Below are 72,089 nucleotides of genomic sequence, written 5' to 3'. Positions count from 1 at the left end.
CTGTCCTCATCATTAACATGATGTCATTCCTTCCTTGCATGAACTAGGTTTTCTTCTTTCAACAGAAACATTAGATCTAAGGTTTTATCTACAAGCCCTAGTTTTTCACATCCAAGACTTCAAGTCTTCTAGAATTTACAAATCGTACTTTTATAATACTCATTTTACACACTTCAAGATCTATGTTATAGAAGATTCACGTATACATAAGCCATGTACTGAAGTTGTGCATATATGGAAGCTATATTCCATACATGCACACTTCCATATATATATATATGTGCATATACAAAATCTGGACATATACAGAATATGACTTATTTATATGTGTGGCCTCTATATATGCACATATGTATGGAAGTGTGCATATATGGAAGATGGTCTCCATATATGCACAACCTATATATATGCACATGCTAAGGGAAACATGCACATACAGAAGATGGTTTCCATATATGCACAACTTCTATATATGCACATAGATATGGAAACCATCTCTCGTATATGCATGCTTCCATATCTATGTGCATATACAAAATATGGCTTCCATATATATATATATATATATATATATATATATATAGATATATAGATATATAGATATAGAAGGAAGAGTGAATACACAAAAGATAGCTTTCGTATATGTGTAACTTTTGTATATGCATAACTTATGTATATACACACACACACACACATATATATATATATATATATATATATATATGGAAAGATTCATTTATGGAATACACTTTTTGTTTATTCGCAACTTTTGTATATGCACAACTTTATATTTTGACATAGATATGGAAGCATGCATATATGGAATATGACTTCCATATATGTGTGCTTATATAGAAGTTTCACATATAAAAAAGCAATATTTCATATATATAGCTTCCATATATATTTCCATTGACCTCTCATGGAAATGGTCATACGTTTGAATGACTTACTTAACGCAGTTGAATCCCAAAAAATGATATCTAATATAATGCACTGCGTAAATCCCCCATACTTAAATTCAAAAAGAGTCAAGGGATCTCTACTTGAATGGTTCATGAGGCACAATACTTGCTAAGGTTTTGCAAATGGGGTAGCAAGCTAAGTGGGCTTGATTGTGGGAAAAACTCCACAGTTAAGCGCGCTTGAGCCAGAGGAGTTCTAGGATGGGTGACCTCCTGGGAAGTCCTGGTTACCGGGTGCAAGCCCCGGAAGTGATGATTGATGCTATGTGATTCGTTCTCCACATTTCATTAGTTTCAATCCCACTTCTTCACCCCTGTGAGCATCACCCGATGCAATGAGTGCTAAGTGAACTATTCAAAAATCATGAGAAATTAGTCAGTTACGACTACCTCTCATGGAAATGGTCATACGTTTGAATGACTTACTTAACGCAGTTGAATCCCAAAAAATGATATCTAATTTTATTTATTATTTTACTCAATAAAATTATACTTATACATTTCTCTGTTTAAATTGTGAAGAATTAAACTGGTAATAATAACAATTGAAAGGAAATATTGATTCACCCCCCCTCAGTATTTCCAACAGACCTCCGTATATGCATGACTTCTATATATGCACAACATAGATGACCTCCATACCTATGTGCATATATAAAAGTTATGCATATACGAAAGCCATATTCTGTATATAATTGTTTCCATATCTATGTGCATATGTAGAGGTTGTGCATATATGAAGGCCATATTCCATATATGCACACTTCCATACATATGTGCATATACAAAAGCCACACATATAAAGAAGACATCTTATGTATATGTGCAAATTTTGTATATATACACACACACACATATGGAAGCATGCATATACAGAAGATAGCTTCCATATATATAGTATATGGCTTATGTATATATGTATCTTCTATAACACATACATGGAAGTGTGCATATACGGAAGATTGCTTTCGTATATGCAAAACTTCTATATATGCAGATATATATGGAAGTCATCTTCTGTACATGCATGCTTCCATATTTATGCGGATGTTTAGAAGTTGTGCATATACAAAAGTTGTGAATATACAGAGGCCATATTTTGTAAATGCACGCTTCCATATTTATATATATGTATTTATATACATAGGACAACTTCTATATATGCATAACTTTTGTATATACACTAATATGTATATGGAAGTGTGAATATACGAAAGATGGCTTATATATATATATATATATATATATATATATATATATATATATGCATATACAGAAATTGCACATATACAGAAGCTATCTTCTGTATATGCACTCTTCCACAAATATATATATATATATATATATATATATATATATATATATATATATGTACATATACATAATCCATATTTTGTATATGCGCATAGATATGGAACCGTGCATATACGGAAGATGGTTTCCATATCTATGTGTATATATAGAATCCACAAATATAAAGAAACCATCTTTCATATATGTGTAGATTTTGTATATGCACACATATGTATGGAAGCATGCATATCTGGAAGGTAGCTTCCCTATATGTGCAACTTCGTTATATGGCTTTTTTATATGTGAATCTTCTATAATGTAGGTATGCAAGTGTGCATATACAGAAGATGGCAACCAAAGGTGATGAAATATGAAACTCATTCTTTTCACTTTTAGTGTAACAAACTTTGTTAAAAATTCATTTAAATATATAAAACCATGGTCATGGGACACGTATTCCAAGATGAATAGTCGGAAAAATATCCTAGTGGGTGTTCAATTTGTTTGTTATAGCTAAGGAAACTGGCAAAGGAAATGGCAAAGGATTTGGAAAGGAAAAATGACATTTTTGGCATCTTTATTTATGAAAATAATGGAAATTAGGAAAAAATGAAGGTGAAATTTCACAAGTTGCATGTGAGGAAAATGAAGGAAAATAATTTAAATGGAAGAAAATAGAGGCCTCATTGATAAATAGACTTCTAAGGATCTATTGGCAAGCTTCTGCTCAAGCTCTTGACAGGTTTTGGTGGAGCTCTATTCTATTCTCTCTCTCTCTCATACCCTTGGACACTATTGTAGTAGCTACAACCACCCTCCAAATTTTTTCCTATGCTTTGTTTTGGAGCCTTCCTACTAAATTCCTAGCAGCTTCCAAGAGCACTAGATCAAAGGATACTCTCAAGAGAAGCATTGGGGAAGTAGTTGAAAAGGTATCAATGAACTTGTCTATCTATGCAGACACACAGTTGTTCATAGAGAAGGACATGAAGATAACATGGCAGGAAATTAAGGATATCTTCGCAAGAAGCTTCAAGGAAGATCTAGAAGATCGATAGGTCTATGTCAACATCCAGAAGTCAAACTTATATAATGTTGCATGCAGGTACCCCTCCTTCCCATGTACGGACATCATTCAGTAGATTGTCTCACACACCAATCTTGATACGTTGACATTGAATATTGCCAGTGGAACACAACTTGCTACCATTAAGATGGAAAACTACCATCAGATGTATCACTTACCACAACGGGTGAACCACATGGATGCAGTTTTCTATACCCCCAAAAACAATGTGAACACTAGAGACATCATGAAGTATTGGGTGAAAGAGTCGTCAAAGTTTAGGTTGAAACCCAATCAGGTTTACAAGACTAAGTCAAGTTTAGGCTTCTGTGATCCATATCAAGTTAGAGAAAGATTTCGGCGAAAATCACATAGAATCTCATTTGTCGACGTGTTTCGAACCAACCAGTGTGGTTCATCTTGTCCTGACAATGAACCACACTGGTTGGTTCGAAACGCGTTGACAAATGAGATTCTATGTGATTTTCGCCGAAATCTTTCTCTAACAAGACTAAGTCACTCAGAAAGGCCTACTAGCTCTTTATCATCTCTGCATGCTGCTTGTATGGTTAATAGAGCACAAAGACTATTGGGGCTAGTGGTTGTCAATGGTGTATGTATGGATGGAACTTTCACTTAATAATATAACTCACCCATGACATTTTCATGCATATGTCATTATTGTAGTTGGACTATTTTGATTGCTTTAGCAATGTATATTTTTTAACTTACGCATTTGTGTATGAACTATTTTTTATGAAATTGTATGAATCATGTTGAAGGCATGTTGTTGGACTAACACGCCACTTTGTTTTGTGAACTATTCCGCTTCCAACTTGTGGTGTCATTCCACTCGTGTGTTCCTTTCAGGTTGTGTGCTATTACAAGCTTCTAAGGGACACACTTCCTTTTTCCCTCTATGTGTTAGAACCCCCCATGCATGTCACTTGACTCACTACAAGGCCACACACTTTTTTCCAACCAAAGATATCATACTTACCTCTACACACTATCGCGGTCAAGGCACTACATTACCACCCATTGCTAGGACTCCTACTCCAAACAGTTTGAGGTCTAGTTTGGACTTCTTATAAGGGAGATCCCCTTGATATGTTGGTGGGTCCAACACCATCAACATACGCTTAATATTTTTCTTGGAGCACTCTTGACATGGCAGTGACATAAAAGACATGACATGTCAAGGGAACCAAGTGGAAAGTTTTGATTGGTTCTCAAAGTTTCCACATGAAAACATCTGAAGTCTCGGGACTCGCGATGAGATTTGTTTTATTAGGATTTTTTTTATTTTAATTTTCTCAACTAGGACTATACGAGGCCATGCAAGATTCCTATGGTGTAAGGGATGTAGGTAGCATGCACATGAGATTGAAGCCATGATTTGAATTCATAAAAAAAAATAAAAATTGGTTGATGTTCCAAAAATGGTCTTGATTTAGTGTGTAATAGGTTATTTGGTTATTTCGGCCTTCGAGTATAAAGAAAGCTAGTGTATTAAAGTTTAAGCTTGGATATAAATATAAATTAATAGGTGAACTACCTATTAAAGTTATTCTCCCTGCACTTGGTCATATGGATGGCATTAAAGCCCCTAGAACTGATGTGCTATATGAAAGTGCATATAGGAAATTCAAATTTTAAAAAAAGAATTTGATTTGTATTTTATGAAAAGATGCTAATGTTTTTGACACTTCATTTAACTAACCCATTCACCAATGACAAGTGGTGGGCATGCATGACCTCACTTTGCATGAGATGCTATTTATAGAGTACCCATAGAAATTTGAAGTATTAGGAGAAAAACAAATATGAAAATAAGATTTTATAGACATTTTCCTATATGCGCTTACATAGATACATGTGTGGACTTTAGATATGCATGTTTTTATATTTGTGTGCAATTACAAAAGTCACACACATACAAAAGTTTTATTTCATGTATGTGAATTTAATATATATCTGTATATAAAAATTGGGAGCCAACATGAGCATTGTAGTTGGGACCTTAACTTACAAACGAAAGTATGCTTACATATAAAAAAGTTATTAAATATATTGAAAATTTCAAATACATAAATGAAAGTGGATTTCTCTATATTTGCTTGCATATATATATGCATATATAAAAGTGCTTGCATATACAGATGGCTTCTAACATTTAAAGGAGCTGAGTTTGGGGGAGTTGTTTTCGTCTACTTCCCTTTCTTGCTAGAGTCTAATGTATGGTGAGAGGTATGGTGACACAACACACATGGGTGGATTAATGATGGGAATTCTTACTCAAAGACATAGTAAATGGTTTGAGGCATCTCATCCACTATCGGAGTAGTAAGGAGTGTTGGTGTCACCGTATTGGCTTGATGGAGGGCCTCTAATACATCCTGTCAGGTGTACCCAACCATATGCCACCTCTAAACGTATCATCCTTGTCCAAAATGTATCCTGATTGAGACCTGATATCATATTCCCCATTCTTCCTTTCCTTTTTCCCATGGGTGATCGTCAACTATTCTTGTCACTGTAAACTTGATAGACTATGAAGGATAATTGAATTACCTTCTACTTTCTTTTCCTGAGCTCTGACAAGTCTTTCTTATGACTCAATTAACCTGTTATTTTCTGCCTTACAACTTATGATCTTTGCCTTCAAAATTCTCAATGTATCTATTGAATTAGGAGAATACTCATCTCCTTGCTACTCAGCTAATATGTAAGGAGGGACATGTGAATTTTAATCCACGATTTTGCTTTTCATCTCTGATCTTTTATCGCTTGCAAACATGCCATGTTAGATAAACCAAATATAGACATAATCAAATCATACCTTAGTGTGTTTCAGGGGAGGCTATCTTGTCTTCATAATCAATCAAGATTAGCATAATATACGTAATCATAATTGGGGCCTGTATTAATGGACCCGCATCATTAGTGCCTCTAAACACAATATCCCACTCATGTCATGACACTCTAAACCAAATCAAAAATTCCTTTTCTTTCAATCTAATTTTCTAGTCTTTGAGCTTGTTGGGTGTAGTTTTGAGAGGGTAGCTCTTAATTCGGGGTCTGTCTAAAAAAAAATTGAGCCTATATTTCTCCTCATGTTGAAGGATACTGAAATCCAATATTTTAACTCCGTTTGCAAAAAGGAATTCTAAAGCCAGACCCCGATTTTTGGAAAGGATTTTTCAGACTTCTGGATTTATATTCTGAAAAAATTTCTTGTTTCCAACAAGAAATATTTCCTAGCAAAGAAAGGAAGGAATATTGAGATTGGCCTTAAGTCTCTCTATAGACCTTTATTTTGGTTTTCTCGATGTTCACGGACTGGAGACCGACCTTACTTGCAACATTGTTAAAGTTGGATGAAAGATGCATTAGCTCAGAGCCCAGTTAACAATCCATTAATAAACATAGTCTTTGTTGCATTTGTTAGCCAGAATCCATTAACCAGACCAACTTAGGACTTTGAAAACCATTTTTAGTTTCCCTAGTGGCTTAGCGGTAATTGTTCTATTAACTAGACTAGGGAAAGAATGAGAATCTAGATTATGTTAAATAATGATAGACATAAACTAACAAGATCTTTCAAGTGATGGAGATTGAGGATAAAATGTTTGTCACAATCTAAATGTCTAGACCTTCAGAATTTCTTATAAATAGAATTTATTTATGACAATGGAATATGCCATGAGGATGATGTGTGGAGTCCACCTGATCACTATAGGCCTTGTGGGTAGGCAGATGATAACATGTCACATAGACCAATTATGGATGATTTGGCATGTTGTCATGTCAGTAACATGGCAAACCAGTGTGGCAAGGTTTTGTTGCAAAATTGCTATGAAAGCATTGATGTAGTGATCGACATGGCACCTACCATCGTTAGTGATTTGGGATTTGAAAATATGGAAAATTTTGAAAAGGGACCTTTTTGGATTTTTCCAAAACTAGCTGAATCCAAAAAAAAAAGCCAGATATCTGGATAGGTGGGGATTTGCCTCATGTTGATTGTTATCATTATGGCACGAGGTGCCATGGGTTAGAGACACGACAACACTAAAGTGGAGACCAGGTAGTAGTCTTATGGAGGTGTCATGGACTACATAAGCTCTGGATAACAATAGTACAAAAATCCAAGAAATTTAGATGAACAAAACTTTTAGAAATCCCCAAATCTGAATGTCCAAAGGGACAAACTATTGACTGTAGCAACAAAAATGAAAACCTAGACTTGAATGGATCCATATGTTTTGGAATCCCGGATGCATCCAAAAATTCTCATAATAGAGACTCAAGAAAAATCCCAGATCTAGATTCAAAAAGTGGGGGTCACTAACATGTCTAGTAAGGAAATGACCACATACAGTGGTGACACATGGACAGAGGACTGTGACATGTCAATGACATATTGCTTATGTAGCATTCTATCATGATGACACGTGGGAAAAAAAGAGTTCCATGTGTCTAACATGTGCCAATGGTACAAATGTTGATGTGGTACTTAGAAGGGAAGGCCTTCAGAAGTACATATCGTTGTATCCAAAACTCAAATGTCGATAAAGTTTATATCATTGCAATCTCTCGACGAGTAGAGGACGATGGTGACCTAGAAGTTAGGGTCTTATGTGAGTAAAGGAAAGAAAAAAATATTATAATCCCACCTCCTTAAACTAACTTAGAGAAATAAATATATTACAACTTCACTAGATACCCTATTGAACTTAGTGACTAATATCGTTGCTCAAGTTTATTTATGCTCACCCTAGCTAACTCCTAGCAAAAAAGTTCTTCCTTAATTACCCAACCTAAACTAAGGGCTTTGTTGATTCTCTTGAAAGCAATAAACACAACGTTATTAATATTTTATTGTAATTTATTAGTTGCAGTAATTTATAAGGATTTTATATTTGCACACTATTATTATGGAGTGTATTTATTAATTTCTTTAAATAATATTTTGAAACATTTATTTGTTCCATAATGGGATATATATATATATATATATATATATATATATATATATATATATATATATATATATATATATATATATATATATATATATATATATCTTAAAAATAGAAATTTTAGAATTCTAATTTAATTATTAATAATTATTATGCAAATGGTAAGGATTTAACCTCCACAAAATATTTTAAAATATTTTTAGTAGTAATTATAAATTAAAGATTGAGATTTATTTCAAAAGTAGTTATGTTTTTTTCCTTTTAATTAAATCGATTAATTATATATTGTCAAATGAACATGCATCATATAATCATGAGTGTGTTATAGTTTTTTTTAGATATGTGGTATTAGTAAACCATGGTATTGGCCACTATCATTGTAACAAAACCTATTTCCATATTAAAAATCTCCATGCAAAGTGGAAATAAATCTCTATAAGTAAGAATCTTATTACATATTTCTTTACCTATTTCTTTAAATGCATGTCTAAATCATATGATAATAATAATAATATTAAAATTAAATTTTAATTATTTTTTATTTTTTATTTTAACAATATTAATATTAGATGCATCATAAAGTAAGTGTAAACCCTTGTATATAATTATGTTAATAAGCATGTCTATTTTGGAATAGGCTTTTCAGAATTTTAATTTAATTATCAATTGTTGGGATTTAACCACCATAGAATATTCTTAATAGCATGCAAAAATTAAAAGGTTGAGATTTATTCTCATAACTATGTCTTTTTTGCCCTTTTAATTAAATGAATTATAGTTTTTTGAGCATGTTGTATAAATAAACTATGGTATTAAGAATTTTATGATATAGAGAAAAAGAATCTCCAAGTTAAAAATTTTGTTACATATTTTTTAAAAAAAATATAAATTTAATTTATATACTAATTCTTTTTATCATTAATAATTATCTTATTATTTTAAATAAAATTAAAATTTAATTAATTTTTATGATTTTTTTTAATTTTAACAATACACTGTTTTGATGTTTATTATTAATTAATACTATTTAATTTATATAAATAACATAATTTTATTAAACCTATACTAATTTTAATATAATCTTTAAAAAGTAACATTTAAATAATTATTTTTATTTTTTATTTAAAAATAAAATATATTTGAAAATAAAATAAATTTAAAAATAATAAAATAATAATATGATAATCTTTTAGAATATATGTACCTGCCAAAAAAATAATTCAACTTATTCACAAATATATTCTCAACTCCATGCAAAAGCCCTATTTGACTGTCAAAATATCCCGTATCGCATGTCAAGTTCAATTACTTTAGTGTTACATCAAATTCTTTCCAAAAAGAGTTTTCCAATATTGTAACTACCGTAAGCTTTTCAATATTCCCCCTTTTCTACTTATAATCTCTGGAATTTTCAATGAAGGGACGAATCATTCAAATATCTGAGTGGAGAAGGGAAAGGAAAATATAAAAACTTCAAACCTCATTTGGATTGTGTTTGAAGCAATACCATAAAAATGACTGAGATATAAAAACTATTGCACGAAATTGGTAGTTGAAATCCATTATTGTGATAAAATTATCCGACTTACTGTGCCCACTGATTCTTACAAGTATTTGACTTGAGCGCGTCTGCATCATAACAGGTATGGAATAACTTGTTACTTTTGTCACTTTAATTAAGTTCCATCTGGTCGTGTAGTGTTACTGATTAATGAAATGACGTTGCATATGATGCCATAACTATATCTTAACTACAATTGTTATATCAGTATTTCTTAACTACAATTGGTATATCAACTGTAAACAAATGGATATCATATGTGCAACGAAAAAGCAATCTCACCCTTGTAAAAAAAAGGGATATATTTGTAAAAAAAATGGATATATTTGTGCAGTGAAAAAGCAATCTCACCATTTCTGAGGCTGAAAGATAAAGAAATTATATAAATGCTAACACGCCATGAATCAAACCTCTCAGACTTGTCTGAGGGCAGGTCAGACAACACGTCAGATTTAAACCCTTCATCCAACTCTAAACAGTAAAATTGACTAAGGTTTCGAATTTGCCAAATTTGCCTAACCAATTGAGAAACACGTTCATATCTGGACATAAATGGAGAAACACATTTATAATAAGACATAAGATATAGTTTTCAGATTTTAATTTCTTCGAAAACTATGCAAAAATTCATGGAGGCCTGAGTAAAAAGGGAATCTTATAGAGAACAAATTTAAGAGATTGAGACCATATTTCAAAATAATCACATCGGTTTTACAACCCATGTGGTTACAAGTTTTTTATTGCAATTTTTCATAGAAACCGTTGACAGGAAAACGAGTACCTAAGCTAGTCAGAAAATTTGAAAGTGGAATTGATTTACTGGGCCAGAAAAATGGAAAGAGCCATGGGCAAGTTGACGATGAGAAAATTATAAATCATTCCATATTACTTCAATCCAAAACGCTTTGATGCAGTGGGAACAGAAATAGAGAGACGAACACCGTAACAGACCTCCATGACGACGAACTGAATTTTTTCTCAAATCTGTGAACGGGATTCTTATGAGATTTTTAAGGGAACATTGGATGCGGCTGAAAGCACGGTGGATATGGAAAGACGTAGTCTGGATATGTGGTTGGGCAAGACGGCATCCGCCGCTCTTTTCAACTCGAATTTGATATGACAGATCTTGCCAAGGATTTCAACTCATCTCCTCCCCGTGATGAAGATGTCCCTTTTGTTATTCCCTCAAGGTGCCGGTTCTGCTGAGGTTGTTTGTGCTTCGTCCGTTGCTGTTCTCCGAGAGTGGATACAATAGCGGGGCATAACAAAAAAATTGAGTGCTATTGCCCAGATTGAAATCGTTTAAGATCTCAATTCATTTAAAAATAAAATATGCGCGCCGATGCTAGTTTGAAATCGAAAACAAGGAGGTTTGAAAGGAGTTGTCTATAATGCGACTTTTTGAAGATTTTGGTGACGGAATCCGGCGGAAGAAATTGAGGTCAAATCTTGCAGTTAAAATGCCTTTTTAACTGCATATTTGGATTCAGCACCCTGAAAAACCCCTGGGACGCTTTCATTGTGCAGAAACTAGCTATCAAACTTGCGATTCCAATAAATTCCTACCGATTTCGACCAGAAAAATCTGCCGGAAAAGCTTTCAAAAAGTCGTGTTATAGACTATTTCGGGGTTTGAAATGGTAATATGGACGCCAATGACAGTTTGAAATCGAAAACCGAGGAGGTTTGAAATGGTAAAGGAGGAGGTGGCATTGAATGCTTGTACAAGTTGTATTAACCACATGCATGTGATGAAGTACGAATGATGGACTTTCGTGAGTTGGAGCGAGAAGCCTGAGCCGTCGAAGTTGAAGCTGAACGTCGCCGGAAATATGATGCTTATGTATGGGTATGTATATTGATGACAGCATTCGCTAAGCGAATGATTGGCTTAGTGACTTGTTTTTAAGAGTTGGCTTGTTTGAAAGCACGGTACATGTCCAACTGTGACTACTTCCTATAGCAAATAATTCTGCACAGATCCGCACGATCCGGTTTGTATAATTCTATGGGGATCTGCACAATCCAGCGGGAATCGCAGCTTGCTGAGGAAATATAACAGATTAAGCGGTACCGAGAAAGCAGCGCATCCACCTCCCGGTTGTATATATTTGTAGATCTCTCTCACTTCACCAATCAAATACCAATGAAGGTGAAGTCCATTAAGGTGACTGGCAATCTGCACATGCAACTTTTTATCACTCACCGGCAGATTGTCAACCGCTTTTAACAGTCGCTTATTTATAAACTGCTTTTTATGCAATTCGGACCGTTTCAATGAGATCTCGAAGATCCTCAAATTACTCAGCTATATATTGTATTAGTGGCATAATTCTCCTTTTGCTTAAATTGGACCGAGCTTGGTTGGTTTCGCAACACAATCTTACTGATCATCCAACGTCAAAGCTGTTGATATTGCGCCTTAGTGTTTAGTGATTTTTAGTTTTCTTAATTCTTAACCATGGCAACGTTTGTTATTTATAATTTAAAGGGCAAGTTTGAAAAGTTAATAGATTTTTCTAAGTATAATTAAAAAAGGAAAAGCATTAGAAAGTAAATATCTTTTATATAAGAATGAACATGCTTAAGATAAGGAAAAACATTAGAAAGTAAATATCTTTTATATGAGAATGAACCTGTTTGAGATGGTGACACATTTATCATATGAATTACATATATTTTAAGGTTTAAAATGGGTAACATATTTATCATATAAACTACATTGGAGATTACATTGGAGAAGCATATATGTATTTTTGCTTTATTATGCATAATTCTTCATTTTTTCTCTAAAATGCGTTTAATTTTATTTATTATAAAAATAAAAAATTATTTTTTTCCATTTTTACCCTTCGTTTTTCACAACTATGTCTTGCTTCTCACTACTAAGCATCAATTACAATTTAAAAATGAAAAGATTTAAGATGCTTAACACATTTATTATATGAATTACATTGGAGAAATATGTATGCATTTTTGCTTTACCAAACACATAACTTTTCTTCTTTCTTCCTTAAAAAATGCTTCATTTTATGTATTATAAAATAAGTGTCAAACTAAATAAAAAAATTACATTTCCTTTCACTTTTAATAGTAGTATTAGGGTGCAGGCCTATCTTCGGCCGCGCGGGAGTGATATGTTTGATATTTTCCAGAAGAGCTTAAATGCTCTGTCCGGCTCCTCGGCTCGCATGGAGGCTGCAGTAATGGCAGACGGGTTTCGAGGTGGAGGCAGTTATGATAAAAGCAATGGTGGGTTGGGTCTCACTGCGCTGGTTCATGGTCTGTTCATGGTTCTTCCTCAGGGTATGTTTATGCAACCTCTGGAGCTGCGAGCAGCTCCAAGAGGCTGTCTTTCCGTCTGGGCCAATCTGTCGTCTGTTTGTGGTATCCCCAGGACTGGTCTGATACTCCATTTCGCGCTGCGCATTATCCATCTAGACCCTGCAATTATGGTCAGGCCTCGACAGCGAATGCTCAGCCGACGAGGCACCTCCCGTGGAGGGTCTTCATGCCCTCCTGTAGATGTTACCTATCCCCATTGCTGCCATCGTACCCTAGAAGCCAACCCCCTTCAGTCTAGTTAATTCCTGGACTCAAGCGCTCCAGACTCTGCTTCCTCGCCCATCTTCGGCTATGCCATTTTTAATTTCAACAGTTCTTTGAACTGCCCCCGGATCAATGCCCATGTGTCAGTTCTCTTCATCGAAGACTCCCCGGATGGTGGCGATACTCAAGACAGCCGGGGGAAGCAGCCAGCTGACGGCTCAGAGAAAGTCATGAAGACGCCTGCGGCAGAACCAGAGAATGTCTCAAATCGCCCTCTGGCTCAGGAGGCGATGATCAGCAAAGGCGAAGACGTCAACATGGAAACCGCTCCCTCTGCAGCGGAGGTGGAGGAATACGGGTGGTGCCGGGTGGTTGAGGAGGAACCGGACGAATAGTGGCACCTTCGTTCCAGGTCTCTGCGACACATCTGTTAGGACTCTCAGCCTCTCTCACTGTTTTGATCATGTTTGGGTCCTTATGTTTATGTTATGATGGCATATTGTCTATGTTTGGGTCGTGGGTACCGGGATCTTTTTCTATGGTTGGGAAGTGTCTCTCTCCCCTGCGCGAGATTTCTCTGATGTTCTGTTGGCGCCCCTGCGAGGGCTGGTTTATTTTTGGTCTGGTTAAGTCCTCGGACACTGCAGTCTCAGCTGTTCCAAGCTGCCATTAGAGGCAACTGGTTCTTTCTGTCTTGAAATGATGTAATCGTTTTTTGTTTATGTATATAGTAGAATAGTTTTAACGAGAAAAAAAAATAGTAGTATTAAGAGGAAAGGGTTCAGTGGTATAAATCTCATTTTTTGATTTGTAAGTGTGAAAGTGAAAGTGAATATTTATTGTTAATTTTTTATATTTATTTAATTTGTATTAAATATATTATTGTATTTTTTTAGAGTTTATTATTGAAAACTGAAAATTTATAATGTAAATCTTCAATGCAATTATGTGGCAATTTTGTGGCAATAACTAATTGGATGTGGCTAACTTAAGAAATTTAAAAAACATTCTGTGGATGTGGGTAACTTAAGAAATTTAAAAACCATTTTGAGGGGTGATGATCCACATCACCATTCAATTTCTCGAATAGGAGATGTTATTACTGATATAGTTACCTATGGAAATGGGGCACTATACAATATTACGTCATATAGATAACATAATCATTGTGAATATAAAAAATGTTTGTTTCATTGTTTCCTCATACTACTTTACCATTATATTACTTTATCAACATTCAATCTGTCAAATAGGAGATGTTATTATTGATATAGTTATCTATGGAATGCATAATCATTGTGAATGTAAAAAATTGTTTCCTCATACTACTTTACCCTCATATTATTTTATGAGTGCTAAATTTAAGGTTGCATGTGTGTACATTATTCATGTTAGACAATTAAATCATGCATCCAAGTCTATTAGCAATTAGTTATTACAACCATTTAACTCTATTAACACTTAGATATTAGAACCATTGGCAAATCATGCATCTAACTCTATTAACGATTAGTTATTACAACCATTTAACTCTATTAATACTTAGATATTAAATCATGCATCTAACTCTATTAGCAATTAGTTATTACAACCATTTAACTCTATTAACACTTGGATATTACAACCATTGGAGAATCATGCATCTAACTCTATGAACAATTAGTTATTACAACCATTTAACTCTATTAATATTTAGATATTGCAGCCATTTGCAAGGGTAGTTATACCATCTAATGAAGTGGTGCCTCCCTTAATGAAGTGGTGATTCCCTTAACTCTATTAACACTTAGATATTACAGCCATTGGAAAATCATGCATCTAACTCTATTCACAATTAGTTATTACAACCATTTAACTATATTAACACTTAGATATTGCAACCATCAACAATTAGTTATTACAACCATTTAAATCTATTAACAATTAGATATTACAGACATTGGCAAAGGTAGTTATACCATCTAATGAAGTGTTGCTTCCCTTACACATCAACGAGTATTGATTACAACCATTAGCAAGGGAAATTGGACCATCTAGCACCTAGCAAAGGAAATTGGACTATCTAGTACACATGTAGGTGTTCTAGTTAAAAATAATTGCAATCAAAACACTGAACACAACGGGATCTAGAAATGCAACCTTTATTTATATTAATAACTGCAAATGGTACATTCCCATACAATAAATCTTGAGCCCCTGCAATGGCATGCACAAATTCTTATCAAAAAGAGAACACAAATGTATTGAACCACAATCGTGGACCTTGGATGCCCATGGGCTTTTCATCCTTGGGATCAAAATAGAACTGGCCACACCATGTTCTCAAGAAGGATACAAAAAGATAGATAAAACCCAAATGATCCAATGCCTAGCTCCTATCCCCTTTTATAGGTTTGATGGATTCTCTAGAAGCCTTATTCCACTAGAAAAAATAACACCCATGGGGTTTTCGTCCTTGGGATGAAATTGCAACTGGCCATGCAAAGTTTTCAAGAAGAATACAAGAAGATAGATAAAACCCAAATGATCCAATGCCTAGCTCCTATCCCTTTTTATAGGCTTGATGGATTATCTAGAAGCCTTATTTTATTATTTCCCTCGATAAATGAAGAAAAATACTAGGGGCAGCTACCATGGGAAAATACTAGAGTAAATACCTTGGGTAGGTTTCATCCATTTTGACCATATCCAAAAAAATGAATATTACAAATCCTCCCGTGTAAAGATTGCTTTCCGTCAAGCAATTCACTATTATCCACAACAAAAGAATTAATACCAGGATCCCATACAACCTAATCTGTTACTCCATACCCCCATGCTAAATGATCCTAAATGGATCCTTTGATACCTAGATCCCAAACAATCCTCTAACCAATCTTGCCCCCAATGGATTCTCCTAGATTCCAATGCCACCTAAGTCCTGGGACCTTTGGGTTATGCTACCATCTCTGCCCTCCATTGTTGCTTGTGTCAAAGGGCCCAGGATACAATATGCCTTTGGTTATGAGTATCCTCCTATGAATCAACCCATCAATAGAGTACCAACTCATAATCTCTCACCAATCCATGCCTTGGGAAGGATGAATACCTGCAAATCTACTATGTTGATGTTCCTTGATGCTCAACACATAGTGCTCCATTCGGTCACCCAACATGATGCATTTGCATAACAATGCCCTGCTCTTCCCATTTTATAAAGGTGGGTTGGTAGTGTTGCAAGCCTCATTTATGTACGTCTATAGAAGGTTGCTCTGGAACTCGCAACTATACTCCTCGTGCTACCTTGTGAGAGACTTGAGTTGTTCCTCAACATTAGACAACTCAGCCATTGATTCGGCACATATCCCTATGAGCTTCCCAATTTTTCTATTCTCTTGTAAGACAATGTCTCAGACTATCCAAACTCTCTTCTTCCACATAATAAGATTTGTCTTGAAATGCATGATCCTTTCTTGAAAGTCCTCTACTTGTAATTCTACTGCCCTGTTGAATGTCTCAGTATTCATCTGCACGACCACACCTTCAACTTGAACCTTTGACTGATCCTCCAAAAATTGCTCATCCTGCATACTATATTTTCCATGCTACCTGCATGATCATGCTCATCCTGTTGGATTATTACTACTCGCTCCTCATTTGATTCTCCTTCAATGTCTTCTTCCTGACCTTCTCCACATGTGGAGATATGTTGTCCACCTTCTCTGGTTGTCCCACATGGATGTACTGGTGAATTTATATCTACACCTAATTGCACATACTCTTTATGGATGCTCTCCTGGATATCTATAGATTCAACTACAACATCATCAGGAGGAATTACCTCCTTCCTTTCACCATGTACTTTGCCTGGCTAACTCATTATCATCGGCTTGTCCTACATGTTTCTCTGCAAAACATGGTGTTGTTGTTCACTATCTGTACTTGACTACTTGTATATTCCACTGGTTATCTTATGAAAACTGGTGAACCCAACTATGGATGAATCCCCATGATCTTCCCTTGTTTCCTCCTTATCACCTGGACATGAATGGTTAAAGGCCCAAGGTCCCTTGCAGATAAAGCATAGTTCTCTCTTCCTTAGTTCATTCTTGCTCCATATTTTGTTCTTGCTTACTCCATCAATCCTTCCCAACTCCTTCCTAGTCGACACCCTTCTAAGTAATTTTATGTTTTACTTGACCGACTTCTCGACAAGATCATAAGAAACTGGTGATCTCTATGGTTCCTTCCTCCAAATTGTCAATAATTTGGATCTTAGTATATTGCAGATCTGAGTATTGCCTTCTAAGAATAAAGACACAATCTTTTGCATGCTTGTTTTGACATAGTCTGAATGAGCTAATGTGACACTGATGTAAAAGTTTGGGAGCAACTAAAAGATCAACTCATCACATTACAAATTCAGCATGAGTGTGCCAAAGCTGAAATCTGCCATGAATTTTAAATTCTGCGCCACTTCTGAAAGGTGGGAAGCATGATGTTATTCAATCCTTGAAGGGCTTCCACTATTAGCCGCAGTGTATCTCTCATGAGATCATTATTGTAGGGTAGTGGTGGTGATGTTAGAGCTATGATCCTGCTGAGACAAGAAGCAACTGTAAGCCTGACCTGTTCACAAGGATGTTCCAAAAGTTTGGGTTGTATCAGTGCAAGCATGGATGGCTTAAAAGCCCAACTAAGTTTCTTCCATTCTCACTGCCCTACCTTACACAAACGTGTGTTTAATTCCTCCAACTTAAGAAAGGTATTTCCTAACTTTATACACTGCAATTCAAATCCAAGTGCAAAGAGATACTTGCTTCTAACATATTCCTTTCAAATTTCCTTTAAATGTTAAAAGATGTCATGGTTCTTTTGAGAGAAAGGCTTGTGATTATGCTCTTACTTATGACCTACACATTGTTTGCATGTTTGATCCACTGAAATATTGTAACCCAAAGAAATGGCTAATGTATTACCATGTCTATTTTTGAGTTGCTTCCAAAAAGAAAATGATGAAATAAAATGATGACATTATTAATGGAATCTGATACTCCATTTTAATTTTTTTAAGCGTTACGATTATGCAGCTTCACTATCTTAAATTTAATAATAATTAAAAAGGATCATATAACTCACAAAGTAAAGGAATGAGCTCGGGGCCCACCGTGGAATCCCACCCATATGCTTTCACCTGAAATAGACCCACCAAAATATCATTGTAATAATCTCTGCTCACAATCCACTATTTGATCTAGAGTTATTCGATGTGGCATCATCACCTAACAATATTTGCAGACGGTCGTATGGCCCCCATAGCTTGGTTTCCTCTGTTGTGATTTCTACCTGCACGCTGCGTGAATAACCCAAGGTTTAGTCAATTCGGCAAGGAATGCAACGATCCTCAAAACCACGGGAAATAAGTGATTGGAGCATCGTGTTTGACTCTTCACTCCTAGAGGGAAAAAATAAGTCAACTCGATCTGTAGAGAATGTCGATTTGGTCATGCAGTCCAAATGGAGTAGTCCAATCTCATGGCGCGTGGCTTTTGCAATTTGATGCTCTCGTCAATCTTTCACAGGAGTCAATTACATGTGCCCCAATGGATCGATGCTTGATGTGTGGGTTTCTCAACAAAGTCCATCGCCCCTGTGAAGCCTGATCAATGGCTCTCGGTCCCATCTCGGTTGACTGATGCAGCTCACGTCTCTTTGCAACCCGTTAACGTTGTTAATGGCTCCATGGCTATGAGTAAAATCACTAGGCAAACCCTGCAATAACTATGTTGTGACAGCCGACTTCCAATAGCAATGATAGCCCTGCGATATGTTTGACCTAGCGGCTATCAGAGCCTTGGAGCTCTAGCACCACGTATTGAATGCCACGCCCCCAATCAACTAAATATTTCTTTGGCGCTAACTTGCAACAACAACGAGCACGCCCTTCACTGCTTCTGTTGGGTATTTTTCTTCAAATGGGAAAATACCAAAAACCAAATATTCAAACACACAGAGGTAATGCTCTGTTTTTACTTTGCTCCAAGATCTTTTATGCAAGAAGACTTAAAAAAAATTCACTCAGAGAACTAGAGTATTTCACCACCATAAAAGATTTCTATTCATTAAAACAAAACTGATACATCCTCTTTTACTGAGAGGGATTTACCACTGTAAAATTGTTTTCATATTCACTGCTGTGAAAAACAACTTACTGCTGTAACAAAAGTTTACATGAGCTTACTGCTGTAAAACAAAATTTACATTCACTGGTGTGAAACACTTTTACATGCTGCTGTAAAAACAAAACTTACAGAGTTGCAAAAACTCGCTCCACCATTATCTTTATGCACTGCTGTGCAAAACCACACATAGTTTTCGCTTCACCTCTGTTTTTCAATGCCTCACAAAATTTACAAAATATATTTTTGCACTGCTGTGCTTACATCCTCTGGTTCTTCTTTTCGCTGCTGCGAACACATAACATTCACTTCCCGTGTGCCATACATGAAACAATGGTCAACACAGTAATAAATTACATACACCTATCCCATACAGAATTTATGTGATAAGTACATACGCCCATACCTTCTCATAAAAAAAAACTTACGAACTCTATGTAAAACTTTAATATTCTACCTACCACTATGACATTTCATTAAGACGTATGGTCAACCAAAACTTAGCTTTACTCCACGCAACATTTAATATTTGCCGTCGGGTGAATTTCAAACATTATGCAATTTGGTTTTGGGAAGCCATCGGGTCCACTCCATCGCATCGCAACTTTACTCATGTCAAAGACCCCGACCCTATGAAATTGCCGGTAGCGAAGTGCCGATGCGATATCGGCGATCGCTCATCGCAAACACAAGAGCTTCCTTATGACTCCTTCACTTCAACTTTGCCGATGCGATATCGGCCCTTCACTTTGACTTTGCCGATGCAATATCGGCGATCGCTCATCGCAAACACAAAAGCTTCTTTATAACTCCTTCACTTTGACTTTGCCGATGCGATATCGGCGATCACTTATCGCAAATACAAAGGCTCCTTTATAATTCCTTCACTTCATTTTGCCGATGCGATATCGGCAATCGCAGTTGAAATTATATTTTCAACACTCCCCTTTAATTTCAACTGTCGGGCATTCAATCATACCCAAACACTTCCTCAAAAATTCAAAGCTCTTCTGATCCAATGGCTTTGTCAAAATGTCTGCTACCTGTTCCTGAGTACTGCAATGTTGTAAACTGATTTCTCCATTGCTTACCAATTCTCTGATGTAGTGAAACCTTGTATCAATGTGCTTCGTTCTCTTGTGAAACACTGAATTCTTTGACAATGCAATAGCTGAGCTATTGTCACAAAAGATGACTGTCGCTTTTGCCTGCTCTTGGCCTAAGCTTCTCAACATTCTTCTCATCCATACTGCCTGACAAGCTGCTGCTGTAGCTGCCACATATTCAGCCTCTGCTGTAGACAATGCTACAATGGACTGTTTCTTAGAAGCCCATGAAATAGCTCCTGAGCCCATATGAAAAACATAACCGGAAGTGCTCTTCCGATCATCTACACTTCCAGCCCAATCGCTATCAGTGTAACCAATTAAATCTGAACTTTCTGAGACACTATATAATATGCCAAACATTTTGGTACCCTTGACATACCTCAAAATTCTCTTTGCTCCCTGCCAATGTGCCTCCTTTGGCCTCTCCATGAATCTGGAAATTAAGCTAACAGCATACATTAAATCAGGCCTAGTTGCTGTTAAATACATAAGGCTGCCAAAAATACTTTTATACAAGCTAGGATCAAAATCCCTGCTGTTGTCCTCTTTGCTGAGCTTTAATCCCATCACTGTGGGAGTGATTGCTGCCTTGCATTCTTCCATCTTAAATCTGCTCAAAACTTGATTTACATATCTTGCTTGAGATATAAAAATTCCTTTTTCATTTTGATCTACTTCTATGCCTAAGAAGTATCTCAACAAACCCATGTCAGTCATTTCAAATTCATCCTTCATGACTGATTTAAAATTCTCAATGAGATAAATATCATTTCCAGTGAAAATAACATCATCTACATACAAGACAACAATTAAAATTTTACCATCCTTTTCCTTGATGTAGACTGTGGGTTCTCCTTCACATTTGTCGAATTCATTATCCAATAGATATGAATCTATCCTGCTGTACCATGCTCTTGGCGCTTGCTTCAGCCCATAAAGAGCTTTCTTCAATTTGCACACTTTGTGCTCTTCACCTTTCTTCTCATACCCGAGAGGCTGTTCCACATAGACCTCTTCCATTAACACTCCATTTAGGAATGCTGATTTCACATCCATTTGGTAGACTTTCCATTTGTTTTGAGCTGCTATAGACAGCACTGCTCTCACGGTTTCCATCCTTGCAACCGGTGCGAAAGTCTCCTCATAATCTCTCCCATACTGCTGCTTGTACCCTTTGACAACCAGCCTTGCCTTGTGCCTTTCAATCTTGCCTTCAGCATTGCTTTTGGTCTTGTAGACCCATTTCACACCAATGACTTCTTTGCCTTTTGGTAACTCTACCAAATCCCATGTTTTGTTTCTCTCTATGGCATTCATCTCCTCATCCATAGCTTCTATCCATTTCCTGTCTTTAATTGCATCTTCGAAATGAATAGGATCATCAACATGACAATACAAGGCAAATAAGGAATTCATTCCTTCATTATAAATGTCACTTAGATTTCTAAACTTCTTACCTCGTTCACTTGGTGTGCAAGTGCTTGAAGATGCACTTGAATTTCCTCCTTGTGGTGTGCTTGGAGAAGCACTCTCATTTATCCTCAATGGTGTTCCTTGCTGTCCTTGTGTTGGCACTGCTGTTTGGGGATGTATTTCAGCCACTTCCTCTTCATCTTCATCATGAGACAAACAGTTTTTGACATTCACTGTTTTCTCTATGCTTCCATCCCAAGCTTCCTCCTCAATGAATTGAACATCCCTGCTTACAAAGAACTTCTTGGTAGATGGAATGTACAGCCTGTAGGCTTTGGATTCATCACTGTATCCAATGAATAGACATTTCTCCCCTTTGCTGTCCAACTTCCTCCTTAGCTGATCCGGAATGTGTGCATAGGCCACACACCCAAAAACTCTCATGTGGGTGACTCCTTGCTTTCTCCCACTCCATGCCTCTTCTGGCACTTTGTTCATGACTGCTTTTGTAGGACACCTGTTCAGTATATAAACTGCACTATGTACAGCTTCAGCCCAATACTCATTCGGCAAATGCTTTGCCTTCAACATGCTCCTTGCCATATCCATGATGGTCCTGTTCTTCCTTTCAGCAACTCCATTTTGCTGTGGGGTGTATCGAGTTGTAAACTGTTTATGAATTCCATTTTCTCTACAGAATCTTAGGAATTCCTTGGAGATATACTCACCTCCTCTATCAGTTCTCAAAACTTTTATATGCAGCCCGCTTTGGTTCTCCACAAGTGCTTTGAAGTTTTGGAATTTTTCAAAGACTTCACTTTTGTTCTTGAGGAAATATATCCAAGTTTTTCTTGTACAATCATCAATGAATGTCAAGAAATATTGGCTGCCAGCTAATGATGGAGCTTGCATTGGTCCACACAAATCTGAGTGGATAATCTCTAAGGGTGTCTTTGCCCTTATGCTTTTCCCTGATGGAAAACTTTCTCTATGTTGTTTTCCCAAAATGCAGCCTTCACATAGGCTGTCTGGCTTCTCTATCAATGGTAATCCTCTTACCATTCCTTTTCTGCTCAATGAGTTGAGGCCTCCAAAATTTAGATGCCCGAATCTCAAGTGCCATAACCAGTTCTCATCCTTTGGCACGCTTTGGAAGGCCTCTTGGGTGACTGCTGCAATTTCACCTTTGTTTTTATGTCTGCCCTGATCCTGAGAGGGAACATCCTGTTCCTTGTCATCTTCACTTCAGCAATGCATCTTTTGCTGGGTGGTATGTCCATGATGGTGCACACATCATTTACAAAATAAACATTGTAACCCTTTTGGATAAGCTGTCCAACACTCAATAGGTTACATCTCATTCCGGGGACATAGTAGACATCTGCTATGGTTTTCCTTTCTCCTTGTTTTGTAAATATTTTTACCTCCCCTTTTCCCATAACAGACACTTTACTATCAGTTCCTAGTGTGACTTCTGATTTCAAGTTTTGATTTAAGGCTGAGAAGAGGGCAATGTTTCCTGTCATATGGTTGCTGCAACCTGAGTCTAAAAACCATATGTCCTCACTATGTGTTTCAGCCATGTTACAAGCTAACAGGACATTGTCTTGACTGCTGTTTTCTCTTGTAACATTTGCATTTTGTCTAGTGTTCATATCATGCTGTTTCTTTCTACAATCACTTGCATAATGTCCATACTTTTTGCAATAATAGCATTGAACATTAGATTTATCATACCTTTGTCCTTGAGCATGATGTTGTCCTCCTTGTTGGCTGCTGCCTTGGCCTTGGTTCTGATTTGGATTGCTGCCTCTTCCTTGTGCATTTGATGGGCTATTCCTTCCACCTCTGTTCTGGCTTCTGCCTCTTCCTCTCTTGTTTCCTCTGCCTTGACCTCTTCCTCTTCCAAAGGACATCTGGGTCTTGAAGGCTTGCTCAAGAGATGAGTTTTCATTCCTACTCAACCTCTGTTCATGTGTTATTAGTGATGCATGTAGCTCATCAACTGAATATCTTGAGAGATCCTTTGTCTCTTCAATGGTGGTGACTATGGCATCAAACCTTGAGGGTAAGACCCTCAATATTTTCTCCACAATTCTTCTGTCTTCAATGGTTTCTCCATGAGTTCTCATTTGTGTGATTACACCAATCACATGAGTGAAGAATGAGTCAATGTTATCTGACTCCTTCATGTTCAAGTTCTCAAAATCCTTTCTCAGCAATTGTAGTTTTGCTGTCTTCACTCTCTCCATGCCTTGATAGGCTGTCTTAAGGGTTTGCCATGCTTCATTGGCTGTCTTAGCTGCTGCTAACCTTGGAAACATACTCTGGTCTACTGCTAGATACAACAACACATGGGCTTTTGAGTCCTTCTTCCTATTGTTCTTCAGCAGATCCTTCTCTCCCTGAGTTAATGCATTGAACTCAGTTTCATCTGCTGGTTCTTCAAAGCCATCTTCAACTATTTCCCATAAGTCTTGGGAGGCAAGCAGGGCTGTCATAGTTATTGACCAATAATCATAGTTCTTCCCATTGAACTGTGGGAGCTGGGTGTTAAACAAACCCATACCAGTGCTTGTGCTGGCCATTCCTTGACTATGTATTTAAAACAGATCACTGCTTCTTCAGCAACACCAAAAAAAACTTTTGAAATACCTGAATCCTTTGATGTCTGAGTCTTCTGTCTGCCTGAGAAGTTTTGTTGTAGCAACAACCTTCTCCCTTCAGCTTCTTGAACACCTTCAAGAGCCTAAGCCTGCTCCGATACCACTGTTGGGTATTTTTCTTCAAATGGGAAAATACCAAAAACCAAATATTCAAACACACAGAGGTAATGCTCTGTTTTTACTTTGCTCCAAGATCTTTTATGCAAGAAGACTTAAAAAAAATTCACTCAGAGAACTAGAGTATTTCACCACCATAAAATATTTCTATTCATTAAAACAAAACTGATACATCCTCTTTTACTGAGAGGGATTTACCACTGTAAAATTGTTTTCATATTCACTGCTGTGAAAAACAACTTACTGCTGTAACAAAAGTTTACATGAGCTTACTGCTGTAAAACAAAATTTACATTCACTGGTGTGAAACACTTTTACATGCTGCTGTAAAAACAAAACTTACAGAGTTGCAAAAACTCGCTCCACCATTATCTTTATGCACTGCTGTGCAAAACCACACATAGTTTTCGCTTCACCTATGTTTTTCAATGCCTCACAAAATTTACAAAATATATTTTTGCACTGCTGTGCTTACATCCTCTGGTTCTTCTTTTCGCTGCTGCGAACACATAACATTCACTTCCCGTGTGCCATACATGAAACAATGGTCAACACAGTAATAAATTACATACACCTATCCCATACAGAATTTATGTGATAAGTACATACGCCCATACCTTCTCATAAAAAAAAACTTACGAACTCTATGTAAAACTTTAATATTCTACCTACCACTATGACATTTCATTAAGACGTATGGTCAACCAAAACTTAGCTTTACTCCACTCAACATTTAATATTTGCCGTCGGGTGAATTTCAAACATTATGCAATTTTGTTTTGGGAAGCCATCGGGTCCACTCCATCGCATCGCAACTTTACTCATGTCAAAGACCCCGACCCTATGATATCGCCGATAGCGAAGTGCCGATGCGATATCGGCGATCGCTCATCACAAACACAAGAGTTTCCTTATGACTCCTTCACTTCAACTTTGCCGATGCGATATCGGCCCTTCACTTTGACTTTGCCGATGCAATATCGGCGATCGCTCATCGCAAACACAAAAGCTTCTTTATAACTCCTTCACTTTGACTTTGCCGATGCGATATCGGCGATCGCTTATCGCAAATACAAAGGCTCCTTTATAATTCCTTCACTTCATTTTGCCGATGCGATATCGGCAATCGCAGTTGAAATTATATTTTCAACAGCTTCAATACTTCCCATCTGCGACCTTGAAACTCGCTCCCACTTAATCACCTAATTCCCTTGTCTGATGCGCTAAATCTCCGGACGACATATCGGTTCTCGCATTTACATAGGTCTCATACCCTCCTTCAGCCACTGCTGTTGGATCTGTGACCGTGTACTCAGCGGGCTTATGCAGCACCTTCGCTCTGGTGTTCTAGCTCTCGATGTTAACCCCTAGCAACCTCTCCATCGTGGCTCTGACATTTTCCGAGATCTACTCCCTTCGATGAGCATGGGTCCACTTGACTTGGGTCAATCTGTGCTTCAATGATTTGCAGTGTCTGACTTTCCTGGAATGGAGTTTGACTTTCCTCGAATGGAGTTTGGCTTGATGGAATGATTGAATTAAAGGGGAATTGAAAGAGATCTTTTGGAAGTGTCAAAATCCGGCAGCAATTTATTGAAATTGCAAGTTTGATAGCTAATTTCTGCACAATCAAAGCGTCCCAGGGGTTTTTCAGGGTGCTGAATCCAAATATGCAGTTAAAAAACCATTTTAAATAATAAAATCAAGATAACCTCAATTTTTTCTGCTGGATTTCGTCACCAGAATCTCCAAAAAATCGCATTAAAAACAATAGGGACTGGTACCTTTGAAAGATTATGCTTATAAGTAGGACTTTGGCGTAAATCACATAAAGAGAGACATTTGTTGACGCGTTTCGAACCAACCAGTGTGGCTCATCGTCGGGACAAGTTGAAGAAACAGATACAGCCTTTGCATGCTAAATAGTCTGAGCAGAGCCTCCAACAACTATCTTGATCAACAACTAATTTTGACTTAGGGATAGCCTTTGCATACTAAAGATTATGCTCTCAACAACTCTCTGCCCTAAAATTGGATTCTCAACTTCACATCAAGATACTTAGATTTCTCTGATAGCACCAACTCGGCTCTTTCCCAATATAATGCTCCAGTAAAATTCAATGGGATTTGATCTTCATAATTTATGCCTCAAATAAACCCAATGTTGGATAGAGCAATTTTTTAGAATGGTTGGCTAAGGTGGCGATGGATAGCCACTGGAATTGACATCACTAAAACTCAATTTTTATTTTTTATTTTTTGTTGGGATTTTATCTTCATAATTTATGCCGCAAATAAATTCAACGATGGGAATTGACATCACTAAAACTCAATTTTTATTTTTTATTTTTTTTTAACCCCCTGTTCCAATATAGATCTAGATTTGTTTTTTGAACTCACGTTAGCAAATTTTTCAAAATAAATAAACTAGGGTGATAATAAATACCATCCAAGATGAAAATGCCAGCGAGGGTGAGAATAAATCCCAATGAAGTTCCCTGCATCTCTGATACCACTGTAATATCCCGAAGAACGAAATAATCAACCAATCTGGCACATCTAGGTGTTGTAGTTAAAAATAATTGCAATCAAAACAATGAACACAATGGGATCTAGAAATGAAGATTTTATTTATATTAATAACTGTAAATGGTACATGCCCATAAATCTTGAGCCCCTACAATGGTATGCACCACTGAAAAGAGAACAAAAATGTACTGAAGCACAATCGTACACCCTGGATGATTCTACTAGACAAAATAACACCCACGGAGTTTTAGTCACTGGGATCAAATTGGAATTGGTCATGCCAAGTTCTCAAGAAGAATACAACAAGATAGATAAAACCTGAATGATCCAATGCCTAGCTCCTATCCCCTTTTATAGGCTTGATCAATTCTCTAGAAGCCTTATTTTATTATTTTGTGGACAATTTCTATGGGAAAATACCACAGTAAATACAATGGGCAGGTGTCAACCATTTTGACCATATCAAAAAAATGAAATATTACAAGTACACTTGCACAAGATGGCGTTGGTTCTCTTACACTTGTCACTCTAACCATTATAGTCATAGTCATCCACTAGAACTACTTGTAGTCATTAATGCCAATCTATTCCTCACAAACATTTTTTGTAGGACCATCTAGTACTTAGCAACGACAATTGAACCATCTAATACACTTGCACAAGATGGTCTTTCTTCTCTTACACTTGTCACTGTAACCATTATAGTGGTCCACTAAAACTACTTCGAGTCATAAATGCCAATCTATTTCCTCACAAACATTTTTTCTAGGAGGAATAATAGTGGGTGAAACCATTAGTGACCAAATGTTGCATTCGATTTATTTCCTCATAATTCATGGAACTCAAGGAATGTCCATAACTTTTTTAGATTATCATTTTGGAAAGAAATTCTTTAATGAGGAGGATTCCTCATGCATTTGGATACTTTTTTGGATTTACTGAGTAGTAAATCCATTTTCCTGTTTGTTAATTTATATTCTATAAATTATATTATTTTAATTATAGTATTTGGATATGAACATTGATTCTAAGCATGGTATAGTTTGATTTACATTAGGAGAAAACAAAAAGGGGATTAACTCTTGAGATGCACATTGTTATGAACCATGTGCTATAAAGTGATAAAACATAATTGAATAAAACCGTATTTGAAGGGAATAATCACTTTTATGATGAATCTAATACATAGGACAAGCTATGATGACACTAAGACTAGATTTCTTTGGTGTGTGTGAGAGTGTATATATATATATATATATATATATATATATATATATATATAGATATATATTACAATCAAAAGTTCCATCCAACCTACTAATATGTAAAGCAAACTTAATGAATGTTTATTAAAGCCTTAATATAGATTTGTTGTCATGAAAATCCCCATCTTTTGTATTGGCTAATAAGTAATAATCACCCCATTAAATTTCTATCATGATATTGTCTAAAGTTCTTAAGTTATATTTGACGTTTTTTATTGCTAAAAAAATGTCATAATTAAATCGAAAGATATACACTTCAAAATTTATTTTATTTTTGGCTCTATATGATTTTCAATTTTATATATATTAAAGATTTTAAAATAGTCAACTTAGGCCGTTATTTTACTTCCTTTATATGCAAATTGTTTGAATCTATATGATTTTCTACTTTTATATATGAAAGTTTTTAAAATAGTTAATTTAGGCTTGTATAGTATACGGGGATTACTTCTATTTTTATCCAAAATACCCTTGATACCTAATAATCTAGATAATAAGTATCACGAAATGTTTTGAAATTATGTCATTATATGGTTTGCTAGCATTTAACCTTTTTATAGAATCTGTCAATATCAGATCGATTACACCAACGTATTATTCTCGACACGTGATATATAAATTCTTTAGATGCTGGTAGTCGACATGTAAAATGATGGTTCCATTGACTAATAGGATTTTCAGAATCTGTCGATATTGGTGGAAAAGTTATCCATTCCCACTAATATCCTTACACCTAGTATTCGATACATTAGTTGATATTGTCGATAACTAACAACCTTTCGGAGTTTGTTAACATCCGGTGGAAACATAGAAGTCCTTTTTCCATATGTCTTGAACTCTTAAAATCTGAGAGCAGATAAGAAGATTACTTGACGAACAAAGACTTAGAAAATAATTGTTTTTTTCTTTTTTTCCTGTTTTGCTTTAAGAACCCACCACAAGCATGATATTTTATATATGACATCTGGATGGTTGACTGTGAAAGAAATTGTTAATTAACATTTTATTGAAATGATGTATTTGGATTATGTTTCTTTTGGAAGGTTGAATCAAGCATTATTTCTATACTCTAAAATGTGAAATCATGACATCTTGAAAAACACCTTTTATTGTTACCGTGGTTCTTATTTTCAATTTAAAACATTAAATTTGTTTTATGCAGTAAATTCATTCAAATTTACGTCCAAAAACTAGATTTAAATTTATTGGTTTGATTGAGAATTCATTGGTTCCCTTATAATGGTCCAGGTCATATTTTCCATATTTGCCACATTGGGATACCACTGACAGTTCTACATCACATGTACTAGGTGTCGAGACAACACAATTATGTGCTAGCCATGCAAGGAGACCATTGGTAGTATTAGTCTTGGGTGGAGGGTATCCACACCAGTTGTGGATGTCGACCATCCTACATTCAATGGCCATGGAATTGGCTTCACTGTAAACTCGTGTTAACATTTGGTCTCATAGAAGGGCCTCTCTAGCTACATGGGTCATTGGATCCGATCACATCTAGATGAATGATAAATGACATGTGTGTCATATATAGTTAAACTTCATGCTAGTTCAAATCTTTGTTGCCATCAATTGTGCATTCTCCAACATTATTCTCCAAATTTGTGGACAAAGCTGCACATTTTTTAACAAATTTGAAGCTTAACCCCTTTTGTATACTAGTATACTTTAATTCAAGTTGTCTTTATTCCTTAATATTTTGGTGAGGTGCCATATACCATCGAAAAGAACTCAGAGAGCGATATCAAACCAAAAAATATCCATGTTTATTTGATTAATATAACTTCAACATATGTTCAATAAACTTAAAACATCTTCAAATCTCTAAATGTCTATTAGCATCAATGACATTGGTGGGCTATGTGTCATTTACTATTGGAAAGATATTAATTGGAGAGGGCTATTTAGCTAATACCCAAGCAAGCTTATTTTATCAACATAAAATCATGTTTCTTTTATCGACATAATGGTGGAAAATCCTCAATAAGCTCAAAACATCTGCATGCCTCCAAACATCCTTTGACATGAATGGCATTAGTTGCCATCAATGACAACCCACTTGTCAACAATATCCCCCTTTGGCATTGATGACAACACCACTAGAAACTGATGCTCAATTTTGGAAATGGGTTGAGCTCCCCCTATCAAATTTCTAGTCCAAAGACTACTCACTTTCTTCCGTTGCTACTCAATGTCTTCATTCTCTCCCCCTTTAACATCAATGGAAAATAGGTTTATTAGGAATTATCCAATTACAGATGGCTACTTAAACAATAACTACTCATTGTTGATCCAATGGCTTCTTCCCATGTGAATGAGATCTTCCCTTATTAATACTTCCCTTTTATGCATGTTTCAATTATACTCTCTTTGTGACTAGTTTCTAGTATGAATTTCTCCTCCTATACCAATATTTCTTTCTTTCCATATTATTGATCAATTTCAACTACCCATGTTAATAATATATTCTTTAACTAATATTAGTGAGCCAATCTTCCCTCTGATGAAGAGAATTTCCCCATGCAACATTTTTCAATTGTTGTTCCCTCAATAATATATACATTACTTTAAGTTATGTTAGCCTTAGTTCCCGATTTTCCTATATCTTCATTTATGATTTCATATCTTTTGTAATTGAATATGAGATCATATCCTTCATGAAATGTTTAACTAACAATCTGGAGATTTTGTTTCACTCCTTCCACATAGAAAACATTTTGAGCCTTAGTTCTTCCATTATAATTGTTGATTGTTTCTTTTTGAGTAATTTTTATTGATGTGTTGTTACCAAGAGTTACCTTTTTTCCATCGTTTTTTCTAAGTTTGATGAACTTGATCAGATCACCTGTGATATTTCTTGAGAGGCCCCTATCAAAATACAATTTATTTTCTTGCATATAACATGATACCACACTCTTCCTAATTCTCTTGTCCCTTCCATACTATTTGAATTTTAAGACATTCTTCCTTTCCTATTTTTTGATACCTCTTTAGACTGCTTTTATAGTCGCATGCCTTGTTCCTGTAATTGTTGCATTTGTAACATTTGACATAATTTTGCAACAGAGAAAAATTACAACCTCTTCTATTTTCATATTTATCTCTAGATTTGTTGCGTAAATAGTTGTTCTTCAATTATTCTTTGTCTTTCATGATTTTTTCTTGTATAGGTTCCACAATCTACTACTTTATGACCAAATTTTTTGCATGAGTAACAAAGTCCATAGAAGAAAGTTTGGTGCCCAAATGAATATGGGATACTAAAAGGAATTCTCTTTTTGACTACATTTTTCATAACTTTCTTGCCATTAATTTATTAATTCGTATATGCATTTATGTCTTTCGATGTGCTTGCATGGCTACCATTTTCTCCTTTTGTTGGTTTCCTTGCATATAGTTTAGCTTTTTTCAAATGACTCTGGAGGGAATTAGTATAACTTATGGATTTCTTACTTCCTTTTTCGTTGTTGATGAGGTTTCCGACTTCCTTTTTCTTTGTTGATGAGCTTGACTTTCCCTTGTCGTTCTTTGGGATACAATCATACCCAATACCTACTTTTAAACTGATCCTACCTTCTATATAGCTATACACATCTATATCCCCAGCTAGCTCTATCTATCTACTTAGATGCCTATACTGCCTAACCTACCCTACCTGCCTACCCAACCCACCTTACCTTGACCTACCTACACTCAGTAGACTCCTCCTTCCAACCAAGCTCACTCAATCAAGGAATCAAGGATAGGTACCAGAGGGTCTATAGCCATCAGTCAAGCAAACAGACTAGGGTGGTTATTCAGTAGAACAACCTGATGTGATCCAATGACTCAGAACCTTTTATAAGATTCCAATTTTGATTGAGTTGATATGATCGCTTCTCTAATTGCATTCTCAAAAGAATCAGTTCTTCTCCCATCCTTTCATAATGCTTTTCCTTTTCTTTTAACCGATTCAAAAAGGTTTCCTTTATCCTTTTTGTTTCTTTTAATCCAGTTTTTAGAGGGATGAGAGAATATACATCATAGTCCTTATCTTTATTTTCTTGCAGTTGTTGTTCTAGATGATCTATGTTTCTTCCTTAAAGGTCTTAGCTCTTGCAAGGAACTTATAATTCTTACTTAGAATTCCACTTTTGCCTCAATCTCTTCTAGAACATTTTGATCACACATAACTATGAACACGATCTCTTCCTTTTCATTATCAAATATGGTTTCACAATATCTACCTTCATTGGAGTACAAGATTCTCCTTTTGAAATTTCATATTCTTTTATGATCACTAGATTTAAATTTTACTTTATCACCACTGTCATTTACTTTCACATAATGATGTTTAGATGCATAGTGTTCTATTCTACCAATTCAAAAGATTTAAATGGATGCTTAACTTTGAAATTTCTAGTTCCCTTTTTCATCTTTCTCACAAATTTGGTTTCTTGTTTATCTGATTGATGAGTGGAGCCTTTTTGAATCTCAAGATTTATTTTTCCCTTGGATGCTTTGAATTAAACTTCTCTCAATCCTTTCTTCTCATTTTTTATCCTTTGCTCATATGCAATAAAACTTCCATGAATATTATCTGTGCTCAAATTTTGAATGTGAGATTGTTGCTCAATGGATAAAACTTTAGGATTAAACCTTGAGACAAGGGATATTTATATTTTATGAACACTATAATTCCTTAAATTTCTCATCACTACCTATGATTATGTTTTCTATTCCATTTTCTAAAAGAAAATATGCGTCAATATTTTCAGATTGTTGGAATTTAAAACTTTCAAACTAACCTCTATAAGTTTGTAGATTGGCCTACTCTATTTCATTATCCCCTTTATAAAAAAATTTAAGCTTGTCCCAAAGATCTTTGGATGACTTGCAATGCATCACTTTTAAAAATTAGTATTTGATAGATCCCTCAGGATGTATAGAGTATTTTACTAGTTACATTAGTAAAAGGATTTGCAGGCACTTGATAGCCATTTCAATAGTCATTCGTACATCATTACATAATGATATAATCTAGGTGCTCATTCTTATCTTCCAAAATGCATAGTTTGTTGCGTCAAACTAAGGAGCCTTGCTTGAAAATCCCCTAAGATTGGTCATGTTCATTGTGATCAACCTTCCAGTAATTAACTACTCCTGAAGGAACATACTCTGATACCAGTTATTGAAATTATTATTATCTTGAGAGGGGGGATGAATTAGTATAATGGGAAATTTAAGAAATATCAAAATACATCATATCTGAAATGTGCCAATATATAAATAAAACAATCATCACATGAGAACACTAAATGTACATAGAAACCCTTGAAAAGGAAAACAAAATAACCTGTTATTTTTTCTCCAATATTTGATTACAAAAATTTCCTTACACTGCTAAAAAGGAGACACCAATCCCCTAAAATATGCAAGAACCAAATTGATTTAGTCTACAACTTGATTGAGGGACCAACCTAAGTGATATGCAAGCACAAACTTACTTTATGTTTCAACTTTATTAAGGCATTAATGTCAAATACAGGTAAGCACCAAATTGGTTTATGCTACTCACTCATTGATGCACTAATTTTAGAGATGTGAAAGAAAAAAATTTCTTTAGGATACAACCTAATTAAGAAACCAACTTGAAAATCATAGTGGACATCCCTTTCTTATAACATTTTCAGACTTGGATCAACAATTTTTTAAATTAAATTTCAAAATAAAATATTCACCTCTCTAACTTTGAATTTTCAATTTAACACATCCTTGCAACATGTATTGTAATTTTAGTTTTCCAGTAGTAGCACTGAATTCTTCTGCATACTAAACAAAATTTAATCATGAACATACCCAGACTACGTAGCAAGAAATATCATACCTGTTCACTCAATTAAGCACAACAAATGTAATGAATATACGCTCAGCCCCTTCACCTACTTAAACTCAACCCCACATGTAAACGTGTATCCTTGTTTCGATTTGATCAAATAACTTCTTGTTGCAAAAAAAGGTTTGGCCTCTTGTTCTCATCCTATTGCAATGTAAGATTGGTTTAAGATTAGAGAATGCCCATGTAATTCAATGCAAACTCAACAACATGGCCCTCAACCTTTCCATGCTCAATATTCAACAAATATATCTCGTTACCTATTGTGACTAATTATGCATTTTGGCTCCATAAAAAACTATGTAAGTTTTGTAATGATTTGGACTCGGCCATTTATGGTCAATCTACGATATATATGGATAATCCTATGCATTAATAGCCATGGAATTTCGGCTCTACATAAATAATGAAAATCTTCAATTGTTCTGCCATTATCCTTTTATGCTTAACCTCCATATAGATAGCTTGTGAAATTATAGCTAAAACCTACACAAAATATCTTGTCCACCCACAATGATAACTTGAGCCTCAAATAGAGATAGCAATAGATCAAGCCTCCAAAAATATAGTTCATCCACCCAAACTAACATCTTGAGCCTCTAATAAAGATCACTGAAGCATCCAAAATAGATAGTTTGTGCAACGATATCTTAGGCCTCCACAGGGATAGCTCATCCACCGATAGTGATAGTTCGGGCCTCTAACAAATATAGTTTTGGACTTCAATAGAAATAGCTCATCCTCTCATAGGGATGGCTTGGGACTCCACAAAGATATCTTAGTCCTGCAAAAAATATAGCTTGTTTCCTGGAATGATAACTCAAGCTTCCACAATGATAACTTTTGCACCTATAACACAATTCTCCAACAGATATAGATTGCAGTTATGGCTCGAGCTTCCAAAAAAGATATCTCATCCTCCACAGTGATAACTCAAAGCCTACTCATGCAAACACATTTATAAATTAAACTTGTATCTTCTTCATATTACACTGGTTCTAGGCTCTTTGTCACTTGATAAGTGTCAATGTACTACTCAGCAACAACACACCCCACTTTGGTTATAGTGGAGCTCATATGAATATAGTTTTATGTGGTTTGATTTCGATCAAGGAGAACCTGAAACAATTAGATATAATCTTGATCAATGTTGTGCTTTAACCAATTCTAATGTGGATTCCCTTGATGGCTATTGTGTTGTCCCATAGGAGTGCCCTCAAAACCATATATTTACATGGACAAGAGTTTATTTTCCCAAGATCAATGTTGATTCACTCGAGGGCTTATTATTTTATCCCATAAGACCACCTTCAAAATGATGTTCTAACAATAGGTCCAGTTCGAGGCTTTTAGCCCTCAATGGATTAACTTGTGTTCCATGTTACCTAACCTCATCACCGTGCTCTTAACAATTTGGTTAAGTTTAGAATGATGTTAGCATGATGAATCAATGATGTCATTATGCCATGTGTCACTTGTCGTGCTCTCCCACATCATCATAAATGTTGATATCACCGTGATGTCATTCATGCCATTTCATTCTCATCATTTTGTCCAGTTGACTTCCTATTTGGGATTGCCATGTCTAAAACAAAATAATGTGTTATTGTTGTAGTTACACTCTAGTTCTAAGAGGTTGTTGAATTAGTGCAACTTTGAGATAAAATTATAAGTGACTGGACATCAATAAAAATTATTTATTTAACGTTTTGTTTATCTCGTATTAAGGAAGCTTTAAGCTATGTTGTCCTATCCAAATTTCCTCATCTTACTAGCCTTATTTTTCCACCATATCACCACTTGTTTATTTCATGCTATTAGTATCATAATATGTCATGTTTCGAGGCAACATAGATCCACATTATACTCTACATATTAGCCATGTTAGGAGACCATTAGCAATTATATGTCATGGTTTCCACGTGTTGTGAAAATAAAGGTATGTGTACTAGCCATGTAAGGGGACCATCAATAATACTACACTTGGATGGAGGGGGTCCAAACTAATCATGCTTATTGATCGTTCCTATGCTAAACCACAATGGCATTATCTTTGGCATACCTTTTCATTAATCATTCATCTCATGGAAGGGCCCTAGTACCTAGGAGAATCATTGGATCGAGACACATTTGGATCAATGGTCAACAACATGTGCACCATATATCATTAAACTTCATGCTAGTTCGAACACTTGTTTCCATCAATGGAACATGTTTATCAAATTTGAGGTTTAATCCCTTTTGTGCACTAGTAGACTTCAGTTCAAGTTTTCTCTAGATTCCTTCATAGTTTGGCCAAGTGCCATATATCATCGGACCACTCTCAGAGAGGGATATCCAACAAAAACCTCCACATGATTGTTTGATTGACAAAAATTCAACAAATACTAAATGAACATAAAACATCTTTAGGCATCCAAACATATTTTTACATCAATGAAATTGGTGAGCTAAGTTCCATATATTTTTGGAAAGATATTGGAGAGGGATATACAAATAAATCCTTTTCATGCTTGTTTGATTGACACAACTTCATAAAATATCCAATAAGCTCAAAGCATATGAATTCCTCCAAATATCCTTTGACATCAATGACATTGGTTGTCATCAATGATGACATAATGACTAACAAGATTAGTGCTAATTTCTAACTATTTATTAACACTCCAAGTCTTACATAAAACAAGCAAAACTATTTGCAAAGAATTAATATTCCCTTGAGTTCATTGTGGATATATGGGAACATCATCTATGAAATGAAGGTATGCATAGCTTTAGAAAATAAAATACCTTTTATGTCTCATGTAGCTTCATGTCTCTCCATGAGTTTGTTAAGTGCTTCAATGACAAGAAGAAATAGTATTAGGAGAGGGGACTTCGCTAGTATAGCCCTCTAGATGTTATGGAAAGTATTGAAGGAGTGCCATTAATCATCACTGCAGAGGAAATAACCTAGATACAACCCATAGTACAATTGAATTCAAAGAGAGACATTCCCATTTGTATGAGAAGGAGCCTATTAAAAGTCCAATCCACCATGTCAAAAGCTTTTATCATGTCAATATTTAGAAAGAAAGCATTGGATTTAAATTTTTGTAAAATATAAAATCTTGTGTGAAATATAAACCACATCTAGAATGTTTTGATTTTGTAAAAATCAAAATTTATCTTGACAGATAAACAAACTTGGGATAGGCTTAAGCCTTCTTATAATGGTCATTGCTATAAGTTTGTAAAGTACATTATAGTAGGAAACTATGCAATAATACATAAATTATGAGCCATCCCATGCCTTAGGGATGAGACATAAGAATGTTTTATTTATTGAACAAAATAGATTTCCTTGTCCTTTGTATTCCTTAACAACATTGGGTGAATCATCCTTTAATAAGTCATTGAAGCCCAAAGATAATTCCACCAAAAATTCATCTGGTGTTGGATTTTTTTTATTTTTATATTGAATATAGGGTAACAAAGACTTCAAATTCCATTAAATAATTAGTGAAAGAGGAATTCATTTCCTCATAGATGGAAGAAGGGAAAAGAGAGAACAATTGAAGGATGTCCTAGATAGGGAATCCTAAAGGTTCCTAAAAGAGTGATTAGAAGTAATGAGCTCCCGTATTTGATTTTTCCACAAAGGAGCACATAGTGGTACCATCCTTTTATTTCATCTCCCAAATGGTATTCAACTATTTATGATAATTGTCCAATTAGTGAAAGAATTTAGATTTGTTATCACTAGATTCCAACAAGACTGCATGAGTAGTAAGTCACCATGAATCTACTTCGAACAAAAGAAGAGAATGTATTTTTTTTCAAGGGAGTGTGGCTCCTATAGACACTTTACAGAGACCAAGCTAGAGTTAAGAATATAGTAAATATTTGAGAGATTGTCTTATACCTCCTCTAATTAGTTTACAAATCTAACATAATAGAATTTGGCCAAATTGTTAGAAAACCTCTTTAGTGTATGGATATTCTCTAGTAATTGTGCCATATAAGAGGGGTCCTATTGATGATTAAAATGGGCCCATGATGAGTAATTAGAGGAGAAATAACCCTCCTGTAAAAGAAATGTTTTTTTCAAATGGAATATATATGATTTGTTGTTAACCCCAAGATTGACATGGAGTAATATAGGCCTATGGTGTAAAATTCCCCTTGACTCTATAGTTTATTTAAAGGTGTAGTTAGAATTCCATAGCCCAAGAGTGATGAGGAAATTATTTTTAGGCTAATGAATACTTCTTCACCATCAGATTGGTTATTTATCCAAGTTGGCATCAGTTTGATAAGATCAATATAAATTAAATCATGAACATACATATAATCGCAGAAGAAAACACTCTAAGGATCTGAACGGAGATTCTGATCTCACACATCCGAAAAGAAATAGTTTAGTTTGAGTCACCTTGATAGAATAGTAAGACAACTTTTGAAGGAACCTACTATAGCCAAATTGTCCCAATATAATGTACGATGAGCATATGGCCCATATAAATTTAAAACTAAAATATAAAAATTGAATTGATTAATTTTTAACTTCAAAAGAATTGTTAAAGGGAGAAAAGAGGATGAAATCATAGATAAATATGGATTCCAACCATATATGAGAACTTCCGGGTTACCATATGCATCCAATTGGTTGAAATAATTCTATTGTAAGGAACCCTCTAATGATTTCCTATATTTTTCATTGGACAACATAGCTTTGTAAATGATAAAAATGTTAGGCTTGTACGTAGCAACGAGACACTTAAGGGCTATAAATTTATGGCATTGCCCTAACCTTGTGCAATTAAAGGATAAAATGATCATTTGGACTGGGAGAAAAGGCCTTGCTTGCTCTAAGGGCCCTGGGAATGGGAACCTGCTTCCTCCTTTATTAAAATATTTTCTTCGGCTTTATGGAGGTTGGATTTTTGATCAACTATATTAAGGAAAATGGGGTTTGGGGTGAATACATGGATATAAGGGGGAAATACTAAGGATTAGACAAGGAACAAAGGGAATACATTTTTTGATCCTCAAGAACGGGGGTTATAGAGGGGGTAGGAAGGAGCTACGGGAAGGGTAAATTAGCAGGAGGAGGGGACAAGGGTTTGATATACCAAGGGAGGGGATGGAGAAGATGTGACATGACTAGGAAGGGGAGGGGACAATTCCAATAGAGAGAGGGAGGAATGGGGGAAGAGGGAGCATAAAGAGAGGAAGGTGGGATAGGATACAAAGAGGAAGTTAAGGAGAGGGATTATGAAGACTTACATGAATAAGCTATACTTATAGAGACCATTGCAATCATAAATTTGGGAAAACGAGGGATATTAGAATATAAAACATTAATTTGAGAGGATGAGATCAAGTAGAGGACTAATTTTTTTGAAATGGACTATTCCATTGTGAAGTTACAAAGTATGGGTTAGGGAGTTGATAATCCTTCTGAACATTTAAAACCTCGTGGCATTGGAAGCATTGAGATCGAAGATTCCAATAGTCAATTTTATAAAGTCATTTACATCCCTCCACCTAAATCTCTATGTTAGAAGGAAGGCCTTCCTTCAAGAAGACTTTGACCGAAATATGAGGCCATCTATGGTCTAGATTGAACTACCATCCAAGCTCTAAGTTGTAAAAGGTACCAATTTTATCTGTAATAACCATTAGAACATCCTTTTTCCATAAAGGAAGGGATATATAGGTAGAAAATCCCAAACTTTATTGAATTCCACATGCTTCCTAAAAGGATCAAAATTTATAGATCAAGAGTCTGCCTTGACCCATGTCTAGTTACACTCCATAATTCTATTACTCTCCAATTCTAACTGGAATGGTTGTGGAGTAGTCAAATTTTGGTGCCTAACAAGTCTTGATCTAGCCTCCAATACCATATCTCTTATATCTACCACTAAAATTCCTTATTGGGGTTTTACTGGTATGTTTGAGAACGTAAGGGAGAGAAGTATCCTTATATATGACAAATCTCACAAAACCTTGCCGACGTTGAATGCAATTCTTCTTCTACCTTCATGAGCTTCCATATTGGTCATGTGTTGAGGGTCTGCTACGGTCATTGCTGAGATCATAAGACGGAGAATAGTTACATTGTGTTGGATGGTTTGGTACCAAGGGTGAATAGGTAACTAGAGAAGAGTAGAGGGGAGAGGTGGAGGGTAAGGGAAACCCAAAATAAGAAGGGGCATGAGAAGAGGGAAGGACAGGGAGCACACATCACAGGACGTGAGGTGTTGGAAACCAACAAAGTTTATGGAGGAAAAGTCAATACACCAATGGGACATGTGGAATACTATAGATGGAAAAATAAATATAGGGCGAGATGGGGTCAGGTGAGTAGTCTACCTCATATTCCATCCCAAATTCCATAATGACAATGTGGATTACATAAGAACCAGAAAAAGTAAAGGGTGATAACTAGAAAGAGTTAATATGCCAATTTAAATCTACAGATAATCAAACTCTAATACAGTTTGAATCAATGACTGAACTATATGCTCTTGTGGTGGGGCCACAAGGACATCCAATCCATTTACCTAAAATCATATAAGAACTATAGGAAGATAGTTCAATAAGACCATTTAGTATTTCAATTAATATATAGTATTCCGTCAATACAATGAAATTGTTCTTATTTTTTACAAGATCATCCATAACACATATACACATTAATTTGGTCTATCTATATTTATTTTTCAAATAAATTAATAATTTCTAACAAGTAATTTTGTGAACAAATTTTTAATACAAGAATAGTGTATATAGCTTGCTTTAATGTCCAATTAAAAAGAGTGAATACAAAAAGTCCTAAAATTATTTTGAAAAGTAATTTCATTTTAAATTAAATCAATATTGTATAAATATTTCTGCTATTAACCATTAACTTTGTCTTCAACAATATTACAAAACAATAACTAAAAAATTGGATTTTTCACATATGTGCATCTAAGCCCCTAAGGGTAGCTCAAGTGATGATGGCCATTTAAATGAAGTGTTAATGTGAGTACGTTCATTGTTCAAATCTTCCTGATTCACTTTTTGTGTGCAGAAAGGGGCCTACATACATGCTTATAATTTATATTGGTAGTCATTGGAGTCAAACACATGTAATGTGAGTGTGAGACTAGCCAGATGATCGATTCCTCTAGTAAAACAAAAACAAACAAAGAAAGAAAAAAACAATAAAGAAAACAAAAAGAAACAAAACAAATGCCCATTTAAAGCTTCCTTGTTTTAATATTAATTTAATACCCCTTGGTAAATTTACTTTATGACTTTTATATTGAACATGTGAATTAAAATTCAAAGTGAGACAAAGTGATATGATGTGACAATCTAAATAGTTATTAAAAAAAATGTGATAAAAATCTTGATAATATATTAAAGGCTATCATGTGAGATTAAACTCCTAACTGTCAATAAAATAGTTAGAATCGGTTATTCCCAAAAAGGGGTAGGAACAAAAGAAGAAAAAACCTACTTTTCCACAATTGGAACTGTTGGTTGTGCAAACCACTAAGAAAATTCATGACTTGAGATAAATATGATGAGGTGGAACTGACTAGAAGTGGACTATAAGAGATAAAGGAAGTCTAAATAAAAAGAAAGGGACACTGGGAGAGAAAGACTATGCACATACCTAGAAATCAACTAGATTCTTCTAAGGGTCAAGGAGGTGTGAAGTAGAAATGGAATATTGATTTGTTCATCTAGCATAAAGGAGTAGAGCTTGGGGGTAACTACTAAGAAGTGTATTTCATGGTTTGGAGGAATGTGGAATACTTAAAGATATTTTCAAGGATTTTTGAGATAATTATATATGATTACCTAGAAATGAAGCTGAGTTAATTATCTTCATCCTATAGATTAGAGAGATGAGTGTCTTATGAAACCAGCTCACAAAAAGATATAAAAGATAGATCAATGCCTTAGCAATAAGCCTCTTCGAGGGGGAAACTTCATTTACATTACACAAATGAACAATTCTTAGATGATACAAATCACAAGACCTCCTTTCTATATATAGGAGGATAAGGGGTCGTAATATAATGAAAGGCGACATAACAATAATAATTTAAGGGCACAATAATAACAATATGGGGACTACATGGGCACAAAAATATAATAAGGGAGTTGTACTAATAACAATAATGGGTTACACTAGTAGTATAGGGACCTAACATGCCCCTCTCCGTAAAAAAGTGTTGTCCTCAATGCTTGAGTAGTTCTTGATGCTTATGTATAAAATTATTGTCCTCCCATGTGGAATCCTCAGCGGGTAAGTTCTTCTACTTGGTGAGATACTGAAATTGATTGATTTCGTAGCTGTCAGATTATTTTTTCTATGACTCCTCCAGGTTCTAATATGATGTTTCATTCCTCGTTGAGTTCTGGCAATATTGTTTGAACTGGGGTCTTTTGCAAATTTTGAATGAGTGGCCAAACTTCTTCATCCTTCTTTCGTTCATCCCTTGCTTCGTTTATCCAATTTGGTTGGATAATAGAAATAACATAAAGAAATGCTTCCACATCCTCATCCTTTCTTGAGAGTGCATATGCAACAACATTTTTCTTCCATTTTTTGTAGATGTTTTCAAAGTCATAACCCAACATATTTGTGACCCATTTTTTATGTTCTTATAAAGATAATGTTTGTTCTAAAAAATATTTCAGACTATCATCATCCATTTTTACCTTGAAGTGTATTCCCATTAGTTAAGTTTGCCATTTCTTAAGTGCATGTAGTATTTCTAACATTTCATTCTCATAAATAGCTTGCTTGAGATGTAGCCGTAAAAATACCCAATCTCCTACATCAAAACTTCTTTCACTGCGATGTCAATCTGCCTGTTGTTTCATTCGATTCTGCACCAAAGCGGCATTATCATTTAAAAGTTGGAGAAATTTTTGTTGATGCTCGATGTGATATTTCACTACTTGAATCTTTTTCTTCTTGATATTTTGTTCTATCTTGAGAGTTTGAGAAGTGGTAATTTCTTCTAATTCATTACAAGATATGGTTGGATTAATTTCTTGATGCTTGATGTGATGTTTCACTCTTTGAACATTTTTCTTCTTGATATGTCCTTCTATCTTGATAGTTTGAGGAGTGGTAATTCTTGCCAATGCATTACAGAATATGGTCGGATTCATTTCTTCTTTCTCAATGTGATCTTTCACTTCTTGAACCTTTTTCTTCTTGATATGTCCTTTTATCTTGAGAGTTTGAGGAGTGGTAATTCTTTCCAATACTTTACAAGATATGGTTGGATTCATTTTTTCTTTCTCTAGGGTTGATTCCTAGTGTATATCCTCTTCTTTTGATGTTTCTTGATCCTTTTCTTCCTCCTCTTCACAATATATGTAAAATTATTTCTTCTCAGCACACTTATGACCTTTAACGTATTTGTTATCTCAATTTTAACAAAGCCCTTTTGCTATCTTTTCTTCCAATTCTTGTGATGTTAGCCCTGTAGGTTGTGGAAGGCTAGGAGAAACAACACTTCCATCTTTATAGTTGTGAGGGGTAGACTTCCTTGTTGCCATAATTTTTTTTTCCACTTTTCCTTCCAACCTGAATGCCTCCTCCAATGAATCAGCTTCCCAAAGATGAACCTCATGTTGAATGTTATCCTTTAAAGTCCCTATGGAGACCTCAATCCTTTGCTTCTCTTGAATATCATTTTCCCTTATATTCAAATTTTTAAAGTCCTCAATGTGCTTTGCCATTGAACACTTTTGTTTGAGATTTGTCAATTGGCTAAAAGAGGTGTTGCTTTTTGTATCCTCATAATGTGATATCATTCCTCCATAAAAATTTCCCAAGTGACAATTTGTTTACCAGAGAAAAGCCATTGATACCATACAAACTTATTTGGTTCCAAATATAAACTTGCAATACGTACCTTTGGTGTGTTTTTCACATTATGGAGATTGAAAAATTGCTCCATCTGTAGTACCCATGTTCCAGGATCCTTGCCATTAAACTTCCTCATATCAAGTTTTGGAACTTGGTGGGCCTTCAATCCAACATTAGAGTGTATGAAATCATGATTAAAATTTCTTTTTCTCATCATGAGCTTCCTTTACTACACTTTCACTGTTAGTAGCCATTTCTTGTAGCAACTTATTCAAATTTATCTTCAATTCTTCCATGTTAGCGTCCATTCCATTCATCTTATTATCCATGCCATTGATCTTAGCTTCCATGCCATCCATCTTAGCTTCCACGCCATACATATTAACTTGCATGCCATTCATATTAGATTCCACGCCATTCATCTTGGCTTCATTACCTTTTGTGAGAGTGAAATTTGTTGTACTTGGTCTCGTAATTTTGATATATCATGTTGCATTTCTTCCTCTTCTTCACGAGTCATGCTAGAGCTTTCAGGTTGCTTACTAGGTGTTTCCATTTTGTTTCTTCGGGGCATCATTTAATGCTAATATTTCTTCATTATTCCCTTTGAATTCCTTCAAACTCATTTTTCAAACCAATCTTATGAAAAAATAAAAAAAAACTACAGACCTTTTTTTTCACTTTGTAAGTTCTCGATATTGAATCTATGGTATCTCTATAACTTTGCATCTAGGATATCTGAAATCACGTATTGTAGTAGCTCTTTGGGTCCTATTTCTATCCCCACAAGTCTTATCAATATTGGATTGTCTAAGGAAGATTTATGCCAAATCTCCCATGGTGACCTCATTATAGATTAGTTCAGTAGAGCAAAAATGTGCGAAGTGTCACATGTCACAATTTCGACCTTAGTACCTAAAACTGATATATAGAAAACTAGAGGCCATCCTCTTTCTGAAACTTCTTATGCAATTTGAATCTGATGTTCTGAACAAATGTTATGAAGATTTTCCCCAGGTCACTTGTTTGAAATGTAATTCGAGAGTCTATGAAAATCCTAACTTCCTTAGATCATATATTTAGAAATATAGTGAGACAAGATTTGAAATTTGGAGCTGAAGTTTAGAATGAGTTTGGCTCAAATGGGTTTTTGTTTTAGCTTCTTAAATGTTAGAGGCAAAAATTTATAGCGAAAATTCCACGATGACCTGTTTGGAGCAGGGAAACCCTAGAATCCAAAGCTCTGATACCAAATATTATGAAACCAGCTCATAAAAAGATAAGAAATATAGATAAACACCTTAGCAATAAGCCTCTTCGAGGGGAAACCTCCTTTACATTACACAAATGAACAATTCTTAGATGATACAACTGACAAGACCTCCTTTCTATATATAGGAGTCTAAGGGGTCGTAATATAATTAGAGCCGACATAACAATAATAATGTACGGGCATAATAATAACAATAGTGGGCTTCTATGGGGCATAATAATAACAATATGGGGAGTACATGGGCATGACAATATAATAAGCAGGTTGTACTAATAACAATAAGGGGTTACACTAGTAGTATAGGACCTAACAAAGTTGTTTTAAGTAGGAAATATCAATATAATTCTTATTGTTTACATAAATGTGTTTGACTAATGTGAAAGGATGAATTTTAGTAACCTTCTTGCAATGAAAATATTTGTAGATATGTGTGGATTTGTATTAATCTATTGTAGGAAAGCTATAGGCACCAAGATAGAGGATATTGTTTAAGGGTTTGAAGAAGAACCCTCACCAAGAACTAAGCATAGAAACCAGTGACATAAGTTGGTATGAACGAAAAATTGAAAGATAGAACTACGATAGAAGAATGATAGGAAAGAAGAAATATACATACATATGTTTTCAAATAAATGAAATCATTATTAACGTAGATTGTGCTTTTAATAACTATAGAAAAGTTACAAATATGCATGTATACATATAAGTCATGTGCATTTATGGTAGAAAGATAGAATTATTATATTATAATAAATAATACCGATAAGTAAATTGTAGGAAAGTTATGCCCAAGTTAGTTGTTTTAGGCCATGACAAGGAAGGGGACCTTGTTGATTAGCCAATGGATATACAATCCTAGGAAAAAGTATTAATAGGGCTTAAAGGAAATTCTTGTTGATCTTCCATTACAGGGGTCCTCTCAATGCCTAGCCTAGTTCTTAGTATACTAAATTAAAATAATAATTATAGAGGTAGCATGAGGCTATTGTTAAAAAAACACATAAGTTGTAATAAAACAAATTTTGTATGTGTGCATGATAAATGAAGAGAATAGTGATGCCATGATAAACTACATGTAAGTAAAAAAGAAATTATAATTGAATGCTCATAAGATAAATAGGCCAATACCATATTATATGGATGGACAAACCCTAACTCCAAATATTACGTACATGTGTAGTAAAATTATAACATAACAAGATACCATTCCTATTATGGAAATAAGATAAGTATAGTTTACATTCTTGACCACTTAGGTATTGACCTTGCACCAAACTACAAAGTAATAAAATCTAGAAATTAATAGAATTGGTAAACCCTCATTGTAAAAATACAATTACTATGAAAAATTGTCTACATAAATTGGGCTCTCCTCATGAAATTTTAATGAAACTTTTTAGACAAGGACACAACTAAAGAAGTTCAATTCTATCTAGTTAACACCCTCTATATAAAAACCCTAAACTGAAGAAATTTTAATGAGAACCAGAAAAGTTGAATCTAGATTATGGAATCCATAACCTATAAAATATAAAGTAAAATGAGCACCAATAGTAGGCATGGTGAAAGAAATAAAATTTGTGAGTATCCAATTCCATGGAATGTTGGACCAAAAGTCCTCATTGAGGTCGAAACTCACATGCGAAAAAGAAGAAGGGTTCATTGGTTAACCCTTGAATCTCTAAGAAATGTTATCATAAGGAAATGTAAAAGAGTTGCCATGACATCTAGAAATTCTTACCTTTGATAGGAATAGTGAATTATCCACCTTAATACATTGCTACAAAGAAAATGATGCTTCAAAATCAAAAGTAAAATTCAAAGAAAAACCATTTGGAAAACAATGAAGATAGGGTATGATATTAAAATTTGGTTGTGAGGAATTTACCATGCAAAAGAAATAAGGATTAATTTGCATTGCTAAGAACCATGAAGGACACAAACACTATAGCCAAAAACACTTAAAAAATGTTAGTCTTTGATTTATACATTCATCTACATATTATTTAGTAGAGAAAATAAAGGTAGCCATATTCTCAGAGAATCATTCCTATAGAAAAGGAAGTTTAAGGGACAAAGGTAATGGTCAAAATTAGGCCTGGTTGTGAGATTTAACCTCGTCCTACAAATAATTTTCCTTTCCTTCTACGAAAATTTATCGTGCAACATCTTGAAAATTCTTAGGAAAAGCCTTAATCCATCCAGTTTGATCTTAGGGTTGGATAGCTCGACTCTCAACTAGTTCCTACTACAACTGACATTGTTTCAATGGGAGTTGGGGTGGGGTTAGTTATGTACCGTAGCCATATTGGAAGATCCTCACCATTGATAAAACTGATGCATTCACCACTGTCAATACTGGACACCTAGTCAAGCCATGCACCCCTATTCCATATAACATTTTCACGTGATCCAAGTGCCACAAGGACGTAAGGCTCAAAAGGTTCACCAAGTACTCAATTATAAACATGTGATATCACCTAACTTGATGTTTATGTGAAAATAATTTATATATATATATATATATATATATATATATATATATATATATATATATGTTTTCCTTTTTTATGTTTAACTTTGAAAGACATATGAAGAACTTATTTATCAGTATTTTATTATTGATAAGGAATGATAGTAAATTTTCATTTAAGATGTTGATAATAAATAAAGAGGCCTGGAAAATTAATGTTGGAGTACACTTGGATGAAATATATGAGGTTTCCAATTGATGATGTATATTAATTACTCGGTATTAAGTCCACAACCGCTAATATGAATGATTATATTGAAATTGACCAATTTATGACATCCCTAAAATACAAGATGTTATCTTTGGGAGTGGGAAGTAAATCTCATAAATGAGATAGTAACAACCTTCCACTTATTTTTGAGGTGGATGTATTTACCAGCTATGAAATGAGTGGTACATGGGTGAGAAGGTATAGTCACTTTTGTATTCTTGATAAGAAAAATTCACATAGTCACTAGATAGCTAGTGGGAAGCAAGTGGAAAAGGACAAAAAAATAGTGTCAATCAAATATAGTTTGCAGACTTGTGCTCAAGGGGATACAATGTGGAAGAAGTATTGATGCCGGAGCATTCATCTCAACATTATCAATGTATTATAGTAGACATAGGGGGTCTTGTGCTTCATGGAAGTTGGTTTCCTAAGCATTAAGTTAATGTAATTATTTAATGTTTTGAGTGATTTTAATGAGAATAGGGATTAGTTGAATATTGTGAGCCATAATTGTAAACGTTCTCGAATGTAGGATAACATGAGAGATTTAGGATAGTTGAGTGATGAGAGGATTGAGAATTGATTGTAAATCTTAGATTAGGAGTTAATTCATGATTTTGTGGATTTGAGAGAATCCTTAGGGATGAGAAAGAGATTTAAGGATTTTGTTGAGAAGCTTATGGATCTAAACCAGGAATTGGCGTTAGAATCCTTTTGTATAAATGTAAGCCTAAAAGTCATGATCAGAGGTTGGAGAGGTTGGATAGGTTGGACAGATAATAGATTGGAGTGTTTGTAAGCCTACATGTAGATAATGAGCAAAGACCATTAAATTAGAAGATTAGGTCGAGGAGAGATAGAGAGTATTATTATGTAATTGTTGTGATATATATATACATAGAGATCAATTCCAATTTGTATAAGTATGCTATACAACATTGAATGATGAATGAATGAATGAGCATATTCTGTGTAATAGAGAGTTGCAGACAGAGTTCGGCGAACACACAGAGAGAAGTATGAGAAAGAGGATCATAGTGGACCTTCGAGATAGTTCAAAAAACCAAAGGGTGTTCTAAAGAGACTGTGTTAAATAACACATACGAAGTTAAGCTCCGAAGAGAATCACGCAGTGGAAGGACCAGAACCATTGAAAACCGAAAACCATAGAGAAATATTGAAAAGTGGCATTAAAGCCAAGTAAAGCGATAATCAAGAAGTGAAGAAACGATGCATAGTAGCCATCAAATCTTGAAAATCAACGACTAGGATTAAGTCACAAATTAATTTGCAAGGAAGGTGGTTTTGTAACAGTGAAAGTGGATTTCAAGCAGCCTCAAAACTGTAAATGGTATTAAAGAACGAGCATTGATTCCACTCATCAAACAACACGTGGAAGCTAGAGGAGAGGGGAAACCACTTTATCGGGTGGTTAATCCTCGCGTTTGTTATCTACCCGATATCAACAACAATCGTCAAATTCGTTGGGTGTAGATCGACGGTGGAAAATAGGCGCTCAAGTTTAAACGGTCGGGAGTAATGTCAACCGTTGGATCAAAGGATACAACAGATGGTCCAGATTTGATCGGAGGCTTCAGTGATTGGATATTGGAGGAGGAGTAGCACAGTAGAAGTTTTGATATTGATAGGCAGACCCAACGATAAATATAGACACGGGCTTATAAACTTTGAAGTCCGGCCTTATGTGTTTGGGTCGGGATTTCAATGTATTCCCTTTGTATTCTGTAAAGTATCGTTCCAGAGTCTTTTAATATAAAAGGGTAGTTTAATTGTTCCGATAGTCACATATCAAAGTCAGAGTGTTGACAAAGGCATATATGTAGTGTGACTGCGGAGAACCCGATATTGCGATTGCGAAAAAGGTAATTCTCTATAACTTTGCAAGGGCTTATGAAAGGCAGGAAAGGTATGTCTTATGGTTAATTACTTTGTAAATGGTTTATAAGAGATTAAAGCATTGATAGTGATTTGTGGGTTAAGCCTATGTATGACCCAAATTAATAACCACTTAGAGGAGTTGTATGAGTCCTGATATTAAAGGGGATGAAGTTTAAGGGGTGATATGAGTACCGATAAAGAGGGTTTAGACTATCATTAGTCTATTAATATGTTTCCACATGAAAGATAATGGAAAGGGCCTTAATCATCAACTTTAATGAAGTTTTGACCTGGTAGGTCATATCTATAACTGGGAAAATGATTTATGCATAGGTCTACATGCACACTATGGGTAAAGCAGGGGTAACCCTACATCATTTTGGTATCAGAGATGAACAAAGAAATTATGTGTGAAAGTTTCTTTGAAAGAATTTAGAACATAGATATTTGGAAAGATGTGTATGTAGGCAACAAAGATCAGATCCTAATCTGGTAGTTAAGTAACTAGAGTAAAAGTGGGAGAATGGAGAAGAACAGTTAAGTTCTTAGAGGCAGGTGAGTAAGAATTAAGAGGAGATTGTAGAAACATAAAGAATCCACACTGATGTTTGGAGAATGGATATTCACTCGAATGTGAAGGGTGAATGGAGACAACTTGTGAAATAATGCAGGTAAACTTTGCCAAGATAAAGCTAGAAAATTGGAAGAAAGAATTAGAATTTAAATCTGATTGACAATAGCTCAGTATTGAGAATTTGTGTAGTGGAAGCATAAATATCCGCTGAAATAGATTTGTAGAAATGGTGAGATCTTGAAGGTAGGGGAAGGTATGAAAATTTGTCTAATGATTAGCAGATATTCAATGAATGATATTTAGAGCAGGATTACAGTAGTTAAACTGTAAGAGGGATGTTTGTAATTTTTTGAAGTAGTAGAGTTTGAAGATACAGCTGGAAGCTAGTGGAAAGGAAAGTCCATTCAAAAGTGCAGGTGAATGGGAGGACAAGATTAGACAGAGATATTGAAGGTAAGATGATATGTTTTTATTTGGATTTGAAGTTATGAAAGTTGTAATCTTTACATTGACGCAAAATTATTGTTGCAACTCCCAAAGGTAATTCCACAAAGGATGTGGGTAGAATTGCTACGAGATAAAGGAAGCTAGTAAGAGTTTCTAAGTGAAAGCAGAAACGTGGCAGAACCTTGATAAATTCCAACAGAGATTGGATAAAGAGGAAAATTGTGTTCTTAGAAGATGCAAATGAGTTGAAGCCTAGAAGGAGCAAAAGGTGTTGCTCAAAAGGAGGTTCTAGAGATAGAGAACCAATTTCTTACCAAAAGACTAACTGAGGAGAGCCTGGTGAGGTAAGTGGTAGCAAGGGGACTTGCTATTTAAGAGGCTTTAGTGCAACTCATAGTGAAGTGAGTGAGGAACTCATAGAGATGGAGAGGATGATGACTAGTGACAGTCATAACATAGGTTCTGAAAGAGATCACAATAGAGGACAAAAGGAGAATGATGCCAAGGAAAATGACATGAGAATGAGTGATGAAGAATATGAGAGGGAGAAGACTGAGATAACAGTTTAGCTTTAAGTGATAATGGAGATGTTGCAAAGAAATGAAGTAGACCAGAAGCATGGTTATGTCATGAGAAAGAAAGTGAAGTGGCAAAGGCTATAAGAGAAGAGAAATCAATAGGTGTTATGCAGATAATAAAGGAGCTAAGGGAACTTGAACAGATTATAGATCCCAAAAAAAGGACAGAGAGGCCCAAAACAGTTGAGCTACAAAAAAATGGATATGCTAAAGAAGATGTTGAACTTTCGATATGTGAACCAGAAAGTGGACCATTACTTTTTGAAAGTGATGAAGAGCCAGAGGAGTTGAATCATATGAATAAGTAAAAGCAGCTAGAAGACTTGATGACTGAAGCATCAAGTGAGACTAGAAGGTCTTGTATTTTTAAAATTAATGATTTGTGTATGATTGTAGGTTTGGAAGAAGATAAATAGTCTTTTAAATCTATCAAAAACATGAAAGAATACCTTCAAGAATATGAAAATTTTGAAGCATAATATGACAAGGAGACTAAAAAAGAATCAGTTTGCTATAGTGGACAAGTGCTAAAAGACATCATTGAAACAAATGATGAGAAGGAGAGACTAGCTGAGAGTCTCAAGATTTCTTTGAGTTTGAATCAGCATACTGATATGCCGACAAAAGAAGAGAGACCAGAGCAGCTTACTGCAGTGTTGCCAAAGGAAGAAGAGGTACAAAGGCCTTATATTTTTTTATTATAATAATTGTCTTATAATTGGAGATGTTGTTGTAGAAGCTGGGACATATTTGGCATAGGTGGATAGCCAAATGAAAGAAGAAGAGGAAGAACATCTACTGAAGGATGTCAAGAAATATTTAGCAGAGGAAAAAGGACCATGTGATGATGGATCAATAGCAAATGAAGAAATGGGAGATTGTGTAAAATTTCCAAAGTTCACTCCAAGTAAAATCATTGAGTTATATAGAGAATGATACTTTCAAGGAAGAAAGTTAGAAGATCAGAGGATAAATGTTTAGGATAAATTGCTGATGAAGGATGACAAAGAAGTTGTCATAAATAATAATCAAGAAGAAGTTGATAGGTGCAGGAAACAAAAGCAAGAAATTGTTCTGAAAGACAATATAGTAGCAGCTGAAAAGGTGCAAAATAATAGTAAAGAAGAGGTTAAGGATGAAAAGGAGGCGATTAGAATAAATGAAGAACAAGCAAGAATAAGAGTTCAGAAATCAAGAGATGAAAATAGTCAACAAACTGAGGATATATTGGGTAGAGAAATTGAGTTGATAAGAAGGTTGATGATGAAAGTGTCTCAGAAGAAGATAACAACAAGAAAGGAGAGGAGTGAGAACAAGAGGAAGACAGTAACAAACCATAAGAGTAGGGCAAGTGGAGCATTGCAACATAAGGTATGGAGACTTGGATAATAACAACAAACAACAATAGCAATAGAAAAATTGACAGGCAAAGACAGATTACAAAATAAACTCTGGGATCCAAGAGGAAAAAAGTATCCAGACTTATGACTAGGTGGTCATAAATTTTCTTACTTGGGGAGTCTGATGCAAGAGCATTCAGCTCAACATTATCAATGTATTCTAGTAGACATAGGGGGTTTTGTGTTTCAAGGAAGTTGGTTTTCTAAGCATTGAGTTAATTTAATTATTTAATGTTTTGAATGATTTTAATGAGAGTAGGGATTAATTGAATATTGCGAGGCATAATTGTAAATGTTCTTGAATGTAGGAGAACATGAGAGATTTAGGATAGTTGAGAGATGAGAGGATCGATAATTGATTGTAAATCTTAGATTAGGAGTTAGTTCATGATTTTGTTGATTTGAGAGAATCCTTAGGGATGAGAAAGAGATTCTAGGATTTTGTTGAGAAGCTTATGGATCTAAACTAGGAATTGGTTTTAGAATCCCTTTGTATAAATGTAAGCCTAAGAGGCATGATCAAAGGTTAGAGAGGTTGGATAGGTTAGGCAGATAACATATTGGAGTGTTTGTAAGCCTACGGGAAGGTAATGAGAAGAGGCCATTAAATTAGAAGATTAGGCCGAGGAGAGATAGAGAGTCTTATTATGTGATTGTTGTGATATATATATATATCTATATATATATATATATATATATATATATATATATATATATATATATATATATAGATATAGATATAGATATATATACATGGAGATTCAATTCCAATTTGTATATGTATGCTATCTAACATTGAATGATGAATGAATGAATGAGCATATTCTGTGTAACAGAGAGTTGCAAATAGAGTTCAGCGAACACACAGAGAGAAGCATGAGAAAGAGGATCATAGTGGACCTTCGAGACGGTTCGAAAAACCAAAGGATGTTCTAAAGAGAGTTTGTTAAATAACACATACGAAGTTAAGCTCAGGAGAGAGTCGCACAGTGGAAGGAATAGAACCATTGAAAACTGAAAACTAGAGGGAAATATTGAAAAGTGGCGTTAAAACCAAGTAAAGTGATAATCAAGAAGTGAAGAAACTATGCTTAGTAGCCGTCAAATCTTGAAGATCAAGAGGCAGGATTAAGACACAACTTAATTTGTGAGGAAAGTGGATTTCGGGTGGCCTCAAAACTCTAAGTGGTATTGAAGGATGACCATTGATTCCACTCATCAAACGACATGTGGCAGTGAGAGAAGGGAGAAAAACACTTTATCGGGTGGTTAATCCTCGTGTTTGTTATCTACCCGATATCAACGATAGTTGTCGGATCTGTTGGGTGCAGATCGATGGTGGAAAATAAGCGCTCAAGTTGAAATGTTCAGGAGTAATCTCAACCATTGGATTAGAGGATGATCAAGGTTTGATTGGAGGCTTTGGTGATCGGAGATCAGAGGAGGAGCAGCGAAGTGGAAGTTTTGATATGGAAGGGCGAACTCAAGAATAAATATAGATGCAGGCTTATAAACCTTGAAGTCCGGCCTTATGTGTTCGGGTCAAGATTTGAATGTATTCCCTTTGTATTCAGTAAAGTATCGTGCTCGATGTTGAGTGATTAAAAGTGCCTTTTCAACTCCTAATTATCTTCACATTAATTATCAATTTGGGCAAGTCTTTCTATTTCAAGAGTGTACACACTATGTGGCGGCTATTTAACTCAGAGAGTAATGCTTCTAAATTGCAGTATAGATCTTTCAAATACAAGAGTAAACGGATGCAGCAAGTAAATTCTAATTGAAATTAACAGAAAACTCAACCTTCAATGAAATCAAATCCTACAACAATTTAGGTAACAACAATATGTGATTCAAGTAAGGGAAATATCAGTTAAGAGTGCAGCAATGATAACTCTTCTCTTAGAAACTGATTGAATTTAAATAAACACATTACTCTGTAACACAACGATGATATCAATCTGAGAGCCTCACAACAGTAGTTAATACTCATTATAGTTGATTACATCGAGCAGGATATTTATCTAGGAAACTCAACCCAAAACGAAAGGAAACTAATTAAACAACAATGCTATCAATTATATAAAATAGATCTTTTCTGGCAACGAAAAGAAATAAGGAACAACAACTAAATAAAATAGCAGGAAGCAATAATACTATTAAACTGTCCCACTTGCAATAATTCAAGATATATAACATAGGTGAAGCAGTGAATTCCATTGGAAGCCAGGCCCTTAGCCGCCAGCATACACTACTGGTTACTTCAGATAAATGAAACAAAATAGCAACTCCTCTTATATATTAATCATGAAAGAGTATTACAATGTCTGTGCTTTCTTCGCTACATCGAGAGTTTGTAATTAAGAATTAGAAAAATAATAACAATCGTCCTCCCTTTTTGCTTACAATCGTTGCCTTTTATAATGCGAAAGGATTAAAAAGATAAATGGTAAAAGTGATCCCTCAGATCAAGAGATCCTTAGGTATTTGTGCAATTTTCTATCTTCAAACATCTTTCCATTCTTCCGTTGATCCCTGTGATTCGTTTTGGCCTTATCTGTAACTGCCGCACTCCTTCCTTGGCTTGTTATTTTTTCACCGTTCCTTGGTTAGGGAACAACAGTTGTCCCATTTCATACATTTCTTACATAAAGAAGGATAACGATCAGCTAAGTTGTAACTACAGATAATTTCCTCATTCTTACCATAATCCTTTGATATATTAACATATTAGAATATGAAAGGGATATAAATAAAGGAAAAGCATGATGAGATAAATAGCATATGCATACATTTTCCATGACTCAACATACTCTCCTACTTACCTTTTTCATGTCCTCATCAAAAGCAAGTAATTTGTATGCAGAGGAGTTAGAGAATAAGCTAGAGAAGGAATGTCATAAAGTGGTCTAAATCCATGGTTTTTGGCCAAGAGCTCAACGATGGGCCCTATCTGCCCTTCAGGTAATTCATATATAGCTTTATAACCTTTGGCACGATACCAAACAATAGGGCTATGGAACCGACAACCTAGCCAATAAGGACCTTCCCTTAAGATGAGGTTGCTGTAAGTGACAAAATGTTCTGGAACAAGCTTAAAATTTTTATAATTGAATGGCTCCCCATTTTCTACATTACTATTAGAACCTATCCACCTAAACTTGGCTGCAACCAAGGAGCTTTCCTGAATAGAGAGGAAGTATTCTACTCCCTTCTAGACAATCTCTTTGTGAATGGGCCCCAAGATTTTGATTACTTCTTCCCTTTTCATGAAACTTTTGTGACTGGAAAACATTTGTAATGAGTGTTTTCGTTCAGCTCTGACCCAAATTTCCAATAAATTTTCCTACCTCTCGAAAGTGTTATGAGCCTTGAACCGTTTCAATTGATTAACAAGGAATGAAAATAAAGCATAGAATTGCACATCCCCCACAAAAGGACTAGGGTTATTTTCAATTTCTTCCTCTAATACAAAATTATGTAAGTAAAATTCATACAACAATCTCTGAACTTTTATCCCATGATGTTTGAAACAGTTTATGAAATCCTCAATTGTTTTCAGCTCTATTGGTTTTCCATCTTTGACAGCTTTGATCTTCAACTGTAAGTATCATTCCAGCAAAAATAGAGCACAATGATTGGCAGGAGATCTACATGCTAATATGTCAGTGTATAATGAGTAAATAGTATCCATTGGATCCCTGACCTTTTTTAATATGAGCTTCATTTTCTCAGTTCTCTCTTCTACCTTTCAGTATTTATCAAATGCCTCACTTTTTGAGATGTTCATGTCCCGAAGTTGCTTTTGAAATTCCTGATATTTTTGTCGGGGGACCATCTCCGACTCAAGCTGTTCCATGGTAAGCTAAGCCTGGGCTAAATCTGATTGAAGATTCACTATACTGGGGTCACTTGTTATGAAACCAGCTCACAAAAAGGCACAACAATATTAATAAGGGATACAACTACAATAGTAATGGGGTAGTCACTAGTATTATAGGGACCTAACATGCCCCTCTCCTTCAAAAAAGTGTTTTCCTCAATTCTTGAGTAGTTATGGGTGCTTCTGTATAAAATTCCCATCCTTACACGTGGAATCTTCAGCGGATAAGTTCTTCCACTTGATGAGATACTCTGAAATTGATCGATTTCGTTGCTGTTGAGTTCCTGTTTCTGTGACTGCTTCCGGTTCCAATATAATTTTTCCTTCCTCGTCAAGTTTTGGCAATATTGTTTGAACTGGAAGCTTGTCGCCTATAACCTTCTTTAAACATGAAACATGGAAAACTGGGTGCACTCGAGATGCTGCAGGTAGCTCCAATTTGTATGCCATAGTACCAATCTTTTGCAACACCTTGTACAGACCATAATACTTTGGTGATAATTTATTATCCTTCTTAGCTTGCTTGAGGGACATTTGTTTATATGGTTGTAGCCGTAGGAATACAAAATCACCTACATCAAAACTTCTTTCATTGCAATGTTGATCTGCCTGTTGTTTCATTCTATTCTGTGCCAACACGAGGTTATCCTTTAAGAGTTGGAGGACTTGTTGTTGATGTTCGATGTGATGTTCCACTACTTGAACCTTAGAATTCTCTCTTAAATATGATGTGATGGATGGTGGCTGATATCCATAAAGTGCCATAAATGGGGTCATTTTTGTTGTAGTATGGAAGGAAGTGTTATACCACCATTCAGCCAAAGGCAACCATTTGACGCATTGTGTCTGTTTATCAGTTACAAAGAAAAGAAGATATCCTTCCAAACATTTGTTTAGTATCTCAGTTTGCCCATCAGATTGAGGATGATAAGATGAGCTATGAGCTAACTGAGTACCAGGGAAACAAAATAATTTTGTCCAAAAATTTCTAGTGAAAATGGGATCTCTGTCACTTACAATAATCTTTGGGTTTCCATGTAGCTTTTGAATTGTTTCCATAAATGCAGTAGAAATTGTGCTGGCTTTAAATGGATGTGATAATGCACAAAAGTGTGCATACTTGGTAAGTTTGTCAACTACCACCATGATGACACTCTTTCCCTCAGACTTGGGTAAACGTGTGATAGAATCCATTGAAACCTCCTCCAACGTTGGCTTGGAATGGATGAAGGTTGTAATAGACCTGGGCTCTTAATTGTTTCAACTTTATTTTGTTTGCAAACCAAACATTCCGCCACAAACTTTTGAATATCCAATTTAAGGCCATTGCAAAAACATTCCTTCTTAAACCCGTGGTAAGTTTTTAAAAATCTTGAGTGCCCTCCTAAGGGAGAAGTGTGCAATTCCATAAGGATATTTTGTTTGAGTTGCAAATTCTTACAAAGGTGTAAGCGATATTTGTACCATAATGAATCATTTTGCCAGCTAAATGTATCAGATGTACTGGAATATTGTTGTAACTTTCGAATAAGTGCCTGCACTTCTTCATCATCCTTCCATTCCTCCCTTGCTTCGTTTAACCAATCTGGTTGGATAATACAAATGGCGCACAACAATGCTTCCACATCCTTATCCTTTCTTGAGAGTGCATTTTCCACCACATTTTTCTTCCCTTTTTGTAGATGATTTCAACGTCATAACCCAACATCTTTGTGACCCATTTTTGTTGCTCTTTAGAGGATAATCTTTGTTCTAAAAAGTATTTAAGGCTATGATGATCCGTTTTTACCTTGAAGTGTCTTCCCATTAGGTAGGGTCACCATTTCTTAAGTGCATGTAGTATTGCCAACATTTCCTTCTCATAAATAGCTTTTTGTAAAAAATTTCCATTGATTGGACGACTTTCAAAAGCAATGAGTCTTTCATCTTGCATTAAAACAACACCAATTCCATTTCCTAAAGCATCACATTCCATAATAAAGGTTTTTGTGAAGTCCGGTGTAGCTAAGACCCGTGCTTGGCACATTGCCTCTTTAAGATGTTCGAAGGCCTTTGTTGCTTCTGGAGTCCATGAAAATGCATCTTTCTTCAATAATGTTGTTAGAGGTGCTGTTATTCTCCCATAATTGTTAACAAACTTGTGATAATACCCTGCCAACCTAAGAAATCCTCACAGATGCTTTATGGATGTGGGGATTTTCCATTCCTTAATGGCTTTAATTTTGCTAGGGTCTACCTTAACTCCTTCATGAGATACAATATGACCCAGATATTACACCTTTTGTATTCCAAAGAAACATTTAGATCTTTTTGCATATAATTGTTTCTCCTCCAATAGTTGTAGCACCTTGTCAACATGTTCAACATGATCCTTTCAAGACTTGCTGTAGATTAGTATATCATCAAAAAATACTAACACAAATTTTCTAAGGGTTTGAAAATGGAATTCATCAAACCTTGAAATGTAGAAGGAGCATTGGTAAGGCCAAAAGGCATGACCAAAAATTCATAATGATCCTCATGAGTTCTAAATGTTGTTTTCAGAATTTCTTCAATCTTCATTCTGATTTGATGATGTCCTGAACGAAGATCCAACTTGGTGAAGTAAATTCATCCAGTAATTCATCAATGACAGGAATGGTAAACTTATCTTTAATAGTGAGCTTGTTGAGCTCCCTATAATCCAGACACATGCACCACGATCCATCCTTCTTATGCACCAATACTACTGGAGCAGAGAAAGAACTTTGACTAGGTTGAATTATACCAGCCTCTAGCATTTCTGTAACCATATGTTCAATTTCACTCTTTTGGGCATAGGGATATCTATACGGCGTGATGTTTGGAGGAAAACTTCCTAGAATTAGATGAATAGCATGATCATGATCACGAATAGGTGGGAGTCCTTTGGGAGTCTAAAATACCTTGGAATGATTGTCCAAGACTTTTTTGAGATCTGGAGAAATAGATGATTATGATGTGGAAACATCTAGTGAACATAATTGTGCAATTACATCTCTTTGTTCCTTTTTGAGAAGCTTTGACATACTGTTAGAGATGATTATCTTTCCTGGTTTCCCTGTGAAACCCCTTAATTCAACTTCCTTTCCTACTGAAGAAAATTTCATAAAAAGTTCTTGAAAATTAAAAGCTATTGTACCCAAGGATTGTAGCCATTAGACTCCTAGTACAACATCACCACCACCCATTGGAATGGAAAACATTGGTCTATTCAATACATATTCTCCCATTGATAGCTTGATATTTTGGCACTTTCTAGAGCAATTTATGGTTCCTCCACTTACAACCATCACTTGACACTCTGGTGCTAGATCTAGCAAGTAGTTCAAGTCCTTGGCTATCTTACAATTAATAAAATTATGGGTACTAACTGAATCAATCAACACTATTACCTTTCTCTTCTTGATATGTCCTTCTATCTTTACCGTTTGAGGATTGGTAATTCCGATGAATGCATTACAAGATATGGTTGGATTCATGTCTTGTTTCTCTAGGGTTGGTTCGCGGGGAGTATCCTTTTCTTTTAATGTTTGAAGATATGGTCAGATTCATTTCTTGATGCTCGATGTGATCGTTCCCTTCTTGAACCTTTTTCTTCTTGATATGTCCTTCTATCTTGAGAGTTTGAGGAGTGGTAATTTTTGCCAATGCTTTACAAGATATGGTCGGATTCATTTCTTCTTTCTCTGGGGTTGGTTCCTGGTGTATATACTCTTCTTTTGAGGTTTCTTGATCCTTTTCTTCCCCCTCTTCATAATCTGTGTAAAATAATTTCTTCCCAGCACACTTATGACCTTTAGTGCATTTTCTATCACAATTGTAACAAAGCCCTTTTTCTCTTTTCTCTTCCTATTTTTGTGGTGTGACCCTTGTAGGTTGTGGAAGGATAGGAGAAACAACACTTCCATTATTAAATTTGTGAGGGGTAGACTTCCTTGTTTCCATAATTTTACTTTCCACTATGTAACAAAGCTCTTTTACTCTTTCTAACTGTTGTTTTGTTGCTCTAAAGAAGGTGTTTCTCTTTGTATCCTCATAATGTGCTATCATTTCCTCCTTGAAAATTGACCAAGTAATAAGTTGTTTATGAGAACAAAGCCCTCTATACCATAAAAATTGATATATTTCTAAATATGAAGATGCAGTACATACCTCTTGTAACAGTGGTACACCATGTAGATCAAAATATTGCTCCATCTGAAGTATCCAATTTACCGGATCCTTGCTATCAAACTTCCTCATATCGCCTTTTCTTGATTTTAGGAGCTCGACCTTGAAACAACTATAACTCTGTAATTTTGGTTCTTCCAGTTTTGAAATTGTGACCTGTAGTAGCCCTCTGTCTCCTCTTTCCAATGCCACCAATCTGACCGAAATTGGATTCTCCAGGGAAGAGTTATGCCAAATCTCCCACAGTGACCTGACTATAGACTAGTTCAGTAGAGCAAACTTGTACGATGTGCCAGGAGTAATTGCTTCAACCTTTGGCGCTGAAAAATATATACAAGAAACTACAATCCATCCTCTTTCTATAGCTCCTTATGAAATTTCAATCCGATGCTTAGAGAGAAAGTTATGATGATTTTCCCTAGGTCACTTGTTTCGAACGTAATTCAGGAGTTTACAAAAAGACCAACTTCCTCAGATCATATCTCCAACAATATAGCGTGAAAAGCTCTAAAATTAGAACCCGAGGTTCAGTGTGACTCAAATGAGTTTTTTTTTTAGCTTCTGAAACATCGCAGAAAAAAAAGTTATATCAAAAATGCCACAATGAGCTATTTGGAGCAGCGAAACCCTAAAATCCAAAGCTCTAATACCAAATGTTATGAAACCAACTCAAAAAAAGATAGGAAAGATAGTTGAACACCTTAGGATTCAGCCTCTTCGAGGGGGGAACCTCCTTTGCATTACACAAATGAACAATTCTTGGATGATTCAAATGACAAAACCTCCTTTCTATATATAGGAGTCTAAGGAGTCACAATATAACCCAACCGACCTAAAAATAATAATATAAAGCCACAAAAATAACAATAGAGGGATTCTATGGGTCACAGTAATAAAAATATGGGGACAATAGGGGTGCAACAATATCAATAAGCAATACAACTACAATAGTAATGTGGTAATCACTAGTATTATATGGACCTAACATCACTGCTTGTCATGATGTCTTTGGCTTGAGTATTTTTCTATGTACTCCTACTATGAGAATGGATGTTGATTGTCTATGTTTCTTTGCTATAGGAGGCCCAAACTTCTATCTGGGTAGATGTTCTATAGGATGGTGCCATCTCTGTCTGAATGGCTAAGTCATGAGAAAGTATAGCCTCTATTTGCGTAGCTATTTCTCCAAAAGTTGCATGTTGTTCCCTAACAAATCTAGTGAGTACGGGCTCAGTTTAAGTCTCCGCAACTTCTGTTTCTTGTAATTAAGTTTGGATGGCTATGTTTATTGTTTCTGGGGTTTTATCTGCCATTCTTCCTACTGATAACTTCCTTATTTTTTGTTTGAGATTCTTCACTGTTTTCCATAACCTCTGTTGCTCCTTCCTGATCTTTTTAATTGTGGATCGTTCTTCTTAGGGGCAGTGGATGTTTTGTTGGTCGTTTCTACTCCTAACGAGCCTGGCTTCTCATCTTCACTCTGGTCTAAAAGAACTGTGTCCCCAGATTGATTGGCATCTTCTTGATCTATCTCCATGTCCTCTGTTTGGTCTATATTTTATATATTTAGGATTACTTGGCTGGGTTCTTCTGGGGGTATATTGCTAGGTTGGTCTGCCTCTTCCTGAGTGACTTTTGCCCTTTTTCTTCTTCATAGATTACATTTTTTGGTATGCTCCTGTTGTGGGCAGAGTTTTCTTTTGATTGAGTTGCTTCAACATTAAAATTGAGTGGGATTTTGATCTGTATAAATTCATTCATATTGGCCAAAATCTGGGCCAATTCAATGTCATGTAATAAATCTCGCAGGGGACTTGTATTGGGTGTTGAAGGGAGTTTTGATTCATTTCTTTCCTCTTCACTAGAGCTCAGTTTCCTCTTCATGTTTTGACTCCCAGTTATCTTGCCCTTCCAACTGTAAATATTCCTCATTTTCTAGAATAGATAGTTCTATGGGCTGGTTGTTGCTACCCTGGGGATTTTCAGCTATTCCCAAGCTTGTTCTTAATCTGGCAGAGTGTCTGCATTGCAATGGAGTGTTTGCTGTGTGAGTAGTCCTCTTCCTTTTTGGAATAGGGTTAGGAGTAGGTAAAGCTAACCCCCCTTCTATGGTAAATACTAATTCTTTCCAACTTGTTTGCTTCTAGACAAGGTTGTGGCTTACTATCAGCCTAATTAAACAATGATGACTTACAACTGTTTCTATGTGTCGTGATTTTCTTATTCTTTCAGCAGAATCATGCTGTAAGAAATTCAAATATGCAGGTAGATTTACTGAACATTTTTGTTTCAATACTGCTAACAGTTTAAGTTGTCATGGCCTTACCATGTATTTTCTTCCATCGCATGTAATGAAGTTCTGAATGACTCTGGCTAGTTTTCCCCACGATTTTCCAAGGGATAATGGTCTAACTCCTTTTCCTTTGATGATGAGCTCTTGCACTTCATCCTTAAAGGCTTCAATGGCATCTTGTAGCTTCAGTAATTTATTCTTCCACACGGGTCCTTCAGCTGGTAATCTAGAAACCTCTGCAATCATAGCATCTGATACTGTGATTTTTTTTCCCCTCACCATAGACTAGCCTTTCTGTAAATTCTGTAGGAATTCAATGGTGATTGTTTCGTTGCATTGCTGAAATCACATGAAGTATGCAACCCACCCTGCTCATACTAGCATTTCTTTGGCAGAATTGGAAACAACGAATATCAGTGGCTCCCTGCAGATTGTTCTTCCTCCCATATTGCCTAAATTCTACACACTATTAGCTTAACACAGATAACACAACAATAAACAGAGCCAGTGATGGAACAACAAGTTATTAATATCGGACGATACTTTTTCAGAATAAATACCACTAAAAACATGCTGTTATGGAATGTCATATAGTTCAACATAACCAAATTAAGGACTGACACATATGCATAAGTGCTTTGGGAGTCACCCTCGCCCCACTTTGAAATGATAGGTCGCCTTCGACCTAATGAATGAAGGAAAAGCATGCTAGTGGTGACGTACAGGGACGATGGAAGTGGTAAGGTACGCCTATTCATGAAAGGATCGTAATAGATATTAGGGTGCTGAAATCAAGGAATATACGATAATTATCAATTAGGGAGGAGATGCTATGAGTTGATTTCAAAAAGAGAAAAAGGACATCAGACATAAAAAGATACTTTACCATCATCATTCCACCTAAAGCTTATTATGATTGATTTTTTTAGAAGATATCCATGCATAAAGGTTCAACATAAATTAGGAACATAATCGCTCTGTAGTAAAGATACCAAGTAAGGAAAGGGTCTTATAAAAACTATTGATGTTGGTAATATGACTTCAATACCATCAACAGAGCTTCTGTTGCTTGTAGGCATCTATAACCTCGACAGAGTTGCTTTCTAACCCTTTGGAACCATGGTCCTTTATGTATAGTAAGGAAAGTGCATTATGATATCAGAGTGGAGACCAATTTGCTGGCTTGGTGACTGATGAGCCCCAAATTTGGTAACATTCTGGGCTCATTTGGCCTACTTGCCCTTGCTCAACCCTTCATTTTTCATCACTTATGCATCATTTTTTAGTATATTCATGTTATTTATACGAAGGAGGGCAGTCAGTATTCCTAGGTGGCTAATACATGTTTATTTCAGGTTTTTTGACATTAAATGGAGCAAAACCATGCAGATGAAGGCAAGGAGACAGCCAAGGTGGCATTGAGGTTTTGTAGGAAGGTTGTCCATGGCATTGAATGGCCTTCCTCGTGATCTCCACCCACAACTCCAAGCTCCAACAGCTATCACCACCGAGCTAGAAGGCAGCCAACGGATTCTAAGGGAACATCAGTTTACTTTTAGTTGGTTAGCCAAGCCCCACTAATTTAGGAGGCCAGCTTGGCCCTCATAATGTATAAATATTGAGGTTGTAGCCTTCGATGGAGACTTTTGAAACTTTGTTGTTTATTCTAGACTACGAGCTGATAGCTCTGTTTTGCTCTTTGTAAGCCATTTTTGGCATGTTATCAAACTTTTGACTATTATCTTTTAATGAATAAGCAGGCAGATTTGAGGCAGCTCTGAGTTCTTAAAGGAGCTTAAGCTCTCAGGGTTGGGCCCAACCTGAGAGCCTAAGGCTTCCTTCCTTTGTATTGTTACTTGTCTCTCTTTCGGCATTATATTTCTTTTCCTTTACATGCACTTGGAAACACAGTTTGTTGAGTTGACTGTTTTGGTGTGATTACGTAAGTTAGTTTTATGAACACAATTGCTTCAGTAGTTTAGATTAGAGTAAGAGGATTGGAGTTAATCAGAGTTCCAAAAAAGGTTGAATGCACACTCACTTTCACCTCTGTTTGGGGACTGGAAGTGCAGACCGTGCCAACTACCAAAAACACTGTTTTACATATTCATGCAAGTCTTGAGGTAATGTTTTCGGTTGTAGAAGTGTCCATGCATTTCGATCTTGTGGAATAACTTTTTGTTTCAGCAGCATGCATGATTTTCCCTTAAAAATGACATTGTTGTTGTTTGGTTCCTAATAAAACAGTTAGAGTAGGTTGATGACATTTCGGTTATACGCAAGACAGGGGTGATTTGTTTCATTTACACTGCGCAACACCACTCCATCATTTCCTTATCCTTCTAAGCCGTGCCTAGGCCATCTACTTATCACCCAGTTAGATCATTTGCCTCCCAACTCTTCTATCATCCACGTTGTTTTATCTTTTCAGCCTTCCATTGCCTCTACCCTCCTCTAGACCAACCAGCTTTACACACCCGCTCTCCATCTCATCTCTCTATCCATAAGCCATCACAAGCTCCCCTCCTACCTCCCTATCCACCCATATAGCTCATTCACTCATCCATCACCCAAAACTCCGATTGCAGAACATCCTGTAGAAACTACGGGACTTCCTGTAGAAATCCTGAACTTCCTGTAGAACCCCCTGCAGACATCCTGTAGAAGCTTTCAAACACGGTTGCCAAGCATCTGAACTTTGTGAACTTCTGTGGAATGATGTAAGGGATCCCTTAGACCCTCTCAGAGTCCTCCTGACCTTTTCCAAGCCTTCCTCCCCTTGATCTACCCCTGCACAGTCAAGACCCAGTAAGAAGCACAGTCATAATAACTCCAACAACTTGAGCAAAAATACAAAGACATGTTCTCTTCAGATGACAGTAGTTTAGACACATGCATCTCATCTCAATAGAAGTAATGGCATCACTTTTAGAAGTTGCATTCCCACCATTGCATCATAAGGATTAAGCTGGTAGAATTAGGGTTTACTAGGGTTTCCATGTTTTGTTGGCTTTCAGTTCATTCTTGCAAAGTAGGTTAATTTCCTTTGAGATAGCTTTTGTTCATCACTTAAAAAGCTTCTTCTGAGAACATATGAAAGTTGGCTTGAGCCCTAGCGGACTTGTGCCAGCTGACCAAGTGACAGCTGCGACAAGAGCTAGTACTTGTGCATACAACACCGTTGCTTCCAAGTTTGTTATGAACTACCGGGTTGATAAAATTAGAGAAGGCAGCTCCAGGAGTTGTAGCATTATTGCTACAATATTGGAGCCCACCATCTTTTTGGCGCCGTTGCCGGGGAAGCATCAGAGTATTAGTAATTTTTGCTTTTCTTCTATTTTCCTACTCTCGCCTTCTGCCAAGTAGTTTATTTCATTTCCATTCTGCAAAAGTAGCATATACATTTCCTGCTTTCATAGATTAACATTTCAATTCCGCAATTTCATTTTTGCAAGCATAGATTAGCATTTCAATTTTGCAAGCGTAGACTAGCATTCCCATTCCTGCAATTTCATTTGAGCAAAGTAGATTAGTTCTTTCCTGCTTTCATTTCAATTCTGCATTTTCATTTCAGCAAGATAGTTAGTTGTAGATCAATCTGTTTCAGTTTTTGCAGGTACCAGAGAAAAAACAAAAGCAATCAAAAGTCTTTTCATTTCATGCCTCCTAGGAATCGAGATAAAATAGGCAAATTCTTACCCAACACCCCCACTACATCACTGAGTCACCCTTCTCTCTTCTTCGGTGATAGTGATCCGGAAGAACCTATAGGTGAACCTCCTGAGATATACGAAGATCCTATAGCAGAAGAAGAATTAGAGACCATTCCATCTGAAGCTATGGCTGACAATAGAGGAGAAGATGAGAGAATAGAAGGTGCCTTCCCCATCCGAGAGACCAATGGAGACATGAAAATGAAGAACATTAGCCCCTCCGCTTTACCTCACTTCGATGGACTGACTACTGAAGATCCTGATACCTTCCTGTTTGAGTTTGTTGTCCTTTGTCGAACCTATGACTATACTGAAGATGCGCAGAAGCTGAAACTCTTCCCCTCAACTCTTAAGGATGCAGCATTACGCTTGTTCATGGGCTTACCTGGGAACAGTATCACCACTTGGGCTCATATGCAGCAAGCTTTCAATACCAAGTACCGGGACTACTGTAGGTCCAAGGAAACCAAGGGAAAAATCTTCCGTATGACCATGGGAAATGATGAGTCCTTAGAGGATTATGAGGAAAGGTTCCAACTTAGCTATAAACGGGCCAGGTGCACACTTGACCCTGAATCCCTCAAGTTGGTCCTGCTCCAAGGAGTCCCTGAAGACCTCTTAGATACCCTTCACATGTTAGCTGGAGGAGATATTTACCAACTGCCTTATGAGGACATAAAGACTGTGTTTAGAAACCACTCTAGGGCAGCCCGGAAACGAGGTAGAGGAAACCTCCTCTCATCTGGTATTCCTTTCTCGAAACATGAGTTTGCAAATCAATTAGAGGATCTCAAAAGTGAGGTGAGACAGACCATTGCCATGCAACTTGATACATTCAGGATCCAACAGAAGAAGGAAGAAGCTGAGAGGGCCTTGGCTATCTTCTGCCCTAGGTGTACAAGGAGACACCCTAAGAATGAATGCCCATTGCATTCGGTTGAAGTATGTTTCGTTTGTGAGGAGGACCATCCCACGAACCAATGTCCAACCTTACCTGGGCTTAAAGCCATGTATCAAGGGATAGAAGCCTCAACCGAACCTCTCTATTTCCTCAACCAAAGGAGGCCACAAGGACCTAGACCTTACCATCAGGGGATGCAAGGGGCACCCCAAGCTTATTACAGCCCCAACCAATCTACTCCTATGCCTTCCTGGGGTCCCCCTGCTCATCCTTCCTGGTCTGTGCCTCCTCCATGGTCTTATCCACCTCAGTACCATACTCAACCCACTACTCATTCGTATCACTCACATGCCCAGCCACAGCCTCAGTGGAATGCACCTCAGTCGGGGTGGAGGCCCCAGTACAACACTCCTCTCGCCATTTTGCCTCCACCATTGGTTCAACCTCAACCATTACCTCCTGCTCCTCCAAGGTAACCTCAAATGCCTGCTCAACCGAACTTGAACCCCAACAACATACAGGCCCAACAGGTATCTACTGGGGAAACATCATGCCCTACCTATGCTGTGGAGATCCATGAGATCAATCTGCGATCTAGAAAGACTCTTCCGGATCGCCAACCTCCTCCCCCAGAGGACGAGGAAGACAAAAAGGAAAGTGAACCAAAGGCTATTCCACCCTTTCCTGAGAGACTAACAGCCACCACACAACCCAACCCAGAGGAGGATGAGCTTCTGGGAGAGCTCAAGCAGTTGTGTGTGAAAATACCACTTCTCCAAGCCATCAACGATGTGCCAATATACAACAAACTGGTTAAGGAAAAGTGTTTCAGACACCCAGGCAGGCGAAAGAGGGATGCTTCAACCATCAGTGTCATAGGACAACTATCTGACCTTATGTTGGGACAAGTCATCTGCCCAAAGTACCTAGATCCTGGGAGTCCTGTAGTAGATGTCCACATCAATGACACCATCATACCTCACACCTTGATTGATCTGGGGGCTGCCATTAATGTGATGACCAGGGATACCATGCTCAAACTCAACCTTCAGGGTTCCTTGAGGAAGACCTCGACAGTCCTACAACTAGCAGATCGCTCCACCGTGACTCTCGAAGGGATTGTGGAGGATGTCTTGGTCTCTGTTGACTCTTGGGAATATCCTGCAGATTTCTTGGTGCTGCGACCAAAGGCAAAGCTCACTAGATATCCTCTTATTTTGGGAAGGCCTTGGTTAGCCACTGCAGATGCTTACATAAGCTGTCGTGCAGGAAACATGACCATAAAAAATGGTCCTATGTCCAAGCAGCTATTCCTATACCCTCCTTCCCAACCCTCATTAGAGCATGACTTACCACTTTGGTTGGAGGAAGGAGAAGAAGATGAGGTGTACTCAGCACCTTTGTGCACCCTAGACACCACTAGGGGAGACCCCCCAACCGAGGATGATTTGATTGAGACCTTGATCCAGAATCCACCTCCCAACGCACTGACCTTAGAGGAATTGGTGGAGGATGCCCAAGCCAGCACCTTTGTGGACCTTTGTGCAACCAACCCTGTCACTCCCAGAATCAAAAATGTGGAGTTCGGCCCTGAGAGAACGTTAAAGATCAGCTCCTCCCTATCTCCTTCCCAGGAAAAGGAGCTGTGTAGCCTGTTGGCTAGTCATCTAGATGCTTTTGCTTGGAGCTATAAGGAGATGAAAGGAGTCCATCCTTTGGTCTGTACCCATCACATTTACATCAAGGAGGATTGTAAACCGGTTAGGCAACCCCAGAGGAGAATGAATCCAGCCCTTAACGACATTGTCAAGGAAGAACTGCAAAAACTATTGGATGCCGGATTCATCTACCCCATCTCGGATAGTGAATGGGTGTCCCCTCTGGTGTTGGTTCCCAAGAAAAATGGGAAGTGGAGAATCTGTGTGGACTACCGAGAACTGAACAAAGCTACCAAGAAAGACCATTTTCCTCTACCTTTCATAGATCAAGTGTTGGATGGACTGGCAGGAAATAAGTTCTTCTCTTTCCTAGATGGGTTTAGCGGGTACAACCAAATCCAAATCAGCCCGGAAGACCAAGATAAGACCACCTTCACTTGTCCTTGGGGTACCTTTGCCTACCGATTTCTTCCCTTTGGTCTGTGTAATGCTCCTGCTACCTTCCAAAGAGCTGTCTTGAGCATCTTCTCGGAGCTGGTCCATGATGCGGTGGAAATCTATATGGATGACTTCACTCCTTATGGGTCCAACTTCAAGGAAGCATTGTCCAATCTGGGAAAAGTCCTAACCAAATGCATTGAGATGAACCTGTCCCTTAGTCCTGAAAAATGTGAATTCTTAATGACTGAAGGGACCGTGCTAGGCCATACCATTTCTTGCCAAGGGTTACAGGTGGATCCTAACAAAATTGCTCTCATCAAGAAGGTTCCACCTCCCCAAAAGGTAAGGGATGTTCAGAGTTTCTTAGGATTAGCAGGGTATTATAGGAGATTCATTAAAGACTTCAGCAAGCTAGCCTCACCATTGTTTGGCTTGTTGGCAAAAGATGTGGAGTTTAAATGGACTGACGATTGTCAGAGGGCTTTGAATGAATTAAAGGACAAGTTGGTGTCTGCCCCAATCTTGAGAGGTCCAAACTGGGCCCTACCTTTCCACATCCACACTGATGCCTCGAACAAAGCCATAGGGGCAGCCTTAGGACAAGTTGAACAAAAACTTCCATATGCCATTTACTTTGTTAGCAAAAACTTATCCAAAATTGAACTGAATTACACTGTAACTGAGAAAGAATTCCTGGCCGTGGTCCATGCACTGAACAAGTTCCGACATTATATCACTGGCTATCAAACATTTGTACATACTGATCATGCTGCAATTAGATATTTAATGAATAAACCAGATGTGAATGATCGTATTATTAGATGGTTACTTTTGTTGCAGCAGTTTGATTTGACCATCGTTGACAAACCAGGTAAAGAAAATTTTGTTGCTGACGTTTTATCTAGATTGGATTTATCTGCAGATGAGGATGGAACAGTGGATGACCAGATGCCCGATGAACATCTGTTTGCTATTTCAGTACTCTCTCCATGGTTTGCTGATATCGCAAACTACCTTGTTTCAGCACAGTTCCCTCCGCACCTATCCTCAAGGGAGAAGAGCAGAATCATCAGAAAAAGTGCCTCATTTACTTGGATCGGGGGCAACCTGTTCAAGCTTGGCCCTGATCAGATCTTAAGGCATTGTGTAAGGGAGGAGGAAGTCTTTGATATCCTCCTCACCTGTCATGATGGGCCTTGTGGAGGACATTTTGCAGCAAAGAGGACTGCCTTCAAAATCCTGCAGGCAGGCTACTATTGGCCCACATTTCATCAAGATGTCAGAAGGTATATAAGCCAATGTGACTGATGCCAAAGAATGGGGAAACCGACTCAAATGGATGAGATGCCTCTCCAACCTCAAGTGACTCTTGAGCCATTTGAGAAGTGGGGTATGGACTTTGTGGGTCCAATCAACCCTCCTTCGAGGCAAAGGTCTTACATCATTGTGTGCACTGACTACCTGACAAAGTGGGCAGAAACTAAGGCAATCAAAGCAGCAACAGAAGAAAAGGTGGCTGAGTTCTTAAGAGAGAACATCTTCTACAAATTTGGCTACCCAAGAGAGCTAGTCACCGATCAAGGAAGCCAGTTCACATCCAACTTAATTGAAGACCTACTGGCTCATCAAAAAATCAAGCATAGGACTT

Source organism: Pinus tabuliformis, chromosome 5_1 (genome assembly GCF_031772625.1).
Source record: "Pinus tabuliformis cultivar Carrire ecotype Pingquan chromosome 5_1, CPIR1, whole genome shotgun sequence".
Lineage (NCBI taxonomy): Eukaryota > Viridiplantae > Streptophyta > Pinopsida > Pinales > Pinaceae > Pinus > Pinus tabuliformis.
The sequence above is the reverse complement of the archived record's forward strand: the minus strand, read 5'-3'. Positions refer to the sequence as shown.